This window comes from Zosterops lateralis (assembly GCF_965231275.1).
Source record: "Zosterops lateralis genome assembly, chromosome: 2".
In the NCBI taxonomy this organism is placed as follows: Eukaryota; Metazoa; Chordata; class Aves; order Passeriformes; family Zosteropidae; genus Zosterops; species Zosterops lateralis.
The window spans coordinates 11605549-11677637 of record NC_139763.1 but is presented as its reverse complement, the minus strand read 5'-3'; the positions used below and the strand labels follow the sequence as shown (position 1 = coordinate 11677637).

General features: G+C 39.6%; 1 protein-coding gene across 7 annotated transcripts; it reads right to left on the bottom strand.

Moving 5' to 3' along the window:
• Positions 1 to 13394: 13394 nt before the first annotated feature.
• Positions 13395 to 53604, bottom strand: TAB3 (TGF-beta activated kinase 1 (MAP3K7) binding protein 3). 7 transcript variants are annotated; one of them, XM_083885119.1, is made up of 8 exons: positions 53435 to 53534; positions 28009 to 28197; positions 23947 to 25078; positions 23629 to 23802; positions 20418 to 20578; positions 18016 to 18109; positions 16363 to 16446; positions 13395 to 14215 (listed from the first exon to the last, which is right to left on the bottom strand). In XM_083885119.1, exons 2-8 carry the CDS (start codon positions 28108 to 28110, stop codon positions 14067 to 14069), a joined length of 1896 nt encoding a protein of 631 aa, XP_083741245.1. In that variant the 5' UTR covers positions 28111 to 28197; positions 53435 to 53534; the 3' UTR covers positions 13395 to 14066. The 7 variants fall into 7 exon arrangements, 6 of the variants coding, with proteins under 6 accessions (XP_083741245.1, XP_083741246.1, XP_083741247.1 ...); XM_083885120.1 differs by having other exon boundaries at positions 23629 to 23766; XM_083885121.1 differs by having other exon boundaries at positions 23629 to 23706.
• Between the last annotated feature and the right edge of the window lie 18485 nt (positions 53605 to 72089).

The following is a 72089-nucleotide window of genomic DNA, read 5'->3' as shown; positions in this document are numbered from 1 at the left end:
TTTCTCTTTGTGAAAAAAATGCTTCTTTTGGTCTTTCAATTAGACAACTGCTGCATCTTGTATTATTGACAGGTTTTGCCAGACAAAGTGGGGAAAATTTAAGTTGTACAGTTTCATTTCTTCTCAATTTTGAAAGATGTATTTATTTCTGTTGATGTTTTCTAAAGATTATAGGTCTTCAGGTAGAGAGCTTTAAACAGTAATTATTCCTGTCAGGATGAAAGGGGGGATAAATGGACTTCTAGGTCTTTGCTATTTACACTGATGATATTCAGCCTTGCTCTAAATGTCATTATGTTTACAAGATAAAGTAACCTCTGTGTTTTGGCACCAAATTTTGCTGCTTTTCTTAATGTACACAAAAGCTGTCCAAACAACTGTTGTTTGACAGATGTCCAAGCTGTCAAAACAAGTAACAAATAGAATGAAAAGGAAGCACTAAAATTTGTAGAAGATGTGGACAAAAAAACTCTTTTTCTTATTGGAAAGAGAACTGAGCACATGAACCGAAGAGATTTTTCCCATTAATACTCTTCCCTGAATTTCCATTATTGCAAAGGTGCTTTAGTGCTGAAAATCAGAACTTGCATTAATATTAGAGCTGATTTACTCCATATTTTCCTGTTAAATAAAATTGGCTTCTATAAATAAATAGACCTGCGTGTTCCAGGCTAATACCATTTTACTCTGCCTTGTAATCTCTGTAAGTGCTGCAGTTCAGATATTCCAAGAATGCACATGGAACACTGACTGCTGGACTGTGCTCACTGCATTCTCATAAAAATTCCTGTAAAGCATGTCAGGAGTGTCACACAGCCAATTCAGCACTAGGCAGCTCCCAATAAATGTTTTGCTTCTGTTCTAAATTGCTTCAGGCAGAATTACATGAATATCCTAAATTCAGATATCTTCAGATAACATGAAACAAAATACTATAATACCTTTGAGATTGTTGTTTTATTTACCCAAAGACTCTAATTTGGGGCAGTAATATGGAGGGCATGCCTGTGACAAACTGGATTCTTGCAGAAGTTTTGAGGGAGGTAGATTTTTAAACTTCCCTTTGTAGTTTGGTTTTGAAACCTCCTTGTACCTTACCTGAAAAATTTTAATGGAATCAATTTTGTGCAGGAGGCTGTTTCAGTGTGAAAAATGCCATTGCAGGCTTGATACTGAAGACATAATTTCTTGTGAGCATAAAGTCATGCACTAATAAAGTAATAGTTCAATTGGGGCTGCTCTACATAAGCTCAGTCCCAGCAATTTCACAGCTGGTTTTGGCTGAGTTGATGCATATCCAGTGCGGGGGATAACTCACTTTGAATGGACTGAAGGCAAATATCTTTTACTTTGCTCTTCTGTATTTATTAAGATTTTCAACTTAATTATTTTGATTTCATGAAAAATGGTAATGACCAGTTAGGTATATTTTATTTGTCCACAGAGGGGATCATGTTTACTTTTACTTCAGTACATTAATTATAGTAATTTCTAGTTTTGATATAGCAAAGGATGTTTTCCTTTGTTTTAAAGGCTTGTATTATGTATACTGAACCTCTTCTTTAACCAGTTAAGATGTATAAATCATAAGGAACTATATTTGGGTGATCCTTGTGGGTCTCTTCCAACTCAGGATATTCTATGATTCTGTAATTCTATAAAGTAGTTAATTCACATTATATAGATGTTCATTAAAGTGGATTTTTCTAATACCACCTAGAAGGTGATGTACGTGTTTTTAATCTTGAACTATGACTTGTTCAGATGATTTCTGTCAGCAGCTGTAGAGATGAAGATTGTGCAGTGTTAATTTTGCTGTATGGGACTGATCAGGAAAGCAGTGATGGTGTTTTCTGGCCAGGTGCCCAATGTCATGTCTGGGGTCACACCAGGGCTGTGACAGGTTTGGGTTCAGCCCATGGTGTGTGACATTGGGCCAAGGCAGGATTTGTTCCCATGGTTCACCCCTTCCACTGGGGCAGCAGCAACACTCTGCTGCTGGCAGAGGATATTGTGGGAATGCGTTGGCTTCAGTGCTGTCCTCTTGAAGGTCAGCTACTTAACTGCTCAAAAATAGTTTCCTTCCATTGTTTTGTTAGGAAAGTAACTACTTCATTATCCCAGCTCAGGATTAATGGTACTGTTTGATGAGTGGTTGGGAGAGAGGAAAAGAAAAGCTTTCCAGGCATTCCTTTGGCTTATGGCTTTATCTCAGTTTTAACAAGTGACAGCAGCACTGTGCTGACCTCCAGAGAAGGATGCTGAGCATGTTTGTACTTGGTAATTTTACTGCATCAGCAAAGGACCGATGATATCAGCAGTTTGCTCAGCACAGGGACTGTGGCATGTGGGTCCACTAAAACTGACCACTAAGCCCCTAGGAAAGCAAGACATCACCCTGAGAGCCCCATACCTATAGATACAATGTCTGTCTCTGAATCTCAGTTTATTTCATACAATGACATGACGGTGGTGAACTTTGTCATATTCCAGAAACTTACCCTTGTAATGTGTGGTTTTGCCAGAATTTGGAATGAAAAACTTTGGCTGAGTGGCAGCCTTATTGTTACAAGCAAATATTGGTAACTGCCTTAGCAGTGGCCGGGTGTGGTCACAGATTAATACCCACTGCAGTCTCACATGCTGAGATCACAAACACTATGCACACTATAAGCACCAGAAGACAATTCCCAGAAGGCAAAATATTGTGGTTTCTCTGCAGTTGGAACTGAACGAGAAGTTAAGAAACACAGTTGCTCTGTCCTCCTCTACCTGACTTTTAAGCTATTACACAAACATCACAATGATCAGGTTTCTCGAGGCACTCACACCACCCTTCACCAATTTTTCCAGGCCATTCTGGCTTATTTGGACGCAGGATCAAGTGTTTGGACACAAGTAGAAGTGCTGATTTGTTTCAGACACCTTCAGAAGCCAGGGGATGCTGTAGAGCAGATTGTATGAGTTCATCTCTGGGGTTTCAATTCCTTTAACTCAGTTAGTCCAGGTAAATCTCTGGACTCTTGCAAGCCCTTTCCAAGTCAAGAAATCTTTTACTGATAGTTACTTAGGTCCTGCAGCTCACTGTGGACACTGACATGTCAGTGGAAATGGTTCAAACTGCACTAGGGGGGAGATTTAGCCTGGGTATTAGGAAGCATTTCTTTACTGAAAGGGTGGTCAAAACCTGGACCAGACTTCCTGGAGAGCTGGTGCACCACAGCAACTGCAAAACTCCATATATTGGAAAGTGAGAAACAAAAGAAAAAATTCCCTTGGAGAGACCCATGCATCACACCAATGTAAATTGACATGAATTCATATTGATTTTGCTTTCAAAATCTGTCAGGGAGGATAAAGCTGATGGATGCAGAACAGGTGTTAACTGCTGCCACGCACACAGAGCTGGAGACCTTGCCTCCTTCCATTTCTCCTCCTGGGAGGAACAGGACACTGTTTCAGTGCTCAAGTAAAACTTGCTCTTTGTAGATAATGTCTGAAATCTTAGAAAAGATTTTGGGCTTTGGGATTAACCTGTCAGAAATCCTGAACTACTGCAGTGTGGGAATAAATGTGACCCGAAGACTAAGAAGTTTGTCTTGAAGGAATATTAGATTTTACCAGCATCTTCTCCTGTGAAAGCTGATGACCAAAACCAAGTCATATAGATTTAGTGCTACTAGTGCACCTTTCAGAATCAGTGTTGCACATCTGGCAGCCTTACCTTAAAAAAATAAAATAAAAAAAAAAAAAAAGGGAGGGAAAAAATAAAAGCAATCAAGTTTTCAGTGAAGGTGTGACATTTAGAGCCTTAATCTAGATTATATCTCTCCCTACAGCACATTAAGGGGTTTAATCTGCTGCAGACTTTTCATAGCTGATATTTGAAATGGGGGCAAACTGAACACATTACTTGGTAGAATGTTTATGTTGGTGCATTCCTGAGAATCACCCCTGAGCTAATGAACTGCATTGTCATGTGCACATCCTTGTAGGAAAGAAAACAGGAAATCAGAGAGAAAATTAGGCTGTTTAATTGCTATTTATTTATTACAAAATAATACTGAAAGTATAATCTATATTTTATGACCCTTTTTCATGGCTTTTGGGAAGAGGGCAAACTTGGTGACCAAGTGCCCCCCCAGCCTGTTTGCAGATGACACCAGGCCAAGTGATGCAGGTGACACACGTGAAGGATGGGAGGGCATCCAGAGGGACCTGGACAAGCTTGAGAAGCCAGGACCATGGGACTCTCATGCAGTTTAATAAGACCAAGAGCTGGTGCTGCACATGGCCTGGGCATTCCCAGGCAGCAGCACAGACTGGGAGAAGAGCTCACTGAGAGCAGTGCTGAGAGAAGGACTTGGGGGTGCTGCTGGATGAGAGGCTGGCCTGGAGCTGGCCATGGGCACTTGTAGCCCAGAAAACAAACGGTGTCCTGGGCCAGCAGATCCAGGGAACTGATTGTCTCCCTCTACTCTGCTTTGATAAGACCCACCTGGAAAGATAACCACTACCAGCAGAAGTTAATCCCAATGTCTTGAACACAGTATTTAATGTAAATAACTACACCAAGGTACCAACACATCTTTCTCTTGATGTTCCTCACTATCACCTTACTCTTCTCACACCTGAATACTGAATATTATAAATAAAAATAGCAAATGGCTGTAGTTCTTCACAAATTCTGTCACTAAACTCTTAAACCTGTGAAGTTTCAAAAGGAGTAGTTCAGATTGGCTGCCCTGAAATCAGACACAGAGAAACAGATGCCCTGAGAAGTGAGTTAAGACTATGAGAGGGTGTTTGAGAGTGCTGGGATTTCTGAATCCTAATGGCACAGCACATTAGGATGTGTCAACCTCTTCCCGTAAGAAAGTGGCATGAGGGTGTGTCACACACATCTAGGTCACACACGTGTGTCTGTCACAGGGCAGTGACCTGCAGGAGCCCAGAGAGGCCTTTGCCTGCAACTGGCAAAGGCAGGTGGAAAAATGTGATAGCTGAAAAGGAACATGACCTTAAAATGATCTGAACATCTACAGAAGCTAGAAGCACCCAGACAAGACAAAATTAATATCTGGGAGACAGTAAGTTATTCCTCTGGATATGAAAGAGGTCCCTCATTTGTCACGGCAGAGAATTTCTTTCAAAACAGTTTCTTTTCTAGAACAAATTTGATGCCAGTAGAATTTGCGAGCTGGAAAATGAGCAAAGTGGTTATCTTTCACTTCCAGTTTCAAGGAACAGCTTTGAAAACTACTGGGAAACATTTACACACTTTGCATTTACTGCTGCAATAAACTTGCTTTCATTTTTAAAGCCAAGCACCACCACGTGGGAATTCCACACACTTGGTGGTTTTTGTAGCTCATGAAAACATCTGTATTTCCCTCCTTGGTGTAGAGATGATTCGGGTCTCACCAGAACACCTGGACAATGTAGCTATATTTAGTGTAGCACCCTTCTACTGCTGAGCTGCCATGCGAACGATCCTCACACTGGATCCTACACAGGTGGGAGCACACAAACATCCAGCACAGATGCCCTGGGAGTGGGGCTGACATGGAGTCTCTCAGGGAGCAGCCCAGCTTCTCCCTTTCCCCTGCTGCTGGCACCTCTGCTTGTGTGCACTCGGGTTCTCCTCCAAAGGCTTTCTGGCCTCCTGGACCATGGTATGGTATCCACCCACCCTGATCCAGGAGTACAGCTTGGATCCCCATAATCTGATTTTCCACAGCCCCAGTAGTGCGGACATCCTGTCAATGCAATATGACAATCCCAGTTCATTCCCAGTGAGGCAGAATTTATTTGGAGAGGGCACCAGGCCATGGGAGTCCTTAGAGATGGATGACCCAGGTGCCTGGGGTGAGTCTCAGCATAACCATTGATCCAGGCAGATCAGGAATGACAAAAAGGCAGAGTGACCATGGTTTCTCAGCCCCACACATTGAGAATACAGCTGGATTTGAAACAGTCAACCTCTCATGAGAGAGAGCTGAATTCCTACTAAGAATTTATTTTTAAAAAAACACCGACACCATAACAAATCAGAAATTCTAGGGCTTTGTACCTCAGCCTCACTGGAGGGGAAAGATTCAAATGAGGAATTAACTACCACCAAGCAAGAAAACACATCAATACAGTTAATTCATTCTTTTCTAGTATTAAATTCAGAGAGAACTTGAAATTCTACATGAACAGTGGCCCTTGCATGAATTGCCTCAGCTGCCATTCCAGATGACCATCTCAGAATGTTTCAATAATGGTTATTTTTCATGACATATCCTGCCTGCACACAGCTGTTCAACACTCGAGAGTTGACTTTAAATGTTCTTAGTTCATCTATTTCAATTTTGTCACTTCTAAGAGTCTACTCCATTTACAGAAGTGCTGCTGGAGAGAAGGTGATGCTCAGCAGGTGAACATTTGCATCAAGAACTGTTGTTAATTTGGAAAAAAATTTGCTCTCCATCAGATAACCTTGGCTAAGGAGCCATCAAATACATGAGGAGCCTCCTTGGCCAAAGTAGGACATATTTCCTCTTGGATTAGTAGTGAAAGGCGAGCAACTGGGAAAACGTGACAGAACATTTAAGGGGCATATGGTATTTTGCTGGCAAGTTTAATAGTGTTATAGGGGAAAATAAAAGGATTTTGCTATCACTCTTTTGAATCATGGACCTCAGTTTTAACATTGTGGTGCAGACTGCTAGATTAATGTTGTGCATGCAAATCATTGATCACGTGATTGATTAAATAAAAAGCCAAGTCCAACTTATGTATTTTAAAAACAAAATCCATTTCAAATATCTCATTTCGGTGTACAACACAAGGTATGTAAATTTTGCTGGCAGCTGCTGTTTCACTGGAGGTAACAATTCTTACTACCACCATTGGCTTGACTTTAAAAGGGCACCAGGATCAAAGCAGCCAGTCTGCTTCTCAGTTTCACTGAAAAGAACATTAAAGCCTGCAGAAGGTTTCAAAATTACTTTTTTTTTTAAGATTTGCTTTTTTGATTCATAGAGTACTTACCCAGTTCTTTCAGTGTGATACAACAGTGACCTGAGGTACCAGTGTTGTGATGAAGAGTGTGAATGTACACACAGCTTGTTATCTACTCACTGCAGCTTTGAAATTTTCAGATAGAAGGATGATCATCAGGGACAGCTTCATGGTCATACAATATTATCGGTCAAAAAAAAGTTACAAAAAAAAAGGATGTCTGTTTGGCTTATGAACAATCAGTTTTGAGACAAATGGGAGTTGGGGAAATGTAAAATCAGTTACCTGGAACAGCAACCAAGCCATGAGGCTTCAGGGTCCATGGTGATGAAAGTCACCCAAGGCTCTCCACCACCACAGCTCTCACCACAAAGCAAAGCAAGGCATATACAGAAACTTAATTAGAGGGAAGGACTGACAAGCTCTCATAAAGCTTAACTCCTCCTCTGCAAAGTTTTCTCAGACCCTGCTTACTCCCATCATCCACCTGGGAAGTGTGTCTGACTGTCACTCTCCGTGTCCTTGGGGGCAGGAGGCTCCTCCACGTGGATCTGACTGTGGGCAGTCACACCAGGCACTCTCCAGCACACAGGGTATTGCTAAAACCAACTCCTGTTTTGCAAAATCATTAGATTTAACTGAATGGGTCAAAAGTAGAGTAACTATTTCAGGTGAATGAAATATAATATAATCCCCCAAGCCTGAAATGTGCAAGACTGGTTTGGGTCACTATAGAACAATCCAGAAGAGAGCAACTGAGAGTTTGAGATGAATATTTGAGCTGCAATTATTCCATCTCTGCAACCAACACCAGAATCTGGCACCAATTGCACAACACATTGTTGGGCTGCACCAGTCTGGAATCAGAATATCACATTCAAACTTATGAAAACCTTCCTCACCTAACAGCTTTTTTCCTGAAGTATTCCATATTCTCCCTAAATTCTTTTCCTAAAACTCTTCGAAAAAATTAAGCAGTGTTTAGTCTAAAGCAAAGCAGCATCTGCATTGCATGTTTTTCATTCCCAGGCTTTGTGGCTTAGTTTCTAAAGCAATAACGGAACCATACTGACTTCATTTTTAAGCAAACCTGGCAAGAGAGATTTTGTTAACCTAAAGAAGGAAGGAGGGACAATGAATTTGTATCTTTAAAATGGAGCTTACAAAAGCAGCAAATACTTGCAAGGTTATAAGTCTTGCCTATCTGGAAAATCACCTGCAGGGATTTATTTGGTTTTTTTGTTTAACTCAATACATTACTGTTTTCTAGAGAAACAGAGTATTTTCTGAAGCAGAGTGGCACCATTGAGAGGGGCTTTTACAGGTCTGGCCTGGCTTTACTGTCAGACTGGAACATGTCACAATTTAGCCTTGACATTTTGGCTAAAAATTGTTATAACAAAGTCCCTTATTTAACATCTTCACAGGGTTTCCACAAAAAATCAGGTGACCCACTGAGTACATAATACTTTGAGTCCAGCTGTTCAGACAAAATCAGGTATCAGTCACTTCCAAAAAGTGCATTTACAACTAGAGATGGTGCAATAAAGAATACACAGCACCTACCCAACTCACTAGAAGTAGCAGCACTAAATTCCAGGAGTACTTAGCAGACCACAAGACAAACCATCTCTCAAAGAGGCACAGGTTTAATACGTGGTTCACTGCTGCCAAAACAAAGTAATTCTGAGGAATTAATCAATCAGTTTTATGCGATTCAGGCAGATCCTCCTCCTCATGACTTCAGGGAAACAACAAAAAATGGTGACCACTTGTTGTTAGGCTTATGTCCTTTGGCTCTGTATGGTCTCCATTAGCACAATACACTTGACAGGTAGCATAACTTTTTTGGGTTTTTTTTACATCAGTTTCAACTGAAAAAAATTCTAAAGCAACAAAAATCAAACGCTTAATTAAAATACAAACCTCTCCTGAAACTGGGATAACTTCAACCTAGCAAAAGGAGTGCCAAATGAAATTCTTACCTGTGTTTCTTGAGTGAAGGGCAGCAGGTCTGCCAGCAGGAAGGACCCTCAGTGTGTGTTAACAGAAGGCAGCAGGGGCGCAGTTCCGGAACTGCCGAGGTTCGAGCTGATGCTGTCGAGGAGATGGAGAACACAGCCCTAGAAAGTGCCTCCACTTGGATTTCTGCACTTCCACCTCTCCACCCTCTCCCAGAGCAGTGCCTTTCCAAGAGGTTAAAGCAGCAGACTCGGTACTGCTGAGAAGCAGGGATCCAGCCCATCATCCAGGCTACAGCCCAGAGGTGCTGCAGCAGGTAAAGCTGCTCCTTCAGTAACAACCTTCCCCTCAAAGGTAGGGGAGAAGTGCTAAGGTCAACCTCACACTCTGAACATGCTATGTCCTGTTTCCACACCAGAAGCTGCACAGACTATCCATCATCTAAATGCTCATTCACATCCATGGGAACAGGATTTTGACCCCAGTTCAATATTCAGCAAGGCCTAATGATCACCAAAACAAAACCCCAAAAGGCTTGAAACAAACTTGCTATAGCTACAGGTCCAAGTGGGGGACCAGAAACAATCAGGGTATGAAGGCCAAAAAAGGCTGTACTTTGAAAATGTTTCCTACTACATACAAGAACAAATGCAGGATGTGATGTTTGCTTAGTTTTATTAATTTATTTTTGCAGGAATCTGCAACTTGGAGTATGCACTTTCTGGAGGTACCATGCATGCATAGCCTCTGAATGCTTTTATACAATTTCATCTCTTAGTAATAAGTTCATTCACAGCATACACAAATCCAGAATGTAGACACCATATATACAGGATTAAACAAGATCGTGTCTTCTTTTTTTAATGAAAAAATTTAACAGGGTTTCACACAGCAGGAAGTATGGATTAGATACACTGGTGCCACCATAAATAAATAAATTTAAAGAACACAGTTTTTTAAAATTGTTTCAAAGATACTGGAAATCCAGGATTATAATATTGCATTAACTCCATTGATTTCTGATCATTCCAAGAAAAATATTTGCATTTATGGACATAAACAGCAATGAAAGCCCCAACTGAAGAAATGTGGCAAAACTCAGTCATGTCAGGGTTCATGTAAGATTGACATTTTGAAACAAAAACAAATGCAGCTGCACAAAGAGACAGTACTGACTGTGAGATGTGATATCTGTGCATGTCTTCCTTCCTTGTGGGATTTGGAGTCACTGCAGTACAGAGCACATCAATTCTGTGGTACCAAATTGGCTGTTGAATTGTTTATGTCCAACCATCCACTTCTCATCAGGATAGTCATGTCCATATTCTAGGATACGCCACTGGATTTTAAAAGAACTATCATCCTGATGACAAGCTTGTTTTTAACATATTTAATATTCTCACATTCTTTTTTAAAACATTCTTTATTGGTTTAATTTTGTCCCCATTTCTACTCAAGTATTTCTATTTCCGTTTCAAGGGATTTTACAATCAATATTAAATGTAAAAGTATTTAGAAATTGAAAAGGTATTTAGAAATTGAAGTGAGAAATGTATAGCTGGGAGAGAGAAAGTAACTGAGAGTAAAGTTTTTTTTTTAAAAAAAAAAACAAAGTGTGATTCAGTAGCATATTATAATCAGAAAGTACTGAGACCAGCTCTTTTAAGAATTATTACACCTTTTCACCACACCTCCCATTTTTCAAGGGAAACACACACATACCACAGACACACAGATACACAATTCAATCTGATCTAAGACTACATTTTACAAAGTACTTCCTTTTGCTTGACTTCCCACCCCTTTCCTCTTCACCCAAACAAGACTAATAATTACATCAAATTAAAAGTAGATCCAAAGTTCAGGATTTCTTTTGGTTTACTATGTTCTGAATAATTTTCCACAAGCCCCACTCTAAATAAACTTTTTAAGAACTACAGTAGTATCCTATAATTAAAGGGAATTCATCATAATAGCACAGTAAATATAAAATAAGCTTTATAAAATTTCAATGAACAGTGAGATCATTTTGAATAACTGAATGTCCAAGTCAGTTACAAACTACCAATCTAGTAGTAGCATGATTGAGGGAAAGCTCAGTCATTAAGGAAAAAACAAAACACAAGTAGTGCATTAACTCAACAAAACAGCATCAGCATCTCAACATTCTCACTCACACACACACACATTTTATACAATACAGTGCATTTTGTATGCCAGCTGACATTAGGGTTTTATGTGCATTCAATAAATATCCCATAAACCAATCTTTTTTTGGTATAATCTACAATTCAGTTGGGGTTTGAATGGTATCACCTGCTTTCAGAAGGAAAATGGATCTTCCAATATTCAAAATACAATTACATTCTAACAAACTAGAAATATTCAAGCACCATGTCAAGTCTTTACTATTAATGTTTGGGTATGGGCATTTACAATTAAAGGAATACAACAGAAGGGTGTGGTGGTTTTTTTTGTTTGTACAAGCAACAAATGAGAGTAATTGAAAAATAAAAACAAAAAACGAGTAAAATCATTGGTACAAAGGACTTATTTTTCAATTTAATGGCGCTCACTCACTCTCCCAATAAGTATCTTGCTGTGGTGGCAGCCTTCCCTCTCTTCCTCTGGTGAAGCTGGGACTAAGGTTTGCAAGTCTCCATGTATGGTTATTGCAGTTCAGGGCATTTTTGGACTGAATGCATATTTGCACCTCCTCCTTTGAAAGTATCTATTCTGTCTGAAAATGGCACAACTATATTTGTGCATGACACCCCTACTCTCATTTGCTGACTGTCACTTCAGTTGCAATCTTTTTGTAATTCCAGCAAAAACAAATGTTTCTAGAACTTCACCAGAAGTACAAAGGAACAGAAAATTGAAATAACACAATGGCAAAGGCATCAGAATAGAAAAGCCATGAAGTTACTGGTATTGTTTGGAGTAATTCATTATACAGCTGATAACAGCAATGCTTCTGCTCATCTGTTTTCTAGTTCTCAGTTTTGTCAAACTGTCCACTGATATGCACAAAATTAATATTTGCCGTTTAATTTCAGCTGACAGTAATTGACAGTAATTTTCTTACTCCCTTCCACATGTGATGAGCTCTCCCCACAACAGTGTAAATCACTAGGAAGGAAGGAAAACTATCTCTGATGCCTTTGACTTCATTTTGCTCATCAGTGGTGCACACTGATTGCTGGAGATCTCTTAGCTTATTTAAAATTATCCTGAAGATTTAGTTAGTGCAAGAACATATTGAAAAATGCCAGATAAAATAGTGGTTCCTCATCTAAGATCAGCAGTTCAGTTCTTACTGTTGTCTTTATAAACTGTGGGGAGAGAAGACACCAGATTGAGCAATGCAGTCAAGATGAGTTTACTTCTACCCACCCCTTGCAAATGCTGTTTTATTTTAAATAAGGATTCAGACACATGATTGTTCTACCACAGCTTAGCATGTTATCACACATCAAGAGAACTGTGGTAATTGACAATATGGATGTGGCTGCCATGAGCTAAAAACAGCTTAAAATGAAGAAGTTTAAAACTCTCATGGTAAAGTTAATAGCAAATTTTGCTTTACCCAGTCAATTACCATAATTCAGCTGAAGTGCTTGGCTGCATCTCTGAATTGTGATGAAGTTATACCATAAAAACTCAAATGCACTGTACCAGCCCCTGACCAGTACACAGAACACCCTACTCAGTCACACAGTTGTGTCACAGAATCATTCAGCTGCCCAAACCCAAGTTTGATCTCAAAGTATCGAGTGCTTTATTCCCGCAGCCTGAGGCATTCAGACAGATTGAACATCACCTTTAGAATACAGTGCATCATAGGCAGACAAGTACCGGTAGGATTTTCAATTGCAAGTCTTGTGTTCTTTAACCTATGACAAATATTTCCTGACCAAAATAGAAAGAATGCAGTGTGTAATTCTTCAGGATCTGGCATCTGCTATTTTGAACAGGCTGGTTTATTAATAATGTGCAAATAAACTTTTACTGAAGAGCTGATTAATTATCTTTCAGCTAATTTTGATCTGGGGCACAAAGTACCTTCTGTGCTGTAAACACCATGAATTCTTCATGAATTGGAAGCTGAAAAGGCCTAAGGAACTGGGTACAAACTCTTCTCAAACACAACCATGGCTGAGCCCAACTCTTCCAAATGGAATTTGGAGCAGCCTGTGTTTGGCATATGTCACTGTGCTGCTGCCCAGCACAGGCTCAGAAGGTTGTATAGAAAAGCATCCTTTGAGCTTGGAAACACGACGGCCCAATAAAAGCATGCAGCAGGATTTTCATCCGCAACGCGGTAGAATTCATTCTCGGTTTATTACCAGTGTTGACACAGCCAGGTGAGCACTGTACAAGCAAACGGGATTGTAAAAAATTACCTCTGATTACACTCTCTGTAACACTCACACAATTCCTCATTTAATCACCTCGGGTCACTATTTCAAACAGCAATTTTTTTGTAGACATAAGTTACCCTGAAAAAAAGCAGCAATTACAAATACCCTTCTCCTTGTTTTTTTTATACATTGCAAAATTTATCATTGCATTTACCTGTCTTCTTTTTCAGTAGCTTACAATCTAGAAGCACAGGGAGCCTTTGTTTTCCAGCTAGCTGTGGCCAGGTTAAGTCAGCTCTGGCTCTTCAGTTTTTCTGGTTAAGTGTAACACTTCACACCATTACTAAGAGTCCTATAATTCTCTTTTAAAAAACAGTAGTTTTGGGTTGGTTTTCTTAGAGCCACTAAGCAGTAACTATAACCACAGGAATAAACACCAGTAGTTACTTGCTTTCCTGCATACATTCTTCTCAAAATAAATCCTTTTACATTTTCAGGTTTCATTTTCTGCTTTGCTCACTGCAATGGGAAGGAACTTAACCCTTAATTTATTTATTTTCTAGTGCAGCAGAAGCAGAAACATTCTAACACATTACTCCCACCCCTTGCAATATGAAGATTGTTGACTGGCAAAGGCCGGGCAGATGGACTGAAAGGTTCCCCATGTTTCCTTCTCTTAGAGCTGTTGGCTGGAGAGCCTGTGTTCAACCCAGTGCAACCCCTTCCTGAATTTCAGGTGTATCGTGGCATTTCACACTGTTCACAGCGATTTAGTGCTGGGTGGTTTAGAAAGGTGCAGCTACCACAATTCCATGGGGCTCCTTCAAAGTCTTCATCTCTTGGCTGAGTGCGTGGAGTCTGTTTGGAGCTGTTTTGATGCTCTAAAGAAAAGGCAAAAGAAAACATTTTATTTCAGAAGAGAAGGATTATTAACAGTCAAGATCACACTATATGGAAACTTTTTCCTAAAGCACTTCTAATTCAGTTTGTGAAATCTGAATATTTAAAGTATTTCACTTTTGTAAACAGCCACTCACCTGTAACACCTTATAATCAAAAAGAGCACTCACCTGACTGTCAGGTCACTGATACTGCTAAAGGTTTAACAGCTTAAAACATACAAGTTTGTTACTGGCACTGTAGCATCACCCTATTAAGGTTTACACACAGCAGTCTATTTCCAAATTTTAAACTACAATAATGTTGCTTTACCTGAAGGAGAAAACCACTTCTAACTTAGCTGCTTCAAACAGTGACAAAAGATATATTTTTCTAGCATTTGTTCAGGTGAAAAGGAATACAATCTAAAAATAAAATGACAGGCCTATTTCAAAACAAGACAATTCTTCCTCATGCCTTTGAGGCAGGGATATAGATATGTGAAGCAGCATTTAAGTCTGTTTTCATTCATAAAATCAGTATGTGTGCAAATTACACATTAGGCCTTAACCCACAGAAACACTCAGTTTTCCATGTCTCCTGACACCACCTCAACACCTCAGGTTATCTACTATAAGTAAGGAATACTCCCAGGATGTGGGAACATAACACCTTAGAAAATATTAATATTTGTTAACATTAACACATACCTAAAAGGTATGGCTAATATACCAAACTGCTAAGCATCTGTGAACTTATGTCTAACAAAGGCCTGCAATTTGTAACTGCACACAAAGTAATTTGCAGTTGCTGCCCCACCTGCTAAGAAATGCAGCAGATGCTGTTGACAACCTTAGTGCAAACAGCACTTAAGTCTTCAGAGAAAAACAAAGCAAACAAAAGTAACCTCTTTGCTGAGATGCAAACAGTCTCCAGCCCAGAAGCTGCACAGTCACATCAGCAGTGTTTGACCTCAACAAATTCCTGGTAGTCCAGGCAGTGTGGGCACTCACTGCGTTCCATTGACTGGCCAGATGGCAGCACAGAGCACACCCTTGTCTGCCCACACCGTCTGCCTGCCCACGCTTTCAACAGCTGAGCTCAATATTAAACAATATTTATTATTTAAGAAAAAAAAAATTAATGTCTGCATGTAAAAATCCAAGCTCTGAATACAGTACATCAACCCTACAACTCATCTCTAATAAGCTGGCAGACAGAACCTGGAAGCTGGTTGTACAAATCCTTACAAGGCACTATCTTCCCAACGGCCAAATAAAAGAACTTATTTCACAGGAGTTTTGCACATTGTTTTGCTTTGAAATAATACATCAAATATGGTAGTGTAATTAAGAGAATGTCTTCAAGCACCATAAAGTTAACAAATCCTTAATCAACCGCATGATCAATGCAATTTAAGGTGACCCCAGGCAGCTGCCTGCACACCACAGCTCACCTGCTGCTACTGCTGTCCTGGACACTACCACCTAATGCAGGGAACTCCTGCCAGTGTTATCTTTTCTTTGAGCCACAAGCAGCAGCTCTAGGCCTCCTCTTTCTTTCGAGTTTCCACATAGTAATAATTTTATTACATTGAGGGGTCAAACACCTGCTTCAACAGATGGGGAAAATTTCCTAATATGAATTTAAAATTCACCTACAGAAACTTTTGTGGAGTGTTATCAGCAACCAGAACTCATTTACAAATTTTGGAGTGTCAGGGAGACTGCAGGACTACTGATTCAGAAAAGCTACTTCTTTTCTACTAACAACTGCAGTACATGCTAGTTACAGCAAGAGGAGACACAATATTATAAATCTTATCACACAACATTTTCAGGGAAAAGATTGCTGTTTTTTCCATATCAGAGTATAGTATCCCACATTGGCTATTTCAGCCCTTTTTTCTCATAGGGAATAACCATTTATAATCAAGGTGGTATTAACATAACATGCATTTGCAACAATCTGCCCTAGGAAAACAAGTTGTAGCCAGGATTACTGCACTTACAGAAAAACGTTCTGGTTTGAATTATAGAGAGAAAAGTTAAATAAGTAGAGCTGCTTCCTGTCACCACAGAGATTGTTTAAAAAAGAAAAAAACCTCACTCAATATAGATCTGGTGATGATGCCTGTTCACTGACCTACCTTTTTTATATGGCTTTGGTGGCACAACAGGACCAGGCTCTATGTTATCATAGAAGTTACATGCGGCTTTCGGATCAAAGTTTCCTGTCAGAAAAGAAAGTGTAATTTGAAGGTTATTTAAATGCCTATGCCAGTGATATGAACATCCAAAGGCTTCTTATTTCATACATCTTTTTATTATGACATTATATCTTAGCTTTTTCACAAGTTTTGTCACATATTTTTAGTTTTCTGTCAATCATAGTAATTTTTAGCGGGGCAACCCCATATTGAAAAATTAACTCCAGCCCAACATTTTGTATTGATGTGAAAACATGTGAAATGTACATCTTCCTACAGAATACTTCCTTGATAAAAAAGGACTGTGCTTATCCTAATCTGTTTGATTCTATTTAAGACAAGTTTCTGTTGCAAAAAAGACTTTTGAAAACCCTAGTAAATTTCTGTTTGCCAGCCTTTTGGTTGCAACCCATTGTTCAGTTCTGTACTACCTGGCCACAGCCTTTGTCAGCAAAAAGCAAAAAAAGTAAAGGATCTTCACAAAGGAGTAACTTTTTTTAAATATGCTCTTAACAAAGTCACTTTATGTCATCACTTTCTTGCTAATGGAATTTAACTTGGCCAACTGAAATATTTTCAAATCAAGTCTATTAGGTTGCAATTGAAAAAACACCCACCTTTTAGAGATAAGTTGTCATTGCTAATGTAAACTGAACTCTAAAAACTCCAAATATTCAGATTTAAGTACATGCCATATTAGAAGCATAGGATCATTTAGGTTGGAAAAGACCTCAAAGATCATTGAGTTCAACCACTTCCCCAGCACTGCTAAGTCAATCACTGACCTGTGTCCCCAGGTGCTGCATCTACAGGTTTTTTAAATACCTCCAGGGATGGCAACTCCACCACTTCCCCAGGCAGCCAGTTCCAATGCTTGACAACTCTTGCCCTGGAGATATTTTCCCTAATATCCAATTTCAACCTGCCCTGGTGCAGCTTAAGGCTGTTTCCTCTCATCTGTCACTTGTTACCTGGGAGAAAAGACTCCACCTTGCCACAGCCTCCTTTCACATTATTGAAAAGAGCAACAAGGTCCCATTGAGCCTCCTTTTCTCCAGGCCAAACATCCCCAGCTCCCTCAGCTGCTCCTCATCAGTCCTGTACTCCAGACCCTTCGTCAGCTCCATTCCCCTTCTCTGGACTCTCTCCAGCCTCTCAATGCCTTTCTTGGAGTGAGAGGCCCAAAACTGGACACAGGATTTGAGGTGTGGCCTCACCAGTGCCCAGCACAGGGGAATAATCCCTGCCCTGGTCCTGCTGCCACACTATTGCTGATCCAGGCCAGGTGCCATTGGCCTTCCTGCCCCCCCTGGGCACACCTGGCTCATGTTCAGCTGCTGTTGACCAGCACCCCCAGCTCCTTTTCCTCCAGACACTTTTCCAGCCACTCTTCCCCCAGCCTGCAGCTCTGCCTGGGGCTGCTGTGACACAAGGGCAGGTACCTGGCACTTGGCCTTGCTGAACCTCCTAAAATTGATCCAGTCCCATTGATCCAACCTCTCCAGAATCCTCTGCAGACTGGTCCTAACCTCAAGTAAATTAACATTCGTGACCATACTCAAATTACATTTTTAAAAAGTATCAATTCAATACCTCTGGATTGAAGGAGGTCAACTTCTTTCAGTGTGCAGTCAACATTTATCTGGAGTTGTCTGTTGAGGCTTCTCAATCTTGTCATTTCCTCAGGCTAGAAGGAAACATCCCAAAATAGTAATTGTGGGAAAGTCAGCATCTTATTTGAAATAATAATAACATTGCTATATCTTTGTTAACAGTTTTATTAAAAACTGAGTATACATAAGGCACTGAAAGAAGCCCAACTGTCTGGCCCACTACCCTTAACTCATCTGCCCTCGAAAAACATTCTTTTATTGGCACATGAGGAGGAAAACACACAAAGTTACTTAATATTAAAATTCCTTAGTAAGATGACGTAGCTGAGCTGAAGTTTATAAAACCACACATTACTAAATTCTGTATAAATTGATGACGTGCTACCTGAGTTTGCAACAAGATAATCAAAAACAGAATACAAACTGCAGCTCAAATTAACTATTACTTGATTATAACTGAATGAGGTCAAAAGTTTATTCATTTGCATCAACCCAAGGAGCTCCAAGAAGCCAAACCTTCTAGCCCAGTGTATTTAAATCATTCAATGATGAAAGATTGTAATTATTCTTAACAGCATAATCAGTTAAATTTAAGTGTGCATATTTGCATATCATTAAGAAACCCTAAGTTACTGGAACACAAAGCTTTCTTAATGCTAGCAGCATCTATCACTAACACATTTAACTCAGGATACATTCCAGCATTACAGTAATAAAATCACAGAATATTTGAGGTCACAAGGAACCTCTGGAGGTCATCTGGTCCAACTCCTCTGCCAAGCCTCCAACCAGACTGTGTGACTAATTACCACACTCTTGGTCCAGTTTTCAATGAACCTAAGTGCTCATCCAGCCCATACTTCACCAGCTTCTCCACAAAGATCTTACAGGAGACAATGCTGGAAGTCTTGCCAAAATCTAGACAGACAATAACCACTGTCTAGGTTACCAGGAGACTTTGCATCCTAGAATTTTACCAAATTGGTCAAGCTTGGCTTCCTCTTGGTGAATCTATGTGACTACTGCTGACTACATTCTTGTCCTTCATGTCCCTGGAAATGGCCAGCAGCATTAGCTGCTCAATCACTTTCCCAAGGATCAAGGTGAGGCTGACTAGCCTGCAGTTCCCTGGGTCCTCCCCTTCTTGAAGACAGCAGTGATATTTGCTCTCCTCTAGTCTTTGGGAACTTTCCCAAACACCATTAATCAACCAAAGATTATCTGGAGTGGCCTTGCAATGACACCTGCCAGCTCCCTCAGCACTTACAGGTGCATGTCATCCAGGATTACGACCTCATGTGTGCCTGCTTTGCCTAAGCATTCCCTGACCTGATTCTCTTCCACTAAGGGTGTATCTTCCTTGTCTCACACTTTTCCCAGGGTCTCTGGGACCTGAGACTCCTGAAGGACTGTAAAGACTGAATCAAGAAGTTCATTCAGTATCTCAAGCCTGTTCTATGTCCTACATAACCATATCCCCCCCCCAACTGCTGAGCCCACATTTTCACTGGTCTTCCTGCTGTCACCTAGTCAGTAACAAAAGCCTTTCTTTTGGTCTTTGAAATCCTGTGCCAGATACAGCTCCAGGTGGTCTCTGGCTTTTCTAACCTCACCTTGGCACACTCGGTGCCTCTGTACTTCTCCCAGGTGCATCTTTGCCAAATGCTGCCCTGAAACAGGTGAGACATAGAACAGCCATAGTAGCTAAGCAGCCAACAGCCCTGCTGTGCCTTTCAGCCTACACCTGTGTGCATTGTTTGTGTCAGTACAGCCAGTAAGTCTGAGATGATTTGCTTAACAACTGCACACAGTGGAAGCTACTTTTCAGCCAGATAAATTCCCTTATCAGAGCCACGCACATGTTTGGGCTAGAGTCACTTGCAGGTGGAAGTCACACAGATAAGAAGAATGAACAAGGAAAATAGGAGAGTTCCAACTATTTCAGGCAACACTGCCACTGACAAGTTATTTGGCACATCCTGCACATACCAAATGAGAAACACTGTCTATGAGAAGCAACTACTCAAACAATAAATTAGCTTTTTAAAAACAAAAACTTTCCTACGTGAACACCAAGCTCTGTATAATTAAGGCTTATTGAATAGATTTGGACATGCTTTTATTGATTGTTAGGAAAACAAGCATATTCAGTTCTATGGTCCACAAAAGCACATGCATACAACTTTCTGTAGTTTCATTGGGAATGCTAAGAAAACTAGACACATATCCATTTCATAAACTACAAGAATTAGCTTATGACGAGTCAAGTACTTAAAATAAAGTGTCTCCAAAGACTGAAGATTTTATACTCGGAGGTATTTTTTGAACAGTACACAATAAATAAATGTGTATGTTGAATTAAAATACTAACAAATTGCTTACGGTTGGAATTGCAGTTGTACAGCTGACTCTTCGAAGCCGCCTCTGCATCAGATCATGCTCCATACCATTGACTTCAGTCTTCAGGCGTTCCAGCTCTTCTTTCTCAAGCTTCAGTTCCTTTGCTAATCTCTCCATCCGTGCTCGTTGATGTAACAGCAAGGCTGATGTTTTACACAGAAGAAATAGTTACTAACACAAAAACCTGGAACACTGAATTCTTAACTTATGTGTAAGATTCATGAGTGACCTTTCTGGGAAAAAAAAAGGTGATCATAGACATGCAGCCAAATATCAGTGTGAAGATGCTTTCATGCCAAATGAACTACAATTTAGAACAAAGTTCTTCCAGAATAAAAATACATTTTATACAGTAACTTGAAGTTGTTATTACCATTTTGGTCAAAGCTTCTTTTTTTGCATTTGGTCTTTCTCGTCTCAAAAATACAAAGATACCTGTACAAGGAGACAGCTTCTCAGGACAAAACAGCAACCTAGTTGTACTAATACTCTACTGACAAAAAAAACACCAACACCAGAGGTAAGATCAGAAGGTAACACACACTTCACACCTGCTGCTCAACAGCAGCTGACACATCAGACTTGAGACATTAGCCAAATGTCAGATCCAAATTGGTTTTTTTTCCACTGCTATTAGAAACTGTGGTATAACTTTTAAGTAGTCTTAGCTTTTCAGGGAATATTGTAATCCTCAATACTGTAAGTTCTCCAGGGTTCTGACATAAAACTATAGAGCTTCAACAAAATAAACTAGTGAATCCAGAAAATAACAAGTTGAGTCAGCTCAGGTGCTCCAGACTCATTTTATGACAGATTTCTGCAACCTCTCTCTGCTGTTAAGTCACCCCTTCATTTTCATCATGGTACTGAAATTTATGACTGTCAGTCACAAGCTGATGTTGGGTTTCCAAAGAATCAAATAAAAGAGTTTTGACTAGCTAGAAGATAATATTCAGTTTCCTAAAGAAGAGCATTTCTCAGTGTTTCACCAAGATGCAAAGCTGGCCACATGAGTGTGATGCTTAATCCTTTCTGATCGGGCTGGTTTTACCTGATTCAAGTCTGCTAGGACAGAGAAAAATAAGACATTTGATGTGGGTATTCAGACAAACATACTGCTCACATAACAATGTTCCAGCAAACTGCTCCAAGTGAGGATGCTGCAGAACCTGGAAAAGGCTACTTCATGAAAAGTCCCAACCAGAACTTGCCCTTTTCTTCACCCCATCCAACAATGGCAAAGGAAAAGCACATAATATCCAAGAATATTTACATATGAGCTAAAAAGGATTAGAAAAATAAGTAACAACATGACAACTTACTGCAAAAGCCAACGAACTGCCCAACCTGCTAGAAGTAGATATCAGCATTCCAGACGAAAAAGTAGCACTGTAATTTGGATTTTGTATGGATGCACCAATGCATGGCCAAAGAATAAACACCAAAAAGCCTAGCCAAGAATAACATGAGGTGTTTTCACACTATGGGCACCAGAATTATTGAACAAAACTGTTCTCTACTTTTTCAAGTAGCATAAGTCATGCAAGCAAAATTAAGAAAAAGAAGTACAGATACCAGACTGAATGATTTTCCACTACTGTTACCAAACCCTGTCTCTGTGCCATTCTTTCAACTTAACATGGTGTGACTACATTTCAAAGCTTCACATTATACTCTAGTACAACTCATCAAATATGACTCATATTACAAAGAAGCAAAGTACAGACACCAGAATGAATTTCTGGTAACACTTTTTACAATGGCTCACATTCCAGTGAAAAATAAACTTGTTCTCTACATTAGGCTGTTAAACATACTCTTTTCTAGGACTCCTTTGTGGTAGTAAAGAATAAAATGTTTATTCTTCTACAATTTATTTCTATTAAGAGTTCAGAGTGCAGCAATAAAAAAGGGCTCTGGCAGGTATTGCCACAAATATAAACATCCCAAAAAGCATATACTAATTAGTTTTATTTGGTTTGCTTTTCAGAGACACAAATCCAGTGGAAGGCACAAAGGCAAAACCAGGTTTTACATTTCAGAACACGTTTTTCACAGCTGTGTGAAGCTGCTTGTATTTTTCTCACCTTTACTGAAGCTGTAATAGTAACCAAACCAAACCAAACAAAACGCAAGACCTATTGGCATTCATTTTTACTAAAGAATTGGGTCTACAAAATTTCTAACTGGATATACGAGGTACAAAACAGCTTTGCTGATGAGTTAGAAGAGCTCAAAAAGGCAGTAAGTGAAGTAAGAAACCAAGAACTACAGAGCAGCACTATAAGCTCTCGCTTAAGCTCTCTGAAGTAAAAAAAATGCTAAAAGGAACAACTGAAGACTCTTCTTTCCAAACACAAATCCAGAAAATATCTGTTGCAGGTTACCATACTGTCATTACCCAAATGACTGGTCTGAATGCTTGCAGATTGATTCACTTGCTCAATTTTAAATGTTTCAAATCTATACAGCAGATAACTCAAAGAAAAGTAGTTTCCAGCCTAGAGTTTACCTTCACTTTTTTTTTCTTTGCTGAATTATCAAATTCTTCATTTATAATATGGTATAAAAACTATGTTTTATCCCTATGCAGCAGAACATACATCCTAAAATTTTCCTGCCAATCTCTTCCTCCTCTTTGAAAACTCTAAATGGAAGAAGTGAACTTTTGATTTAAGTTCTTCAAAATGATTATTTTATTACCTTTAAAAAAACATTTGTATTGACAGAGTTTTTTAGCTGCATTCTTATCTCTCTCTCTTCTTTTTCATTTAACATTCTTTAATCTAACTCAAATGCAGAAGTCAGTGCTTCAGGTGTTTGAAAACACTTGAATATGGAAAAAATACAAAATATTATTAAAAACCCACATGTAAATTTAATAGCCAGTTCCTCAAAGCAGAATTGACAAAACTGACACACGGTATATGAACCAACTACTTATTATTGATAACTGCAGTGTTTTAAGAAAGTCCCTTAACATCAAAAGCACAGCAACATTAAGACCCTCAGAAATTCTTTAACTATTAGACTGAAATTTGGCACTATTAAAAAAAAAAAAATTCAGAAAAAACGGTCAGTTTTGACATAGTTTCTATATTTCTCTGTACAGGTTCAAAAATTCACACTAAGTAGCAAAATCAAGCTGAAAATGCATTTTACACCACCACAGTTTTCAGGGTGAAACATTTACCTTGAGTGTAAGCATAGTCGTCTGATCCAGAACTAGAACTTCTCTGGTACTTATGGCTTCCTTTTTCTCCTCCAGATCCTGGGATTACAGAAATAGGCTGAATAGGTTCTGGTGCTGCAGAACGCTCTTCTTGGTCCACTAAATTTAAAAGATTCTCAGTCGGTGCTCGACCTACTGTGATTTTAAAAATGGTTGGGTTTGGCTGAGACACCATTACCCGAGGAGACTGTGTTGGTGCACCTGCAGGTCCAGTTGGTTGAGTGTAGGTAATATATACTGGATTAACACTAAATGGAGGTTTGGGTTGTCCCGACATACCTCTGGATGGAGAACTTGAAGGAGGAGTAGTGGCTGTATACAGCGGGTGCTGGTTTCGTTGAGATGGTTGATTACTTATTGGTGACGGGCTTCTGTTCATCGCAGTCCCAGGTCTTTGCGGTGGCTCAACTGTAATTTCTATTTTATTCATGGAACCTTTGGATAAACTAGGTCCAGCAAAAGGAGGAAGGTAAGATACAGAGTGACCACCTTGCTTTTGAAAAGTCTGGGATGCTTGCTGATACGCATGGGGTGGGACAGTGGAAGGACTAGGAGGCATGAAAACATGTGAACTCTGGTGACTCAGCTGAGGAGGTTGAACTTGGTGTTGAGGAGAGCCGAAGGGAGAGGGACACTGGGAAGCCGGTGGTGATCGAAAAGCTGACTGAGGGATCTGGGGCTGTTTTGGAGAATACTGAGAAGGTTGGTAGTTCTGTTGATGTGGATATACAGGTAGAGGACGAGGAGTATAATGTGGAACTGGGCCCTGTGGCGACGAATGCCACTGTGTATTCTGAGGAGTCTGTCGTCCTGAAGAACTTTGAGATGTTTGTCTAATATAAATAGAGCCAGGAGTCCCATAAAGATTGCTTGGAATCTGTGGAAGAATTTGTAGAGCTCTGGGTACGCTCTGTCCAGAGGGGAGGTTTTGTGATACTGTAACAGTAATGGGATTTGTACTGTACCGAGGTATGTGCATATACGTGGGAGGGCCTTGCATAGCAGACGTGTTCATTCCTGGTTGTATGGAAGATGGCTGTGGAGGTGGCTGTGGAGGAGGAGTAGCTGCATTTCTATTCTGGTCATTCATGAAAAATGGATTGTAACTAGGAGAAGCTGCCACAACGGCAGGAGCAGAATGTGGTTCTTGAACTAAGCAAATGAGCTGTTTACCTGCCGTGCGCTGCGGGTCAATGTGTCCATCGCTTGAGCTGTGTACCAGTGTACGACCACCATTAAGTTGAGCTCCATCCCCTGCATGATAGCTGGTATGAGGATGAATACCCAGATTAATGTGCAAAAGGCTATTTCTATTCATTCTGGTGTCATCAGGGCTGTGGTACTCCATATACAGATACTTGCTGCTCTCCTGTGCAAGGGCTCGACAACAGGCATCAAGGTTGTTGTTGTTCTAGGAGCAAGAACAGACACCTATTACTGTCACAGAGCACAGGACAGAGCCACCACTCCGTGTTCAACATTCAGCTGTGGCCACAACCAGGCCTGGCCTGGACACAACTAGGGGTAACATTTCATACACAGGTATTGTGAAATAAAGATGATACTTGCTACATGGTATGCAAGTAACACATAGCTCACATTGCATCTGGCAAAATGCTCTGGTAACATTAGCTACACCATGACACGTTAAAAAAACAAGTCCAGTTTTAGGAAAGCAATGGTTACAACTCTCTGCATGTTCTTCAAGGAACAAGTCTGTACAATTAACTACTTCTAGTAGCAACACAAATCAAATTAAACTAGAACAAAATTGCAAGCTCTGGAAAAGCAAAACAAAAATGTAGGTAACGTTTCAATGTTTATCTGAGTGTTTACTGTTTGTACTTTCAGTTTACTGTTTACCTGATTATTTCTCCTCACCTGGAAGTTTAAAAACCCAACATTTTAAACCAGCTTTTATTGGCAGAACAGGATTTAATACCTTAACAGTGAAGTCAAAGTATTGCTTGAAGAAGTACTGGGGATTCCATAAAGAACATTACCATTCCAACCAAATTTAAACTGCCTTTAAGAATTTCAAGGCTAAAAAAGGTTTATTCATACATCAGTGAGAAACCAAATAACCCTTTTAAATGTTTGATTTGTTCTGTGGTGCTGGCAGTTGAAACTATATAGAAAATAAATTATGAATCAAATAAGAAATATAACAGGGAATTCCTTTTCCCTTCTTGCCCTCTCCACTCACTTTAGCTTAATGTAGTCTGTTAAAAGAACAACACAAATGATAGCTTTTCCAAATGAGTAAAATCACTAGAAAGCATTCCAGATGGTGGACTTCTTTTTCTCCTCACTTTATCATATAACAGCCTCCATCAGTTGTGGTTCAGATTTTAATTTAAATAGTAGCTAAAGAAAACAAATTTCACTTTAAGTTCAACTAAATCTGCCCCTTAGCACCCTAACTTTGTTAAACATGACCCAAGACTGGCATCTTGTGTGACAGACAGCACCTCCTTCCACGGCAAGTGTGTACATATTTATATTTGCACATACACCCCTGCCTTCCTCAGTGTGCTGAAATTACCATTCTAAGGAATATACATTAATAATGGCTGCACTTCTATTTTAAACACTATCACTATATAAATTTGTATGCATATATTACATATATACATATATTGCCTTGCAATACAATTTTCAACAGCCACTGGCTGAAAAGTCATGTTACATTTCTTTTCTCATGGACTGATACCTAGTGAGTCTTAATACCAGACTGAAAATTATTTTCCCAAAATTTAATATAATTTCACTATCAGATGAACCCAAATATTCTGTATCTTCCCACATGAAGAGTTACTACTAAACATGAAACAAGAGTTCAGCACTTAAACAGGAACAGCTCTCACTCTATGGATACTTCTCCCTGACAACCTCCCTTCCTGCTGAGTTCTAGACATCAGTGGTCAGTGGGAATATCCAGATATACCACTAAAAAATTAAGACCAGAATATGAGGGAACCAGACCTTGTAATAACAATCAGCACCACAATGCCAAGACAGCAGTCTCAAAAAAGTGAACCACTACCATCAGCCACTTGTCATCTAAAAAGAACTTCATGAATAGAGCCTTCAGCTTCCTTAGGTCATCTGGCCAGTGTGCAGGTAAAGAAAATGCATACAGGACAGGCTCTGATCTGATTTTATCAGGGTATGGAATATATTTGTCATTTCAAAGGATCTTTAATTTTTGACAAGTCTAAAACTCCAAACCGATTTAAATCTAGAGTATTGCAAATGGTTATTGGAAACCAGTTCACACATCTTTAGATATAAAGTGGGTTTGGAAACAAAATCTATACTTAAAAACATAACAAGTATTTGCTGTGCAAAGTTAACTAGCTATCCAGAATGCCACATTATAGATACAGAACACCATATGCTTCTGCAGCATTAGGGGTTCTTTAATTTTATCAGTTTAAAAATGTCTATGACAAACACAGTCCATCAAAAGGATTGTGTACTTAACAGTACAGAAAATATGATTGTCACAATAAATAAAGCTTTAAATTGAAGGACTTCCCCTGCTTTACATTTGTCTGAAAGCAATGAGTTTTTATTTATATGGTTTAAAAGACAAAATGCAAATATTACAACCCCTATTCTAAGTAAATCTACTCATCTGCCAGGGCGAGGCAGGATGCAAGTACAGCTTTTCAACCTCAGCCATGGCCACACAAGGCCAAACCAGATCTTGTATGTTTCTATTCCATTCCTGAATCTTCCCATTAACTGAAGGTATTCCCAGATGACCACTACTACTTATTACATGTGGCAACTTATTATCACTTCCAATTTCGGATTTTAGATGAAGGCAGAAGAATGAAATGGAAAGGGAGTGCAGGAAGAAGAATCATCACCTGACCTAGAAAGAGAGAAGTATAACTAAACCTCTGGAGAGCCATGGGAAGAAGACACCATGAAGAGGGAAAACTGTCAGATTTCTAGCTAAGTTCAGCTCCTTATCTTGGAAGGATGAGTGACTGTTTACTAAAACCTCCTCCAGTATATGTATGTTATTTATGTAGCCATCATCAATTAACATCCCATTAGCCACTTTTTTTATCACTCATATGCATACAGTCATAGGTCACACAGACAATGAAAAAACATCAGTGCAAAATAACCTCCACAAACCTAAGTGAAGAATGACAAAATCTTTGTACCTAAAAGATAATACAGAAATGCAAGTAGTGGAGTCTTCCAAGCTTTTAAAATAAAACCAGGAGAATAAAACTCTACACTCCACATGTATTTCTAAAAAGGGTTTTCATATTAAACTCATAGTTCATGCCAAAATACAATAGAGAGTCCTCAGCATACCTGAAGCATGCACTGAGATACCACCCCTTCGGGTATCTCAGGGAAACGCTGCCGGAGGTCATGGAGTACCTGCACGTCAAGCTGCTGGCTGCCCTGCGCCATGCCCGATGGGTGATGTTCCAGACTGCCGGAGAACGCAAGTCAACAGGCCTTCCAATGGTTGTGGTCTTCTGAGGCTTCTGGCATTTTCTGTAGGAAAGGAAACACAGTCTTTTAAGTCATCACAACTTCTCATCCTTCCCAAATTGCTTGTGTAGAAAAACTACCGTAATGCATTTTAACTACCAAGAGAGACAGTAGCTTAAACGTAAGAGTGGGAATAACCATGTCTCCAATGGTAATATTAAAACACTTAACGTACCACAGGTATGTCTATATATATGGCATTGCACTGGAATGTGCTAGTTCAGGTCTTTACTCAGCCCCACTGTGGCACTGTGTGTAACTTTAATTAGTGTGACCTGTATAAAACAGAGCTGTTATATATTTACTCCCAGTGAAATTCTGAACAGTCTGCAAAAAAGTCTGAAGTTATCACTGAGTACAGATGTCTTATTTACAACATGCTAGAAATAATAGGCTGGAAAACTAAATAGAATTGTCCAAAAAATACTCCTCTATTAATAGGGTTCAAACTCTTTTGTCTTTATATCACTACAAATCCAAGAAGTCAGAAGCAATTTTTTTGAAACTGAACAAGAATTAAACAGAATTTAAAAAGCCCTTTCCAGGACTAGATAATCATCTAGGTAAGATTTTTGTAAAGTACCTGTTACATTCATACTAACATGAGTGACAAAAACCAAACCCTAAACCTTTTTCCATTTCAAAATTTTTGTATTCAACAACGAAGATTCTATCTGAACTTCAATACCCAAGGAGTACTGGCAGGCAAATGCAGTCTGAGTCAACAAACACTTTTTGAGCTTGTGGCTCATGATCACAGCAGTAACCAAAAGGCAGTTGATGTCTAAGTAAAGGTTCACAAAAACTTTGCATGAGGTGGTGCATGACACAGCCCCTGTTACACATCTATCACTGCTAAGCTTCAAAAGCCTTTCCAACAATGCTGCTCAGTGGAATTCTGAACTGCAGAGAATGCTCTGCTGTGTTCAAAAAGGAAATGAAAATCAGATACCAGCAGAGCTGTTGTTTAATAATATATTAGCTACCCAAAGTCCCAAGTTCAAATCATGCTTATCTTGACCTCAGTGCAACTGTGGGTGGCACATGGCACAGGTATTCCAGTCAGCTTTTCATTTGTTAGTTCAACAGAAAGGGTCCCCTCTGTCCCATTTCACATATTACAGTATCCAGTGGGACACCTGCCACATCACACACTCTTTCAGGATAAGTGAGACAAGTCTAAAGAACAGTGAGATATGTCAATTATCTTGCTGCAACTTAAGAAATACTGCAATAAACTTATATTGTACATCATAATTAATTTCTGTCCACTGCAGTGCTTTTTTTTTTAAAGAAAATGGAACTTCCTCCATTTCCACCAGAAAATTCCCATTCCCACACTCACAATAGGGGATCTTCTATAAACTATTTTTTTTTTTTTAATTATGAACAAACATCATACTCTGAAAGGCAGAGCATCACAGGAATACCCAAAGAAAACCTGTCACCAATCAAGCTCTGTGTATTTCTACACAATTCTCTTTATCCCAGGAGGCAAAGGCTGAAATGCAGTAATGAAGTAGAACTCTACCAGAATAAATTGCAGTTAAAACCTCTGTGGAATAACAAATGATGGCATTTGAAACAGAAGTTAATAACTCTAAGACTTTCAATTGCATGGGCAAGAGCCTTTGCATCACTTCTCTCTTCAAATAGAAATTTAAATGTAACGTGGGTGATTGTGTAAATGTAACATGCAGACTGAAGATCCGTCATCAATACATTTAATGTTTTTCTGCTACAGTTTTAAAATAACAGAGGTTAATTTTTTGTTTTCTAACATTTCCCAAATATGTGTGGTGAGTAGAAGTATAACAAAGTAACTGGCAGCTACTGGCCAACTACGAATTTTACCAGACTTCTAAACACAATGGGTAACAAAGTTACATTTTTATTTTGAGGCGTTGAAGCTTCCAGCCTTTAAAATTACACAAATAGCCTTATAAAGTCTGTAAGAAACTCAAAATAATTGTTGGGAAACATGAACAAATGCACTTTCATTCCGAAGTCCTTGAATTACAGAGCTAAGCTACTGTGGAAATTTGTTGTTGGTTTTTTCCCCCCCTAGCCAATACCACAAAATTTACTACTGTCATTATGTACAAGCCCAGTCTTTTGTCCTACCTATTGTCCAGCATTTTGTTCAGCTTATTCTACTTGACCTGACTACAACTGACTGCACATTTTCCACTCTAAGCAGGCAGGATCTGGCTGGAATACAATACCCACTTCCCATGTTGCTCCACAGCACAAGGCAGGCAGAGAAGCAAATTATTCAGAGAGCCAAGGGCTTACAGCAAAGGCTGCCCAGCTGAGATGCTTAGACAAGGACTCCTGCTGAGCCACAACAGGCTAGGAAAGCAATCCTTCAAAGACTTTCTTCCACAGCATTCACAGGCTAAGGGACACACTGAGGTGCCTGACATGACCAGCCTTGTAATTACTGGAAGTTCAATGCATCAAACACCAACCCAAAATCAAAATGAAAACAAGATGCTTCATCTGTAGCTACCAAGAAGGGGTTGAGGGTACCCAAACTCCAGATGAAAAGTATCTCATGGAGATGGAATAAATTAACAGTGCTAAATACATGGCAGTTCTAATGGCAAAACCACAGCCTATTGTCACAGAACTGGTCCTGCTGTGTTAACACACAGCAGAGGCCTGAGAGCCACTCAGTGAATCTCAGGGATTATGCAAACCATTACTCAAGTTCCTAAAAAAACCACAATAATTTGTTTTCTCACACCTTTTACATGCCCAAATTATATATACATGAAAACAGTATTTTTACACTTAATCTTTCCTTAAGCCATTTCTGTATATTACAAGTTAAGAAAAAACCAAGTTCCATCAATCAACCGATGCCTCTTTTCTGAAAGAATAAATAAAAAAGCAGAACTACTACAGTCTTGATCATCCCCAAAGTCTGTTCAAACATGTAAAGAAGGAAATCTATTCTGCTACCATAATTTTTGAAACACTAAACCAATTAAAATGAAGATACCTAAATTACCAGGAATAAGATCCAGTTGAAACTAAATTATGTCAATAAATACTAATTATGTCAATAAATACGTTCCAAAAATGTATAAATTACCTACTGATGAGCACTTATACAATTACTATGTATGGAACAATTAAGTAATTCCTGAGTGAATTTCCAGAAAACAGGCTACCTGAAAGACAGTTTCTCAGGCCTTAATAATTTAAATTCAATTGTTAAGAGGTTTACAACAATAGTTGGGCATTGAAGTGAAAGAGGAAATAACCAAGAGACAGAACATAATAACAAAATATCAGCTTACAGAATCACAAATGTACTGGAGTCAGAAGCAACCCACAAGACAGATCAAAGTCCTTGCCTGCACAGGACAGCCTCAAGAATCACGCCATGCCTGAGAGGGTTGTCCAAACACTTCCTGAACTCCATCAGGCTTGGCGCTGAGACCAGTTCTCTGGGAGCCTGCTCCAGAGTAACCAGCCACTCTCAGGGTGAAGAGCCTTTTCCTGATACCCAACCTAAACCTCCCTGACACACTTCAGGCCATTCCCTCAGGCCCTGTCACTGGTCAGAGAGAGATCAGTGCCTGCCCCTGCTCTTCCCCTCCTGTGGAAGTTGTAACTGCAGTGAGGTGTCCCCTCAGTCTGCTCCAGGCTAAGCAACCCAGTGCCCTCAGCTGCTCCTCCAGACCCTTCACCACCCTCGTAGCTTCCTTGGTAGTTACAGCTCACATAAAACGGAACAGCTTTCTCCATCTTTCTTCCCACCCTCAGTCAACTCAACTGTACTAACTCAACCTGTTAAAACAATTTAAAAACCAAACACTTTTTACTACTTTAACAAGCTTTCTCTGGACAGTGCATACCCACTGAACATCACACCATTGGGTAAAGGAAGGTGAAAGGTAAAAAGGGGAAAGGGACACAGGACCAAGAACACCACACCACCTCCCTCTTTTCAGCACACATCACTCATCTGATCTGTTAAAGTCGTAACAAGAAGACACTTTCACCTGAAGCAGATTTGTATCAAAAGCAAAAGTTGTTCTTGTATAAACAGCACTAAATCAAGATGGGGATTTTACCAAGCGCTGTCAATACTGGAGTTAGACAGAGACCATGCTGTGGCATTGCCTGTCAGCTGAGCCCCAAAGCTACCACCAGATACCAGGTCAGAACTAAAACCGGCACTTCAAACTCCCCATCACCTGCTCACCGTCCAAAGAACACTAACACTGTCCTCTACAAAAACTCTTCCTGAAAACTATGACACACCAACTGATTACAGGCAGCAGCTCTTTATCACCAGAATGATTACACTCCCCACATCTCCGCTGACGCATTGGTTAAATGTTTCCAAAGGCCAAGATACTGTTCATATACTGCTTGCCAACAGTAACACATGAGAAGACAAGAGACTAACTAGCTCAGACAACATATTTAGAAAGCACTTTATAAGACTGAGTATTAGTATCTTTGCGGTTTTAGCTACTACTGTAGTTTTAACAAATAAATATGATTTCAGCCATTACTGCATCATCACATCTCAATTGCCCTTCTGTGTTTCAGTACTCAAGTACATGTCAAGGTGTATAATTATTGTGGTACTTCCTACAGTGACTGCAAATACACAGCAGAAAAGCTGAAGAGCAACATTTCTGTAAATCAGCTTATATAGAACCATGACATTTAAAGATAAAAATTCAAATTGAGTTGCTTCACACAAAGGATTAACTATGCAAAAACGTGGTTTGTAATATCCCATCCCACACATACCTATTATTTAATAGGCATCAATGATAGCCTTGTAAACATGCCCAGCATATGACCTGGCTGCAGATGCAAGCATGTAATCCCACTTCTAATCCTTGAGCAGGCTCTAGAACCACTGCTACTTTAAATTCAAAGGTGCCTGCCTGCAGTAGAAAATTACAATGGCTGTAATAAAAATCATCGCAATCTATTCATTCCAGTATTGAAAAGAGAGACAACAGATTTGTACACTAAGTTTGCATTTGTTTAACCATTCAAATAAGCAAAAACAATTAACTCATCCCGCAAATATCAACCACATCAATCCAGCTAAAACGTTGGATTGCTCTTGCAGCAAAGGCAGGCAAATGATTTTATGGTAATGTGACACCTTCACAAAGGCTAGCTGGAAGACCTTAAAATCTCAGAAATACAAGAAATTAAAGTGTTGTAACACTGCTAAGAGCAATTTTTCCTCACAACCATCTTCAGTCACACACTCACTGTATAAACGTGATATATGAGAAAAACCAAGGGTTATTCTTCCTGCAACTGTTGAGCTAAAATAATTTTTAGGATTATATATAGGTAGGCACAACTTTCCCAACTCAGAAATCAGAATGCCTATTTGTTAACAGAACTTTTCTTTATTTATAAGGTGATGCATCCCACAGCTTTGGGACTGTATTGCGTCACGAAATAGGAAAGACACAACAGAACTTAAAGACATTTTGTCAGTTCAGACAGACTTATAAAGTTCAACAAAGCAAAATTAAAGCAGCCAACATTTAAAGTTGAGCTCAGCATGCTGCTGCTACTGCTATGAATGACTGGGTATGTCGGTAAAACTGCAGCTTCATGGTTTAACAAGCTGTCTTCTGATGAACAGTCATTCACTCGTGTAAAAGATCAAGAGATTCATAAACCCCTTGGATGGTTGGAAGGGAACCTGAAGGACGAAAAAGATGTATACAGCAAAATGAAACTAAAAATAAAGCTGACAAGCCATCACTGTTAACCAATTGATCTCTTATGGTAAAGTTACACAAGCTCTCCTGACAATTCCATATCCCTGCCCATTTATCCATACAACAGTTACCCAGATGTGTCATGTGATGGCCTAGAACAGCTCAGAGGACTGAAATGGAATGTAAATCATTAAAGTCAGCATGATTAGAATACTATCATCTCAGATGGATGAAAAAGGAGTGTAGACCAACAAAATTACACCTTCACTTGTCTGGGTTTTCCTTCCCAGCAGCCCAAAGTTAAGTAGTGATCAGTTTTATCCATGTTTGAAACTTTTTCCATAGACTCTAAATTATTAATATTGCAATACAGTGTGGTGTGTCTTTTTCATACAAAAGCCAATATATAACTCTGAGGTAACAGAAACCTGGACAGAGGAAACCCATTTTTGGCAGAACAGTGATTGCCTAGAAACATGACTCGAGCATAAAAAAGTTTCATCCGTATCCTGCGTGCAAGCATGTTAATTACACAGGCTGTTACAAAAATTCAAAAAACCATTATCAATCACTATTCCCTCTTAGTGTTGTTTTGTGTGCTTCAGTATTTGGTTTGTTTTCCTCTCTTTAATTACACTCTGCATCCTTATGAGCCATCAACATGAACTAGTGTTTAGTGTTACTCATTTACTGTTTTCTCTCTTCCATCTACATCACAGAATCATTAAGGTTGGAAAAGACTTCCAAGATCATCAAGTGTAACCTCTGACTGAGTACCACTATGCCCACTAAACCATATCACCAAGTCTACTCATTTTCTGAACACTTCCAGGGATGGTGACTCCACTCTTCCCTGGGTAGCCTGTTCCCATGTTTAACCACTCTTTCAGCAAAGAAAATTCTCCTGTTATCCAACTGGAACCTCCCCTGGAACAACTTGAGGTCACTTCCCTTTTTTCTACCTCTACTTGTCTGGGAGAAGAGACAGATCCCCACTTGGCTACAACCTCCTTACAGGCAGATGAAGTGAGCAATAAGGGTCACCCCTGAGGCCTCCTTCTCTCTCCAGGCTAAACCTGGCTCCCACAGCTGCTTCCTTAGGAGAACTGTGTTCCAGACCCTTCACCATCTCCATTGCCCTTCTCTGGACATGTTCCAGCACACCCCAGTGTCCTTGCAATGAGGGATCTAAAACCTGTATTTTCAAACTAAACATTTATATAGAGACACTATTTATTCCATTGCTTTGGAAGCAAAAGGGGTGAAACTTATCCCTATCCCATACGCAAGTCAAATCTCCACAAAGTAGAATTTACTTTTAATACCTACATTACAGTGGGAAATAGTAAAAACTGGATGATAACGAGAAGACCACTTAACTGGAACAATGATGCTCCTTTTAGCAAGCAGCCAAGAGGTTCTTGGCCAGTAATTCCTGTACTAAGTAAGTCACAGCACAGTCTGGTTGGGATGAGACCACCAAGGGTCACCCCAGTTTCAAAGCCCTGCTGAGGGGGCACTAGACCAGGTTACTCAAAGCCCTGCCCAGTGTGACCCAGAACACTGCTAACATCACTTGTCTGGGCAGACTCTTCCAGTGTCTCATCACCTTCATCAGAAATTTCTTCCTTATGTCCAATCTGAACCTACTAAAATCACTGTCCCTCCTCCTGTCATGACAGACCTTGGTAAGAAGTCTCTCCTAATCTTTCCTCTAAGCCTCTAGTACACTGAGAGGCCACATCACACAGTAGTTAATACTCTGAAGGAACTGATGGTTCTCTCACTCCAGTGAGCAAGTAGAAGCAGCTCTCACTACAGTGCATAGTTACAAAAGAGAAAGTTTCCAAGGCAGGGGGATAGTTCAGGAATGATGCTACTGTGCCACAAATACCAGATTCCAGAAGGGCTCTGCTAAACGCGAGGCACAACTACAAGTTGCAAACACAAGTGAGCTTGTACAACTCCCAGATAATCCTGAGGTTACCACAAGTATCATGATTTTACCCAAAGCTATGAGAACAGTGAACTGCCTTTCTTAAGAGGACATATGATCTATTTCTGACTGAACATTTGTGAAATGAGGCTGTGGCTGGGAAAAATCCTGCAGGGAACTGTACACTGTCAGATTTCCTAATTCATCAACTTCTGTGTTGGCCCTGATAAAAGCAGTTTTATGATGATGCACGAAGTTTTTGGTAGTGATATCCTATCCTGGGAATCAAAATGAGCCAGAAAGGATCTAAGAAAATGTGAAACTGAGTATATACTCTAAAGCATTGAAGAAGGTCTGTTGTAAATCCATGGATCATAAATTTCAGCTTTTTCTTCATTTTTAAATACAGTCTGCTATTCATACTTCCAAGTTTAGCAACTACTAGAAGCTGAGGTTTATACAAGAGGGAAACTGAGCTAACAAAGTGCAAAAGTACTGGACTATCATTTCATACACAATCAGTTTGAGAAAGTGAGCTTTCTTCTCAGAAGTCTGAGATTAACACTTCTCACAGAAGCAGTATCTCCAAATGGACAGTGAGTTATCTGCACAGCACCAGTCTGAATCCTGACCAGCACAACAGGAATTCAATATTGTTCCAGCCTGAGAAGTTTGATAGCTCCTACACAAGGTGATTCTCAGCATTAACTCCTACTGCTACATGACAAATTCTTTGCTACGTACTGAATTCACCTGTAAAACATTCAGAACAGGCTTTGATCCTGAGATGTATTTACAGCAGTCAAAACACAAAGTGTCCACAAGACACTTCTACAAAATGAAACACTGCAAGTACTTTTGCAGTAGTCCAGATCAGCAAGAATTCACTAAAGCCAGAAGTTGCAGAAAGTCTCAAGACATAAGTCATAATTTTAAAAATAACCACACAACCAACCCACCAAATCTGGATTACTCACACTAAACTTGTAAAATTTCAGTGTTACCTACACTCATAAATCAGCTGTTACACATTTCAATGGCTAGTCACAAAATTAGCCTAAATGTGTTCCTCACTTTTCTTTACCTTTTCACTTTGACTTGGGCTTCTCCCTATTAAAAATGACTTCCCTAAACAAACAAATTGCTATTGATAAATCTGAAAGAGGCTCCATTTGCAGAGTAAAAGCAACACAATCACACTCATTTGTCTGGGACTGAAGATACTTTTATAAAAGGCACACGACTGCACTTTACACATTCAGGGCTACACTATTTGAATTTTTAACCTGTTTTTTACTTGGGTGGCTCAGGAAACAATTTTACAAAAAAATCCTCTCAGAGCTGAAGCTGTGCAATAACTACAAAATTTAATTTCACTCAGTCAATCACGCTGTGAATCAGCAATACAATGAGTTATAATAACATAAAATTTGAAAAATAAAATCCAATCACTTATGCTACCAAATAAAATTTCACCTATTTGAATTAAAACTTGAAGTATTAGAATTAAGCAATTATCAAGGCAGAAAGAAAAGGACAAAAGTTCTAAATCAGCTGTTTAAATATCAGGTTTCCTGCTTCTGAAATACCCACAGGACTTTTGTGATAGCAAACAGCAGTTTAAAATAAACAGACCAGTCCAGTTTCTCTGTTAAGTCTCTGATGAGTTTTTCTATGACAAACCTTGAAAATACTCTATATTCAATACACTGAATCAGAGCTTTCTACTTTGTTGATAACTGCATATATGGAAAAGTTTTACAGGATGCAGACAATTTCTGCAACACACCTTGTATTAAACATTCACATTTTTCTGCATCATTGAGAAAATTATCACAAAGTGTATTTACACCATAAAGTAGAAGTATTTCTTTTCCTGAAGAGACAGAAGAGACTGTAATTACCGTAAGTTTCAAGTTCAGTGACCTGTGTAAGTTTATTAGCAGCCCATATAAGTGACGACTCTGCAAAGAGCAACATCAATTGCAGACTTCCTGCACGCTTTATTCCCTACATTCCTACACCCAATATGGCAAGATGAGAAAGGAGAAAATGATACTGGGAAGCACAACATTCAACACTCTCTGGCATGATGACCACCAGTCTCTCTTCACTCTGGACATCTGAAACTATAAGAAAAACCCTAGATTGGAAAGAAGTGGAGCAAGGGGATGACAGAACCACCTTTCAAGGATCCCCAACAAACACAAATTGATGGAGGATATGACTCTTCACACATGAAACTGAGGAGGGAAGCAGACAAGCACATATAAATAGGAACAAAAACTAAGAAGCAAAAAGGGAGAAAGCTGATAGAGAAAAAAAGAAGGAACAGACAGGAGTCAATACAGAACAACAGTACAGAAAAATATGCACCATACTCACTACAGCAGAAAGCATCAACTTCCATTTTTAAAGTTTTGAATTAAACTTTGGTGGCCTGACTGTGTAAATTTCTTTGACATGAATAACTGCTATAAAATACGATGAACAAGTTACATAGCCTGTCTGTCTTTTCCATCATGCCAGAAGAATTTGTTAACATAAGGAAATCTAACATGGACCTTGCTGATTCTGTGGTATCTTCTGACAAGTCTCAGCATGAACACCTGCTCATGGGAGTGTTGCAAGACAGTCATATAAAGAGGTTACACACCACGTTATATTAGTGTTATTTATGTTTATTGCAATATAACATTGACACATTGAGACTATCAATGATCACACCTGTGCATGTACAGGTGCTTGACCATTTGCCATAGTCAGGGAACTGCTGTGCCCAATATCCTTGGGCAAAGCAGGAGGCATCTTAAAAATTATCTGCCAACAACATAAATGTATACAGACATCTATGTTTATGAACTATATATGTATAAATACAGATGTCATATACGCCCTAGATTATGCTTTTTACATTTCTTTTTGCTTTTGGGGGCAGAGAGTGAAGAATGCCTTAAAATTAGATTGTTGTTTCTGCAACATGAGACCACAATCATCTTCTATTAACACTATTTTATCTCATCTTAGCCCCAGATGGACTCTATGGGGAGATGTGCCCTTAGATACTACACAATGCAGACATTCTGAAATGTTCTCTTCCTACACTGACTTTAGCATTCTCTATTAAAAAATACTAATGCAATACAAAAAGTCTGGTGAAAGGAAAGCTGTGAGTTTCCCCTCTTTCCATAAGCTTTCCATCTGTTACATCTGCTGAAAGAAGGAGTGTAACCTTCCATGATTGCTATGTAAGGTAATGTTTAAACAATCAACACTCAGATAAAGCTGTAGCTGTCCTGTCTGTGGAACTGCTTGAATAGCAGATGTCTATAAGGAAGTCTCAATATTATTTCAGATTCACTTGTTCCATCATCTTGGGCCAGAAATGGGATAAGCCAAAAGAGATAATGGAAAGACTAGAATGTGAATACAATTGTTAGTCCTAAAATGCACTGATGCATTCCTGCCAAAATTCTTGTACAGCTTCAAACGCCTTGAAGATTATCCAGTATCTTCACTTGATGAGAGCTTAAGAGTATCCTCTTCCTAGAGAGCTTCAAGCCAAGTGGGGTTTTTCTCAACACCTGAGAAACTACAGAGAACAGCAGGAAAATTGCAGCCACCTACACTAAACCTTTTCATCAACAAAATTAATATCTGCTTAGGGTCCCAGAGTGAGTCAAGTCAGAAGGGACTTTAAAGATTACCTAAATCCAAACCTACTGCCATGGGCAGTAACACTTCACTAGACTTATGTGTGTGTGTCTGTGTATATGTTTGTTAATATATTTATATTATTTTTATTTCTTATATTTATTGCTTCTCCCAATTTAAAAATTTAACAGCTACTTGGTAAATTCTTCTGTTCCCAACTCAATGTAGTAAACAAAGTCTGTACATTTGAAAAAACAATACTTATAGCTGGAATATTCTATTCTAATAATGCAGCAGTCTTCATACTGTCAAATAACTTTCATGCTCTTCTGTATACTCTGGGCACAATTATCAATTGATTTTTTTTCTAACATTTATTCTAGTTTTCTCATTTTTCTAAAACTGAATTGGAAGATTAATGATTAATTATAATCACTTGTAGGTCAGCTATAGTTACGTAAAAGCACAAACTCCTCCTAAAACCCACACATCAGTTCTCTCCAAGGCTGTAAATGATGACTGGTAGGTTAACCAAATCTGTGTTTGCAGTCTGGACACCTTAAGTTACTCAACTCGATGACACTGCCTGCAGAGGCAGGTTGGCAGTATTCAGGTCATCAGTCATAACATTTGTTTATTTTTGTTGGTCTGACACCAGGCCAGAAAATTTCAAGTCCAAGTGATGAGATTAACACAATTCCTGGCTGGAGCATGTGTAACTTTTTACATGCAGCTGAGCATAAAAAGACCAGTTTTGTGATGATGGGGCTGGATGCTCTTTCCCAGAGCCTGTGACTGCAAGCTACAGCAAGAGCATGTTGAACATGTTAAACAGCCCTGTGGCCTTACAGAATCAGCCTTGTGGTGTACAAAATAGAGGGAAAGAGGTCCTTGACTACCAGGCAGTCTTGCCAGAGCTGACACTGCATGGCTGGCTGATGGTGAGGTTACAAGTAAACGTCACTTTCATCAGGTAGAGATGCCAAAAAAAAAAAAAAAAAACGGTATAAATCTGAATATGAGACAAAATGAATGACGAACACTTTCTGGAATTTTCAGGAATAAGTAATATTTGACCTTTCAAAGTATTTCACTGGAAAGTCTGTACTCATAATTTCAAAGGTATTATTTCAAGGTATTTTTACAATATTTATTTTTATTCTCCACAACAAATATCCTTCCAAATGTAAGTTACACATCCAAGTTAAACACTTTAAGCAATCAGCATCTCTCTAAAGCCAAATCATTTCCACACTGATCTGCCTTACTGTACTCCATTAAGGTTGGTAGGATAAACTGCACTAATTTCATTTCCCTTTTAGGAAGCTATCCTCATAATCCTGCTTTAGAAGAAGAAGAAAAAACCACTAGGGCTCAAAGGCAGCTTCAACCTAAAATAGTTACTCATTCTACTCTTAAAGAGGTTTGTATTATTTCACTTCTCAAAAACAAAAAGATGCTGGCCAGCAGCTCAAAGTAGGTGCAGCCTCCAAAATCCATGCCCTGTGTTTTAATAGATCTCTCTCTTCTTTTAGGATTTATGGAGTTTTGTGGTTAACTCAGTAAAGCAACAGCTAAAGAACTGCTGAAACATTCTCTACACTACACTGAGCTCGCTCTGGTATTTGTGCTGTGCTCAGGGCTCTTCAGCTCCATCAGAACCAAAGATTGGAACTGACACCCACCCAACAATCTGAGTGTCTCAGATGCACTACAAGAACAGAAAAGTCTTTGTTTCACCTGATACGTCACAGTGGTTTCCTTTGCTTAGATACTGCAGCTGAGGAAGAGATGTGGTATTTAGTTCTTTAACCAATATCCCAGTTTCTTCACTGTTAAGAAGTGGGAGTGTCCATATGGTTTGTAGAAAGCAACAATGTGGAGCTCCTCTTCAATTAGTAACTAAGAATTTCAACCTTTTCAAACCAGTCTTCTTGTTTAACTCCCTTGAGTCTTAGAAGGGAATCATGTACAGAAAACAGAGAGAGGAAAAAATAAGAAAAAAAATCAAAGTCATATCTTCCCACAAATCCAATGCAGTCTTATATACAACAGGAGGTTAGACGGTAGAAAAATCTGAAGTATAAAATAACTTGGTGTCTCCCCCCTGGCCAGCCAAGCACAAGGGCCACCAGAGTATCCCCTGAGGCATGTAAGTGACACATAATGCCTGCCCTGGACAAAGGGGCACAAAGTGAGAGATTTGTACATTTACGAATAATAATAAAAAAACATCCAACCAGTTGAAAGCAAAAATACGTTAAAATAACCTTGTAATCTGATGCCTCGATTCCAAAATCACAGCACAAGTAGTCACACCCTCCGCTTCACCAAACAGCCCAATGACTCCTTCAGAATTCTCACAACATTACTGCAAACAAACTTGGCTCTAAGCATTTACATAACCCAGACTCAAGTGTAAGCTTTGAGTTCTCTCTGCTTTTAAAGGAGGGGTGAGAAGGAAGGAGATGAAAACCTTTGACATTTTAGTGCTGTTTAAGCACAAGCCTTATTCTATTTTGTTCTGTGTCATTCCTCCCCCACAGGATGGAAAGCAATGCTACACATTCAGTACGTGAATGGCCACATGAGCTGAGCAATACCATAACAAACCTGTTAAGTTTGACTATAAATCATATGCAGATTCTCTGTTCCTTCGAACTGCTGGAGAAATATGCAAATTATGTAATTGGATACCTCTGAGAAGCCTTCTCTTTGATTCAGCATCAGCTTTAAAAAAACAAAGGTAATTAATGTTTTAAAAAATCCCAGCCAAAAATAATTGATGCTTATTTTCACGACTATTTCACACCACTAGTTTTCCATTATAGTGAACCAAACTCAGTACTATTTCAAGTTTGGGGGTTTTATTGGCTGAAAAAATGATGAAATCTTTTTTTTTTTTTTTTTTTTTTTTTTTTTTTTTTTTTTAAACAATATCTATCTGAGAACCACAATTAAAAGAACTCCCAGTTACCAGATTTACATTATAATACCATCTCATCCAACCTTACTGATTCTGTTTTAGCTGCCTTCTGCCAAGAAGTTACTGGGCTCCAGTCAGGGAATACACAAGACTCTGGATACTCAACACCCACCAATTCTCCAATACTGTCTGCACAGCTTAACCTATGGAGTTACTCTTAATTCAAATATCTTATTATATATTTTGTCTAATTTTCAAATGGATTAAAAGTAAATTTCACACAAATTTAAACACTTGCAGAAGATAATGCACATTCAGCTCTGTACATACTTCCTTAAATACACAATCTCTATTACTTCATTTATCAGATTTCCACACCCAACCATTCACTTTGATGAGAAGGGCAACTTTCTGCATATTTGAAAAGTTAATGAACTGCACACAGTCCATGGACAAAACAGCCTAATGAGAAACTGTCTTTATAATAACACATTTCCAAGTATGTGTAAGGGTGAAGATATTCCTTCTGTGGTTATACACACTCAATTCAGCTGAATCAAGCCCAGAATAAACAGAAACTACACCTAAAAAAAACCCCAGACACGCACACAATTAAGCCAAAGGTTCAAACACTGTAGTATTGACTTTCTGCTTATTATTCACTATGTAAACTTTCAATGACATCATGAAAGGATCATATAAGCATGATGAAATTCTTTTTAAAAAGTCTCAATCTACATAATTCATTACAAAATTCAAATTATTATTTTCAAATAAGAACCAAATATTTAAAGGAAATTTCATAACCAGAAATCAAAAGTATGTGTCCCTAATTTACGAAATTTTTCATACAACTGCTTTTACCCAAATAAAATGGAACTGTCAAATTTATTTTACATTTTAAAAGTAGTTTTTAAATTAATAGCATAACACAAACAAATCTCTAATGAAGACTATGTAATAAACATAGTCTAGACTGGTCTGGGAGTCAGTGAAAGACAACTTAGCAGTGAAATCTCGAATATTAGAAATGCTGAGTAAGACGCTCTTGAATGTTACTTCCAGGAACAAACAAACAAACAAAGAAATTCTAAAAACATCAAAAGTGCAAAATAATTAACAGAAGGAAAAAAAAACACACCAAAAATTACAAACATACTACATTCAAATACCAAGCTTCCTAAAAAATTTAACTGGGAACATAGGGCTGCAATCTAATCCCTTCTATGCAGAGACACAAAAATACAGTTACAAAGGAAAAGCAATATGAACATCCAAATCCATCTTTTTTTTTTGTCCAGCATACAGTGTCACAACACAAAACACCAAGGAAACAGCAATCCCAGCAAGAGAGAGAGGTGGTTTTAATACTGCTGTTGAAGTCTGGAAAAACATTAAAAAAATTAAACAAGTGAGTATTAGGCACTGATACCCTTTAACTTCAGGAAATAAGTTGGGGTGGTGGGGGGAATCTTTGTCTAGGGAAGTATTTATCATCATAAAATGCTCTCCAAGCATACTCTGGGTTCTTCCACAAGAGAAATTGTCACAAAGGAAGTATCATCTGACTGTTTCATAATCACTTGAAACCAGTAAAATACAAAAATTCTGAAGGAAGAATTTGCTTCTCCTTTCCTTTCAATGCTCCTCCCAACACACCACCACAAATCTAGAGACCAAATGGCAACATGGACATCACTAAAGCTAAACTTTCATTTAAAAAACTAAATACCCACCCAAGCTGGATCAACTCCCTGATTCCCCTCAAAACCTCACAATATCTTGTGTCACAGACAGACACAGAACTTGGAGACAGAGGCAGAAGAAAACCAAGGTGAGAGAGAAAGAAGTGTCAGACCAAGTGTCAGAATGAGATCTGACCATGAAGACCTCAGAGCAGACCCTCCCTTCAGGTAAGGCACAAAAACTTACTAGAAATTAGATTTTCTTCTTAAAAAAGCAGTCCAACTCAGGGTCCAAGGCTTAATTAACTCTTTGATCCCATTTAGCAGTTTTCCTGTTACAGGAACCTCATAGTTGCAAGGAACTATGCAACCAACAGTTCTGGCTGTACCAATGTATCTGGTGGGTCACACTTCACTCAGTGATTTAGATACTGAAGTAAAACACATAACATTTCTAGAAGTCTTATTGTCCACGTTAAATGATAGAAAAACCAGCATCTCCTTGAAATCCCGATGATCTATAGTCAAGCAATCCAGAAACCTAAACCTTGGAGAAGCACTGATTGTTCTCAACCTCGTGAAAACCTGCCTTCCTGAATCTTCATCTTCTTTTTTATTTGGAAGAACTGGGAAAAGTTCTTAGCCTTGACCACAGGAAAAATAAAGCCATCAAACTAGATTAGTTAGAAATTTTGGAGATAAGCAAATACAAATCACAGAATAGAGAAAATAATCCAAAAACCATGGCAAACTATACAAAATACTAATATTGCCACTGAAAAACTGAAAATTAGTATTTTGAGATACATAGAAATGATATGAGTTTAATCCAGTATCATATAAGAATTAAAACACACATCTAAAGACAAGTTTACAATCCTCACAGATCCCTCTGAAAAGTTATTCTGCAAAAACTTACAATCTCAGTAATATGCTCAGAAGTCACTCATCTTTGAGTATTTAATAAAACCAACACAAATTTGATGTTCTGAATATATGTGTAATAAAAACCTATTATAATTCAACCTTGAGGTTTGCACCTTAGTAAACTCATTTAATGTTTAAGCAGTCTTTTTTCATAGCTAGTAAAATCATTAACCATTAAAGGAACCCAAATTAAATACTGCTTACTACAAACACAATAGAGCTATTTAACTGCTTTTTAAGAATGCATTATTCAAATCATCACCAAAATACTTTCTGAATACTAAAAAAAAAAAAAATCCAGTTTTTGGGTATTTTTCTACTGAATAATTTTCTAGTGGCATTCTGCCACACTGTACTATGAGGTAACCAAACAACTAAGATGTTCATAGTACAGGATATGGGATCATTAGTAGTACTGAACAAATAACCTTAAACATCAAGTTTTTCTCCTTGCGTGACTTTTATTATAGTTTAATAAAAATTAAGATTATTTTATGATTATGTAACATGCTCACATAACTCACAAATTCTATTATACACAGAAATAACTTGCCCTACAAGTCTAAGTATACCATACACTTGCTGGGAAAAGAAAACAAACACCACCCTCATCCCCCAGAAAACCAACTATAGTGAAAGAAAACAAAACAAAACTCAGAAAAGCAGACAAAAGAAAGCCCTAAGCAAGTCTAAGTGCATTCCCCTTAAGTATGTAGAGTGTTCATTTTCTGAACAGACTAAACAGACTGTGCACAAATAGTTTCATTTAAAAAATGAGTGCAGCTTACATAAGCATGTGGCAGTCAACCATTTTTACTGATGGCACTACAACCAACTGTGGCAAAAAAGTTCAGAAAGCAGCACTTAGAAACTAATTCAAAATATCTATAGTCCATACTCCAAGGCTGACTAAGTAAGGCTACTGGCAAAGCTTAAACTCAAATATTTTATGAATTGTCAAGTGGATAGAGTAATCCAAGGATTATGCTCAAGAGAAGTTATTCAGAGCAGCCCCAAAGCAGAAATTTGCTACTGTCATAAGGATGCAACTTCTCCCATAAAACACATCTGTTCTTTCTGGAATCTGTATTCTAGAACATAATCAAAACATAAGAACAAAATATAGCAAAATGTCAATGTCACAACTACTTTCTTCTCACCTGAATCATAGAAATTCTAACACTTAAACCTATTTATTTTTTTCCTTCTGTTCTTCTAGAGCTCACAAAAGACCTTTCAAAACTTTCAGAAAAAAAGAGACATTTAGAGTCTCATTCTTCAAACTTCTTTACAGGACAAAACAATGGCCTTGTGGTATAGATTTTAACAGGATTCAGTGGTGGAGGGAAAGCACATAAGGACTGCTTGGTTTTGTGGGGGTCTTTCTAAAACTCAATTAACAGAAGAGAGTCAAATTTCCTGTGATCCCTTCCTGTCAGCTCCCCAACACCAATCCCCCTCCAGCCAGTTCCCTGAGCCATCAACTGCAACCCCACAATGACCACACCTTCTCCAAGACCAGGACTGGCAATAAGAAATTTTCTCCACCTCATCCAACCACCAGGAGAGTGAGCAGAATCTCTCAGAAGACTTCTAAAAAGGTAAGAGAAGTAGGAGCTCTTCTTCCACCTTCTCTGTGTTTCCAGGACAGGAATCCTCCATCAGACTGGAGACACCAGTGCACTACTGCTGTGCTTCAAGCTCTCACTAACAGATGGACATGAGAACAAACTGCACTGGGATTGCTGAAATCCAAACCCAAGCACAGACTAGAACCAAACAGCACAAGCCTCCATGCCCTGATCACATCTTGGATAACATATGCTCTTAGGAGAAGTGTCAGAAATTTTTGCTACAACTTTTCCAGTAAATGTCTCAGTTAAGGAAAAGCAGCTTTCAAGTGACTGGGTGTTCCTCCAGAAATAGAAGTACTGTTTATCACAGTACCAGGAACGTCTGTGTTGTTGGTACTAGTGCCTCCATGAGTAACAACTACAGACATCACTGAGGATGCCTCAGTGGCCACATTACTATAGGAAGATGTCACTCACCTGATGGAACTAAGACCATCGAGACTTGCTTTACAGAGTTGCTTTAGAGAGGATTCTTTCTTCTCTTTGGAAAACCAAGCTGTCCTCTACAGAAGCCATCTCCCTCTTACAGACCCCTCACTCCTAGATGAAGGAACTTTATTTCAACATTTAGGTGATTTTTTGACTCTTTTTCTCTCTCTTTTTTAATACAGTAGATCATAATTTCTGAAGACAGACCAAAATAGCTGAGCTTACTCAGGTCTCTCGTAGGCCTAAGGCTACCTTCAGCCTCATTTACCTCAACTCCCAAATCTTGAAAAGGATTGGCAGGTAGAACATTTACTTGACTTGGAACTTTCTTTAAGCAAAAGAAACATTTACAGCATCTAGAGGCTGGGCTTCAAAAGCAGAGGCAGATTTCATTTAAGAGAACCTACATTCTGCCATTTATGAACTTAATTCAGTTGCAACAGATTTGGTACAAACTCTCTTCCCTGTCTGACCTCTCTTCCTTTAAACTGGATATTCCAAGAAAACAGTAATTAAAAATGTTTGTTGCAGAAAATGCCAATGAACTCAAACCAACACAGGAGGAAGCTGGATGTGAAGGGGGATAATTCTCACTGTCACTGCCTGCTACTGAAACCATTACCCATCGAAGAGTAACAGCTTCAGTGTAAGAGCAGGAGAAAGTACAAATCTGCAAACATATTCCTGAGCAATTATTCAAAAAGTTCTTACAATGCATGAAGCATTCAGTCCAACAATGAGATTTGTTGTGCAACACCTGTATAACAAATTGATGTTCATGAAGTTGAGACAGCATGCAAACTTTTATAACCACATTTTCACGATGCTGCCCAAACAGCAGGAAACAAAGCACAGATAAAAGACTCAAATAGGTGTTCCCCTGTGCTGTCCATTTGAAACTTACTAATGCGTTGAAAAAAATCCATGCTAATGGACAAAAGTACTGACAAAAGTTTTAAAATACAATTTCATATAAGTGTTCCAAATTCAGCTAAAACACTTACTGAGCAATTATTGAAGTCACAGTTGCAAACGTCCTGATCACTCAGCAGCTAAAACTTGATTTTTACCAGGAAAGAACATAAAGTGACTTTTCAGCAGAATATCCAGAAAATAACTTAAGAGTTTTTAACACATTCAAATCAGAAGTGAGAAGATATTTCATGCAATGCCTACTAGTAGAAATTTAGCCTATTTGTACTTTTTTTGAGAAAATACGAAGCAACAGTAATTGTACTGAATTAACACTTTGTCTTATCTAGACACATCATTTCTGATCCAACATTAGCAGGATTACAGCAAGAACTACTATTCCCTCAAGATAAATATAAGAATTTCAAGAAAAGAAGGCAGATACACTTTAATGCAATGTTCTGCAACAGCCTAGTACCTGGTTTACTATTTCTGCAAGCTGATCTTCGAGAACATCTACATGAAAGCAAAGTTCTGTGTTTCTTTCATAACTTGCACAACATCTAGGTAAAAAGAGAGAGAAACAACAAAGACCAACCACCTCCTACTCATAAACTATTATTGATCCTATGCCCAAAGTGAAAGAACAAAACAAATCTGCAACTCTTTCAAGTGCTTGGAAAAAATGCCCACACCTTGAGTCAAGCCAAAGTACACAAACTCCCAACTGAAGACAAAGAATTACACTTGAGGATTTATACCAACATGACAAAAACCATACATAGAACCAACCAAGCCTTTTTGCCAGCCATTTTCTAATGCAGCTGTGACACTGTAAACCAGGAAGAGTTGCTCAAACAGATGAGACTTGGGGGCAAATCACCTCAGAATATAACCAGGGAATGGAAAAATGCTTAAGCTTAAAGCTGTAGCAAGATTAAAATACCAGCACTGCTGTGGTTCTTTTTACCAAATCTGGTAAGAAACAGTCAATGCTGAATACAGTTTATTAAATAGTACAAGTTTTTTTTCCTGCCACAACATCCAAGACAAATACTGATAGAAATAAGGGGGGGTTTTCTAAAACCTCTCCATTTGTCCCTAAATCAACCATGATTTCACAGAAATTGACCCACTTCTCAAAGAATTGTACACTTTAGTGGATATGCAATTTCATTTGAAAAAAAGTATTTTATTATGAGTGTGGAACAAGACTGAACCGAATCTGCTGAAAGGTGTTTTCCAGAAAACACTCCTAATGACCCACCAGGAAGGCCACATGCAGATAGGAAAACATCTGTACTTGAGCTGAGATAGCCAGGCTGCTCAACAGCAGCACAGCAGAATGATCTCTCTCTCTCTCTCTCTCTTTGTGACTTTGCTATTTGCTTACAAAGCCCCCGCTTTAAACAACTCTGAAAAGAGCAGTAATTTTCCTTTTAATAGAGCCAAATTAGGACAAAACCTGGTAATTCAAGGCTTTTAAAATACCACTATTTTGCATTCGGGCCCTTAACAAAACAGAGCCCACCAGGAACTGAAGAACTAATGCTTCTTAAAAACACAAAGCTGTACATAACCTCAGCAGAGATGGCATTTTTCATTTTTACACTGTAGTGCTATGCTGGCCATTTTAAAACAACACTTGAATAGGGAGAAACACTCAACATAGTAATCAATGAGGTCTAAGAATATTGAAGTGTTACTTCAACTCTGACATTATACTGAGACAGACACTGTGATCTATCTGGTATAATTAATCTGCAAAAAGAAAGAAAAACCCAAGAAAAATGCCAAACAATAAGGACTCACTACACATCTTGAACTGAATCAGCAATACAGTGGCATTGTATCACATTATATAGTGAATTCTGTGACATATATTTCAGCTTCTTAAGTCAATGAAAACACCTCAGTGACCTTTTTTTCTGGAAGTTGTGCACATGAGTCTCCTGGATACCAATACCACAGTGCCACCTCTTAAACACTGACTGACACAGCACAGAAGCTGCTGACCAATCACCCTCTTCACACAGAACAGCAGATACTCAGCACAGATATTCAGTACCACAGAACCACCTACACTATCACCATTTGTCTGGAGCTGGAGAGAGCATTTTGCTCAAGTATTATGAGCACATTTACAGTTTGAAAGCCTTTCAAAGGACAACTTTGACTGACAATTGAAGCTTTGGCAGACTACAAGAACCTATTCTAGCAGTGTTTTCAACCAACACCTTCAACATTTGCACACACGAGTCTAAACAAGTATTTCAAAACTCTTCTTTCCATTTACGATGAGAGTTTCACAGGTGAGAACTGGCACCATGACATCACCACACATCCAACTTCTGCAAAAGGGTTCTCATTCTCTCACAGAAACAAGACAGGCAATATTGCCCTTTGGAGAGTATTTTAGTCTACTATGCCCATACAGTAATAAGTCTAGAGAAAATCTGTATTATATAGAAAACCAAAAGTTCCAACTTGGAAAAAAAAATACAATAATAGAAAACTTTGCCAGATGTTTGAAAGTAAATCCCTAATATCAGTTTAATGCACTAGGCAGCCCCCAAATTTTTCTGTTTGGCTTTATTTTTGAGTAAAGACAGTAACAGGGACAGGAAAAGATAGTACAAAACCACAAGTTACAGATACTTTGACCATGTACCTTGCAGTCTAAAATAGTCCAAAAGCTTATGATAACGTCTCGGGCTTTGTATGAACCATCTCAGTTTCACACTCCATTTGTCACCTGCCTTTTAACCATACCATGTAAGAAGAATAACTTCCACTGCAAACACCTTTAGTTACACTTTACTTCCACTTATGTGAGCACACACAGGCATTGCACCTACTTCAGCTCCCAGCAGTGGAACAGCAGCATCAGAGATGCTCCCAGAGCACGATGTGTCACAGCATGGTTGAGTTGGATGACTAAGCACACACGACAGACTTGACGTTACCCAAAACTTACTAGATTTGATCATTTACTCAATGACTCCATCGTCACTAAAATACCTTTGGTGTCAAAAAAGGAAATCAAAGGCTTTTGCTTGTGTTGGTGATTTTGCTGAAACACTGAAGCTGTGAAAGTAGGGATTTGAAATTCATCCCAGTTGAAAACAAAGCGCTTTGGAAAATAATTCAATATAAAATCTTAGGTTTCCTATTTATTATGTACTGCAGTACATGCCCATGGAACTCTTGCCCTAACCAAGAACACTTTTGCAGGTCACACTTTGGGGCTCCTTATGCTGTTTACAAATATATACAAAATAAACCATCACAGGTTTGAAGTCAGGAGAAAGCCTCTACAGACCAGCGCAACCAAAAACTTCATTTAAGCCCTACATAATTCTTGAGGGGACAGAGGAGAGTTACTGCTGGATAAGCCAAAGAAGCACATTAATGTATCCTCCTGAATGACTTCAAAGGAGCCTCTTCCCATTAGGATTAGCTTTCACACTGTAACTCAACAGAGACACACCAGCAAAGACATCACCAAAGCTGGTTGAAAGTCAGATATGTTTTCTCTTCCACAAGATGAAAAGTCATGGAAAGAAAAAGGAGCCTCAATGAGATTCAGGAAACAAGAATGGACACAGATCTCACAATACCCTCATTATATTTACCTGCAAGCATTATCTGTAAAGGTTATGGCCCAAGATGAAAAAAATACATAATGAAAATAAAATTTCATAATGATAATACATCACAATTATCCAGCTACCTGTGTTTAAACCAAAAGATTAAAGGCAGGCTTAAATGCTGATTTTATTATTCTTTACTAATGTATGCAAAATTTGGTATGTTGGTATTTTATGGACAAACTGAAACAATCTATATATACTTTAATACAGGTTGTTACAGCACTCTTCAGATTGCTGCAGTCAACAGACACCATTCACAAGGCAGGACAAAGTGCAAGCTTTAACAAATGTTGTGAAATACTTTATTTTTAAGAATGCTGTTCCTCTCTTTCTACAAAGAGGAAATGAATTTAACATTTCTTCTTTTTACATGAAATATGTTAACTGCAAATATACTTAAGGAGGGGCAGAAGAAAGTATTGCTTTTCTCGCAGATCTAGAAAACAAAATTAAAGTTACCAGAAGAGTGACTAGTCTTTGACCATGCAAGCTTTACCTGTAAGTTTTAAGAGTTCTGTTATACTAAGTCCTCTGGAAACATTAGTGATCAGGTGGACCTGCTACAGAACATAAGCCCATAAAGAAATACTGTTCAATTTTGTCACAGTAAACACCAGCACCAAAAATAACAAACACATATTGACACATCAGCTGGACAGGTTGACTGACCACTCTCAATATTTATTTAGAATTGAAGAATAGCATCTTCAAACCTGTTAGCATTGAGATCTTCCATGACAGTTTTATGCATGTTGACCTGAGCAGTGTCTTACTTTAAGTGTTTCCATCACTTTCCAAGTGTGGCGTATCTGAGCCATTCCATTATTTTGGACACAGGGAATCTCCAGCAAACCCTGAAGTACAGATACTCCCAAGCCATCCAAGCGATTGTCTTTCCTCTCCTTGTTTTCTCCTTGCCAAAGCCAGGGAAACAACGGCCAATATCATGTTACAAGTTATGTTTGAGCAAGGGGAAAAGCACAGCAACTGCACAGTCCTACACTAACACTGAACAGTATAAATAAGAGCTGCATCCATCCACCATATCCACTTACATAAAAAAAAAAAAAAAAAAAAAAGCAAAACTAAAATGAAACTCGAGTTAATCTTCCTCAGAGGCAACACAAGCAGTCGATAAGATCTCAAACCCGACCTGAAGACAAGATTGTGGACAGAGCACAGCCAAGGCCTTGCTACCTTTGGGGGCCTTCTATTTCTAGAGCCAAGGCACAGCAGCAGCATCGCGCTGCAGTCACGTCCAAGGGGCAGGGGCAGCGTTTACCTGTGAATCCATTTGCTTTTTTATTATTTAATTTATTTTCACGCACCCAGAGCGGCATCAGTGGCCCGGCAGCCACCTCAGCCTCTGCCGAGGGAACACCCGCACGGGATCCCCGGGCAGCCCGCCCGCCCCGCTCCGCAAAAGGGCTCCAAAAACAAAGACCAAAGTTTTCCCTGCTCGGTGCGTGGGAGTGCGGCAGCAAACAGGAGCCAGGATCAACACGAGCCGCCTCCCGTCACCACACCCGGGCCCACGCAGGGCAGGACACCCCCCGCTCCCGGGGCAGCCCGTCCGCGTCCCCCGGGACGGCACAGCCCGTTCCGCACCGGGAGGGGGGACACTCGCAGCCCGGCGGGATGGGGCACTGGGGGGTATCACCCCAGCCTCCCTCACCGACCCTCGGCAGCGGGGTGGCCCCGCCCGCCCCCAGGTTCGCCCCCGGCCCCGCTCCGTGCCCACCGCCCCCCCTCACCCCTCACCGTGCTGCGCTGGGGGCTCGGCTCCGGCTGCGGCTGCGGCTCCGGCGGCTGCATTCCCGCCCCCCGGCTCTGCCCCGGGCCCCGCTGCGGGGGCCCCCCCGCTGCTCCTGAGGAAGGGGAGAGGAAGAGGCGCGAGCCCCGGCGGGCGCGGGGAGCGGAGCGGGAGCAGGGACGGGGTCCCGGGGCAGACGCGGCCGGGAAGCGCTTCCGGGCTCAGTGCGGGGCGCTGGGGCCGCCGGGCGGGGCGGGGCCCCGGCTGCGCCCAACGGCATCCGACATGGCGCGGCCCGCGCGCGCCGGACCGCGCGCCTCTCGCGAGACTTGGGGCAGGCAGCGGCGGGGGGAGAGCGGGGGCGCGAGGGCGCGCGGCAACGACCGGGGGAAGGCGGGGCGGGGGCGGGGCTGGGGGCTGGGCCAGACAGGGAGGGGCGGGGCCAGGCCTGAGGGGCGGGGCCATGGCCGTGTGAGGGGGCTGTGGGGTGGGGGTTTTTTCCTGTCCCTCCTCGCCCCGTCACCGCCGGGAACGCTCAGCGCCTTGCTAGAGGTGTTTGGGACCCTCGTCCCGGGTTCCCCCCTCTAGAGGAGCCTGAGCGTGGTCGGGCAGTGACTGGAACTAAGGTGTTATTTTCTGAATATTGACAGCAGCGGACACGGTGGCTACGGCACAGTTCACACAATGTGCCAGGTTGGACCACAGTGGGTCATCTGGCCCTGCAGGCCCATCCCAGTGTTCCCGGCACGGGGCTGTCCGGGCGGTGCTGGAGTGTCTCCAGGGAGGGGACCCCGCGCCCCTCTGGGCGATCTGTCCCAGTGCTGTTCTCACATAGCCCGGGATAGCTGGGAGCAGGAAAACGCTGCTGTCCTGTGCTGTACTGTGCTGTGCTCTTGCCCAAATGTGTCATCATCCCGTGCCAGTCCAAATAATATTTTTGTGTCTCTCTCCTTGCAGGACAGCCTTGGGGCTGTTATGATTAATATGGATTGATCCAATGTGAACTTTTAATTGACATCTACGGAGGCTGAAATCTTCTCGTTGAGGCAGAGCCTTGCAGATGGTTTAGTGGGTGTACACTGATTTTTCATCCACAGACTGGGCCTTGAGATTACATTCGGTTTGTGTGCCAGAGTAAACTGGTCTAAAGCAGCTTTTCCCAAATCATAAAGACCATAATTTGTGTTTTTCAGGATTTGTGTGTGTGTGTGTTTAGGTATTTTTTCTTTTTTTAGACAGCATCTGTCTTGTGTAGATTTTTTTTTTTCTTTTTTACTTACCACAGTTTCCAAGCCACAGAAACAGCATTGCACTGATACGGATGAGAGCAGATGCAGAGCTCTGTAACCACCCTCTGTCTGGTAGAGCATTGGAAGTGCAGGGGGGACGTGTGTCTTGTATTGCCATTAGTGACTCTCCACGTCATCTCCCGTGTGCAGAGGCCTCGGCTCCTGTGTCAGAGGTTGTGTGAAGTTAATTAAGGAATTCCTGTATTCTGATCCCTGTGTCGGAAACACGCCAAGCCTGACTAACATTTTTGGACAGGAAAGATGCAAAACTGGAAGTAAACAGGATCTCGGTGCAACAATACTTTAATCTAAAAGAGATTGATTCTTATCCTCTGATTGGAACTATTATCAAGATGCTGAAGTGCATATTCCTCAGCAAAAATCCATTATTTCCAAGTAGGAGTGTGTGCTGCTAATGCCAATGAATAGCTCCCATAGCTATATCTAGTCTCACTTAAAATGTAAGGAACAGTCCTTGGTAGAGCTGTTGATGTTGTGCACGTGGCAGTCTCTGTGGCTGGCCCTGGCTTCTTCAGCATTTTCTGTATTGTCCAGCTACTGTCTTAATCCATCCTGTCATTGTTGGTTCCAGATTTTTCAAATCAACATCTGAGTCACTTTGTCACTGCCTCTCTGTAAACTCCTTGTACTAAAGCTCCACTGTGACTTCATACAAGTGGGCTCCATGGCTCCATTTCACTTCAGAAGCAACCAGTGCTTTATTTTTGTTTGGAAATGATGCTTTTCCTCTGCAATTCCCTGCAATGGGCTAATGGAGGACTGTAATCCAGCAATTGCCTGACTTTTATCCCACTTTCAAAGCAGGAGTGTTCCAACAGAAATTGCAGACAGAATTTTTCATCTACCCTTAGCTAGTTGTAGGCTTGAGAGCAGGATTGTGAGACTGGGAAATTAATCAGTCTTGAAACTTCACAATTAATCACAGCACAGCCAGGGCTGTGCTCGAGAACTTAAAAAAACAAAAATCCTTATGGGTATTAGGTGCCTGATTACCCCAGAAATCAAAGACTGTGTATGTTCTAACTTTGCTGAACACATCTCTGAGGGCAGTTAATTTTACTGCTGATCCAGCTTTTCTGTCTCTTAGCCATATGACAACTGCAAAAATTGATTATATGGAAAAGTAATGTTAGGAAAGCGCTTAATGCATTTTTAGCTGCTTCTAATGGGATTTAGCAGCTGGAAACAAGGAGAGCTGGCACTGAGTAATCAGGGCAGTTCTTAGACAGCTGTGTGCGAACCAGAGTATCAGGACTCTGAAATAAATCACCTTTTTTTTCCCTGTATTTTAAAAAATGCAATATATGCAATGCAGAATTTGAAAGCTAGACCTCAATACTTGCAGCTCAGACAGTTAACTCGAAGTCAAATGGAATTCATTGTTAAATCCAGTCTATGTAATAACTTCTGGATGAAAATGCCCCTAGGTTCTGTGTAATTTTTTTTCTATTTAATGCTTATGGCAGTTACTACTTCCTATCTTTGAAAGGCCTCAGGTTTGGATTTAAATTCCATGCTACATTAATTTTTAAGCAGAACAAAAATGTAGTTATTTCTGCTCCCCTTTTCTCTTTATGAGCAACAATCCAAGAGACCCATTTTCCTATTTTGGAAGAAAGCAATTTTATGCATGTTTGTGCATAGGAACTACAGTCAGAAAAGCATCTTGGCAAAATGGCCCTTCCATAGGTTTTCTGTCTGATTAGTTCCCATACTCACTTAGTTCCATTTACAAATCAAAAGCATGATTTTCCAATGTAAGCACCATAAAATGAGTCTTGAATCTAAAAAGTCAGGCTGCATTCTTCCCCCGTTACACCATGGGTGGTGTTTTGTCACTGAAATGCACCAAACAAGTTTATTTGGTGATGCCTAAAGGGGAGTACGCTCCCACTGTGTGGGAATGGAATGCATCCATTTGTCAGAGTTCTAGTCAAAAATATAAGTTATAATTTTTGGTCCTAAAATACTTCAAGTATTTGACACTATAATGAAGGAAAAAAACAAAACCAAAACCAAACCAAACCAAAACAAACAAACAAAAAAACCCAAACAAACAAACAAACAAAAAACCAAACACAAACAACCCAAAAAACAGGAATGTGTGCCTAGAGTAAGAAGGTAAAGAAGGTAGCATTTTTTTTTCATATTATTTTCCTTATGGAAGGAAATTACCTTGGGATGAAATCTGAACAGTCATCTATAGGTCTGTGGTTGTACTTTGTGTCAGATCCTGCCGACCTCTGTGGTAGTTTGTATTCAGGAAATTGCAGACTTCAGGCTCTAAGCAGGATTATTTAGGTGGAAGCCTAAAGAGCTGGAGCTCACAGTCAGGGATATCCTTTCTGTGATAATTTTAATTCTGCCTGCATATTCTTTAACAAATCCTGTGCCATTGGTTTGTAAGTCTTTGCTGTATTTCATTACATTTAAGGAATGTATCCTTGGCCTTTCCTCACCTTAAAGTGAATTCTATGCCCTAAAAACAATTTCTAGGGCACAATTCATCTACTAGATTCCAAATTTAATCAAAACTTTTTGGAATTATGCATCATCCTTTGTATTTTTCCTTCTGCTAAAGCTGTTTGCAAAGCGGTTGTAAAGCTGTTTTGACTGTGCTAGATACCATGGTTATTTTTTCATTTCAAATTGGTGTCAGCCATGTCACTGAGGCAGCAGTAGAAAACGTTTGTTTTAACAGGGATATGGATAGAGAAGTTGAGGTCAAATGAAGATATCTTGGAACTTGTTAGTAAACAGAGCAATAAGTGAAGCTGAGAAGTCAAAATAAACTGCTGAGAAAATGGAAAATATTCCCAAGAACAGTCAAAAATATTATTGCTTTATCCTAAGGTGGAATCTTTTGCTGCCATATGAAGAGCAGATCTAAATAACTACGTATTGTTAGACCCTCAGAAGAGTCACCTGGCACAGTTTGGGGAACCTGTTGGTGTATGTTTAAGCGTGCATGTGTGTCCAGAAAAGGATAAGGCATTATCCCCCACTATTCCCTTTTCCTCTTATTTCCTCTTATTCTCCACTTCAGACATACAACACTGTGGTCACATCTCTTTTTGTACCAGAACATTTTCAAGGTATGCCTTTGTATTCTGAAGTTCTGTGAGTAACTCCAGCAGGCAGAGACAGAACTCTGCTGCTCTTTGAGAATGATCTTCTGACCTGGAGAACAAGGCAGACACTGGGAAAAGCCACAGAGCTGCTGCCCCGGGGTACCATCCCCCACCTCTTCATTGCCTTGCAGTCATCACTTTTATTTTGTAATTTCCATTATTAAATTTGCTGCTTTACAGATTAGTCTGTGACTTGGAAGAACTAGACTTTTTGAAGAACAGATTCTTCAAAAGCATGCTTAAAAACTTATGAAAATTTCAAGTGTTCCTTTTCAGAAGCTCCTTAACAGCTGCAGTCCTGGCATAGTTGTCACTAGAGCTGTTAAGTTGCTGCTGAAAGACTGATGAATTAAATCAGTCATAACATATAAGGGATTGGGGCAGAAGTGTTTTCTCAGTGTTTGAATGGGATCTCTAATGTGAGGAAAGTGAAAAGACACCCTTGTGTGTATGCCTTTTATGAGCATGCATTTTTGTTGTTATGGTTCAAAGGCTTTAGTAATAATTCAAATGGAATTTGTGATTTTTTTTTTTTCCTGAAGTGATATGAAGGCTTGGTTTCTCTTTTGGATGATAAATATACACATAATTGATTCCCTTAGGGGTGTTTTTCATTGCTGTTAATTTTGATGCTCTGGTCAGATGTAGTTTCTGAATACTGAGGGTTCCCTTGTGGTAGCCAAAATTTAAATGAATGACGTCATTTGCTCCTTCTGTGCCACTGCTATTGTGTGGGGCTCCTGTATTCCATAAAATGAGCTTCCGTTTTTATCTGAGGTGTGGCTGTCCTTCCGCAGTGTACACAATGCCCCTGATTTGAGTCCATTGCGCCAGTTATGTGTTACATAGATGCACCTAGACTGAGGAGTCTGACTTGTAAAATTGCTTTTAAGGATTTTTAAATCCTGGACAGTAAAAGAAACACTTTTGTAAATTGCCATAATAGAAGATTGTGTGTGTGTTCCTTAACTTAGGATGATTTGGGGGTTTGCAGTTCCCTCAGGATGAGAGTAACATTTCTGCCTCAATTCCTGTAATCAGATGTAATAGTATCAGGGTGTTTTTTCCAGTTCTCAGATTTTTCACTGAAGTGTGACATTTGAAAAGGAGATAGTGCCTTTGAGTAGTACTGACTGCTTGTCCAAACTCATCATCAAATACAGTCAGTGGCCCAGGCTTTGCTCATTGCTGGGCAGACAGCAGATCACCCCATCACATCAGATATGGCTGCTGGTGAAAGCAGTCAGAATAATTGGGGCAGATAAACCCAGTCTGTAGAAAATGAAATACTCATCCTTTTGGGAATTGCCTTTGGGAATACAAGAGAGTTCTGTACAGTGTATAGAAAGCATTACTGCCTAAGGATCAAATGTTCTTTACACTCTTTCTTACTTTCCTACTCATTTGTTGGGCAAGAGAGATACAAGGGGTGTTACAGCCCTGTGAGTTGTTCCAGAGGGAAGGAACAGTGTGTTTTGACTGTGAAGCAAATACTTCCCTTTAGTCTCTGTTGTTACATTCCTGGAAAGATGCACAAGTGTAATAGAAGATGATTTTCAAACCATGCTCTGTAATACCACACAAAGGTGCAACCCTGCTGTGGGATATGAGTGAAAACCAGCTACTTACATGAGGTTTGGGCAAGGTTCCTATTTATTATATAAAATACAACAGAAATCATTCTGTGATTGTTTTGATTGTATTTTATAGCCTGCTATGGAAAGTTTAGTTTCAGCCATGCTGAAATATTTTGGGCTAGCAGTAAGAGTGTAAGTTGTGTGGAAAACACTTTTAGCACCAGTTTATTGAGTCAGCACTTGCTGTATCTTTACTGTCCCGTCAGTAAATGATGGGGCATGGCCACACCAAGTTTAATCCAGCTAGCATGCAGTTTGACAATCATATTAATATAACACTGTAGGTTCTATTGAGGGCTCACACTCTTCATATCTATATATCTATATATAGATATAAATATATATGTGTGTGTATATATTTAAATTTATAAAAATATATAATATATACTATACATGTGTTTAAATAAATATAACATTATATATATTTTTATATATATATATATATACATATATGTAGGGTTTTCTGCAGGTTTGTAGAGTCAGTGATGAAATATGTGCTGCTGAGTCTATATTACTCCTGTTCCTAGCTGGATGAAAATTAATGTGAGTGTGCCCACTACACCAGAACCAGGTCCTGTGGCAGAGGCATCTGCAGAGAGGCTGCAGTGGTGTCATAGTACAGACTGGGTTAGTAGCCAGAGATTAGGGTAATTTATGACCTACATGTGTTCCTAAATAGTAATGGAGAATTTTGTTGCAAATCACTGGGCAAAGCTTGTAACTTCTTGGACCTTGAAAAGGAAGCTTTAAAGTAGAGCTTTAAATAATAAATTAAATATTTTAAAGTGTCTTGACTGTTGATTTGCAGTTTATGACATCTTGCAGTACTGCAGAAGAGCCTACAGCCAGAGCAGTTCTATAACTCAGCAGCATCACTTTTGGAGGAAGACTGGGGTGGTTGAAGAACACTGGTACTTCAGGCAGAGTTGAGGCCAAGAAGTTTATACACCACAGCTTGTGCTGCAACACTTTATAGAAACAATTCTTGAGAAACTAACACTTAATTCTGAAGGCATCTGTGACTTCTTGTTCCAAACTCTCTTCCCAGGACAATAATCAGTAAAGTTCTGAACTCCCAGCAGCCTGGGCCATATTGTGAGTATTTTACAGGTGTAATGATAACATAAGGCCAGAGCAGAGCACGAGACAGTGTTGATGGTGCACAAGGACTGTGCTCAGCATGACCTCAGTGATTTTGCAGCTGGGAAACCATGGACTGGTGTGTGCAGCAAGGAGATTTTGCAGAGTCACTCGCAGACATTTCCCCCAGAGAGCTGGGGACAGCTTCTATTTCCAAAGTGACACCAGGTCATGTGTGGAGTTTGAGCTGTTAGTTAACCTGCTTTCTGAGGGCACCAGTTTATAAGCAAGGGACATCTCTTGTCTCCAGCCAGCTGAGAAGCACTGGCCCTTCATTCTGTGTGATGCTGGGGTCAATAGTAGCAGGTGCTTCCAACACTTCTGGTGTGCTGTACCCTAATTGAACTGGAATGGGAAGACAACTGATGAAAAAAATATCTTCTACACCTCTCTTTTTTCTGAGGTCCTTTTGCTAGCTGCCATGGATTCCTCAGTAGTAACTTTAAATCCATTAAAGAATTGAGCAGTACAGTATCAAAAACTATGATTCTCTTTTGATCCAAAGACCATTGGCTTTTTCCAGTTACAGGACCTAATGTAAAGCATAAGAAAACAGAAAACAAATCCTGCTGTCATCAGGTGGAATTAGATTAATGTTTCCTTTTTAGGAAATTCCAGATGGTCTATGGAAAGGTTTTCCCTGAGACGCTAATAATAAAGATTCAACACCTTCTGCTCTCTTTGAAACTATATACTCCTGAAATTCTTTCCACCATTTTTCTCCTTAATGAATAGAAGTAAATTTTCTGAAGACAAGGAAGAACTTCCTGCTGCCGGTTTTGTATGGATTACTTAAATTTTATAAAATTGACAACTATTCTAACATGCAGAGCTTAAGATACATTTGTTCTGTACTAATCAAGGCTCTCATAGTCCAGCCCTCTGTATTTTTTTTTTTTCTACACAGATTATCAGAGCATGAAAACGAGTTCTGATTAACCTTCTGTCAGGTACTGCAGAAATAAGAGCAAGGAAAAAAAGGACAGAAAATTCCAGCAATTCTGAGTTATATGACCAGACAAAATCTGGATGGGTTTTCTTCAAGCCAGTAGTTTGAAAAGATAGGCGAAGTTCACAGGGGGTAAAGAAAAAAAAATCAATCAGAAAAAAAAAAAAAAAAAAAAGAATGTTGACTTTCAGAGAGATGTACCTCAGGGAACTAACACCTTTTAAATAAACCTTTAATCAGACATGCAGCTTTCCACCACAGAAACTGAACATCTTTTTCCAAGCAATGTATTTTCCTTTGTGTCAAATCTGTGCCAACACAATAGTAAACACAGTGAATGCAAGTTAGAAAGAATGAAAATCTTCATAATTACAATGAAATTAATGGAGAAGAGAAAGTAAATACTTCATATTTCAGTCAAGTAGTATCAGGGAGCTAAGCGAAGCAGTAAGCAAATCAGGGTAAGTATTTCACTTTTCACTATTAATAGTGTGACTTAAAAAAATCACATTTTTCAACATCTGTGAGAATTGTTTTCTTAACAAACACTTCCAGTTATATGTGAAACAAGGGAGCTGCTAATTTCCAAAGACAGATAACTATGTATTTTTAATTTATATTGCCACACAGTCCTTTATTGCAGTAAAACACAAAGCATGTTCTTGACTTTTTTCACATCAAACTGCAACTGACAGCCACTACTGTTGGAGGTTTTAAAACTTACTTTTTTGTCTGTCTTGTCCCCAAAGCAATGTTTTGTTTCAAAGTCTGTTTATGCCTTTGAAAATGTACCTTCAGGAATATAATAGCTGGAATGGTGTTACTCATCCTTGGATTCAAGCATTTCACTCCAAAACTGTTACCCAAAGTCACCGGGCTGTGTTGCATGTGGCTTCAAGTGAAAGCCATTCAGTTTTCCAGTAATTGGAAAGCACAGTGAAGTTTAAAGGAACAGCTGCTTCTGCTTTTAAAAATTGCCTTTCAAACCTCACTCACACAGGGCCTGCTACTTGTTAAACATTCGAGTCAATGCAAAATTATCTGTGCTTCCTTTGGCACAGAAGCTAATCCTCACGCATGGTTTGCATGGGAAGGCAGCCAGACCCAAAGCATAGACAAAACTCTGCGAGTATCCCCAGAGTGAGGGTTTGCAGGACGCCTGGCCCTGAGCCTTTCTTAGCAATGCCATAAATCTTCTGGAACCCATCAGCACAGGGGAGGCTGAGCTTCACCGCTTCTATTTCCTATCTCACGGCACTCTTTCAGCCAGAAGATGTGTCTGCCAAGGTGTACATAGAGGGAGCTGGTGTAGTTCCAGGAGTGAGTTTGTGCTATTGAATTCTGTCAGTGCTGCAGCTTTACCTAGATAATGTTACCGAAGTCAATAAGCTTGCAAGGACTTGCAAAAGCTATGTGGTTTGGTTTTGTGTAAGGATGAGGCAGGTTTTAGGACTGTTGCAGCAGCCCTCTTGTTAGAGAGTAGAAATGAGCCAAGACACAGACTTCTTGTTTATCACAGCATGTGATGGTCCTGGTTTAGTCCTCTTTACAGCTCAGCCATCCTGACTCCAACAAGCTCCTGCTGTAGGTTTCCCTTGAAGCCTCTGGCTATTGATTACTTCCTGCTGAACTATGACTACATACATTAGTTTGCAGACTGACTGCAGGCTTTTACCCAGCTAGACTGTGACTGCAGGTTCCAACACCAGGCTCTAACTGTACACCCAGACTGACCTCACTGCAGTGATTCTCCCGCCCCAGGATCCTCCTTTTTTGTGAGACTCTCCTTCCCCCTTCCTTAAGATTCTTCCTCCTTCGCGATCCCCAGCTAACCCACTCCCTTTTATCACACTTATCTTTACTGAAGGTGGCTGTGACTCATCAGGGTGAGGCTGTATTGGGTAATTAACACAGCTGTTACTTATCAGGGGCAAGGTCACCTGTATTCCCTTCTCCTACATCGGACAATATTCGTATGGGACCACCATTGATTATTTTTCAAGTAACTATAGAAAAATTACATTGTGTATAGAAATAACCTCTTAAACCCATTACAGCTGGTTTTATATTGATTTTTAAGGGGCACAAACCTAATGCAGCTGGAAGATTTTTCAGTGATTTAATGTGCACAGACTCAGACCCTTTAATATCTGAGAAAAGAATTAAGAGAAAGACATATTCAGTTGAAAGAGATTTAAGCATGCAATAGCTTTCCTCCTAAGAGTAATTTTTTCCTGAGCTTTCTTCTCAGTGAGTTATGACCATATGCAGATTTTTCTTGCTGCATGAGTTTTGGTTGTTAATTACAGGAGCCACAGACATCAGAGAAACTTGTACTATCAATTTGTATTTCCATTTCGGCCCTCTCAGTTGTCATTGAAAGCTGAGACTCTTATCTAGATTTTACTGTGGCAGGTTAATACACCTGAAACCAAGTGAAGAGAGAAGAGCAGGATCAAAGCATGTATGGGGTTGGAATAGAAAAATTTCATAGCCATTCAACACTGGCAAAAAAGAATACACAGTATGGTTTTTCCTTAAATAGGGTAAAAAGTACCTGCATCAGTTCCACCAGAGCATTTATAATACATGTCACCAAATCCTGAAATTAGCTTAGAAATTCTGAGGAAGTTTAATTTTTTTCTTGCTTGTGATTTTGCCAGTACACTTAAATAGTTTTATTGAGACATTTGCTTTCCAAAATACAAAACACCTTTTTTTTTTTTTGTTCTCCAAGTGTTCATTTACAGCAGACAGTTTTGCTCATATACAGCAATTGCTTCCTAAACAATAAACAGCAGAAATGTACTTCCTAACGGATCTCCTATTCATCCTTCTCAAAGTATTTTAGGTAGATAACTAAGACTGGGTAATTAAAAGTATCTTCAGTCTCTGTTATTGTATAGCCCATAATTTCTCATAGTAATGTGTTTCATTTTATCTGAAGTTGTTCAACGTATATCTTTGTAACAATTTAATTTGCATGCCTGGTTGGTACCGCCTTCTCTCTGTTTCCTTTATTTTGTGAGATGCTCAATTAGTCACAAGTCTGAACAGACAGATTCAGACAGACTCATGGCTTGGAGTACTCCTTGCTCACTGAAATCCTTTATAGGACTTAGAAAGCACAGTATCCCTAGGGCTTAACCTCCAGTGCAGCAACACAGCCCTCAATTTATAGATAGCACACCAAAAGGGAGCAATTCCATGGTCATTACTTCCTAGCAAAAGGAGGCAAGCATCCGTGGAGATGGAGGAATCTGTTAGCCATGTGTATCTTTTTCCACAGCTTTACAGAAGGCCCAGGATATTGGCATCCCTGTTTTCCCCATCACAGGCTTCTGTGTGCTCTCTGAAAAAGCCCAGCTTCTCACTATGCCTGGTAGTTTTATGGCCAGGGTGCTGCATGAATCTGAAACTGTGCAGGTTTGGCTCGGCAGAACTGACTTTTAAGAAATGACTGCATTCTAACATGTTACATGAAAAGATGCAGTTTAATAATTTTCATTTAATAAAATGTTTTATGAGTAAGCTGTTTAGAGATTAGCAGCCTTTTTCTGTTAAAATTGCTAGGTGAATGCAGATGAGAAGTATTTCATATGCTAACCTATGTGGCTGCTGTCTAAATGTTTTAACAGAAATACTCTTAATAAGAATACAAGCCATATGAAGAATGATATGAGGGAGCTGGGGTTGTTTAGCCTGGAGAAAAGGGGACACAGATGTGATCTTATCACTCTCTACAACTTCCTGCAGGGTGGTTGTGGTCAGGTGGAGGTTGGTCTCTTTCTCCAGGCAGCAACTGACACAACAAGAGGACACAGTCTCAGGCTGCATCAAGGGAAATATAGGTTGGATAGTAGGAAAAAGTTTTTCATGGAAAGAGTGATTAAATACTGGAATAGTCTGCCTGGGGAGGTGGTGGAGTCACCATCCTTGGCTGTGTTTAAAAAAAGACTGGATGTGGCACTCGATGCCATGATCTAGTTGAAGTGTTAGGGCTGGGTTGGACTTGATGATCTCGAAGGTCTCTTCCAACGTACACATCCTGTGATTCTGTGATCTGTATTTCCGAAGTGATTGTCAGTTTGGTAACAATTCTAATTCAAATCATATAGAACAATGGACCATGTTCTGTATTTAGCCTGGCACGAGGCTCCAGCAGAGAATAAGGTGGACAGAAGTATTTTCATGTTGTTGCTGTGCTGTCTGAGTTCTGGGGTAGATTGGGTCTGCTTGCTCTAGGCCACAAAGCTCAAGGGTCAAAAGTCATAACTGTGTCAAATTCAGAATCCACGTAAGAAAAATTAAACTTAGCAAGGCTTGGCACTAATGTCCAATACTTTTGTCATGGGGTCAAAAGTCACTCTTGATTATATTTTTGATAACTCTTTGTGATGAACTGTGTTGCCCAACGAGAATAAAATTCTATTTGTGCATGGGAAAACAAATTGTTCCAGCCATGACTCTCCAAAAATGCCTTATATTCTGTGCTAGCTCCTGCATTCCCCAGGCCTTTGATACTCATGAATCATTTCAGTAAACTTTATTCCTTCTGGCTTTATTGGATTTTTCTATATTGGGATGTATCATAGTGGATAAATGTTGTGCCATTTCTTTGTCCAGTGGTCATTTTCTCTCTGCTTTAAAAAGTCTGTGAATTTGGTTTTCTTCTTCCATTAGATCATGTAGTGAAGCAATTGGATCCTTCTTAAGTATCATAATTACATTTTTCAAAGTTCCTTTGTCACATTAGTTGCTATACACACATTTTTCTTTCCATGTCATTTCTAATCCACCCTATCAGAATGACCTAAGCTCAAAGAATCAATGGAGGAAATGCTGAGGAGCATGGAGAGGAACAGTAGCCAAGAAACTAGCCAGGCTTCCAGTGAAGAGACTGAAATACCAGCCTCGAGTATAGACACTTTTCTTGGACATTTTTAATGTTTGCAGGGAGTAAAGATTGGGGTGTTTTGTCATCTCCAAAAGTCTCGTGGCAACTAGATTCCCTTTTTTTAATTTATAACAGTTCATAACTATTCTGATGGAGACTGAAGGCATAATAAAGAAAAAAATATAAGGTTCTTTTTTACAGTGCGTTTTGTTCACAAGAAAGGGTGCCACAGATTGTACACCCTAGGGCACCCTATAACGAGTTATATAAAAAGTGTGTGGCATGGACGAGAAGCAGATTGAATACATTGTTTCTGTGCCTTCTCTTCCTTTTGGCAAGGGGTGTGTGAAATTCTCACCTGGCAGAGATCCAAAAGGTGAGCACTGTTAGCAAAAAGGTAGATGTAAATAGCTGAAGCCTTCGTTTCCCAACCTGGATTGTGCAACTTTGCTAAGGCAGAGGACTGAATTTGTGTGAGGTCTATGATGGAGAGAGAGTTATTGGAACTTTTTACTTTCAAGTGCTGATAATACTTGTGATAGAGTCCAAGATCAGGTTCAGAACATGTTCTGATACATCATCACCACCACCAAAATAACCCAAACTTCTGAGAGGATGCATCTGAGTGGCACTGTGACTTGCACACAAATGACAGTCAGCAGATTTGAGTCAAATTTCATTCTCAGTTACTTAGCTGAACTTAGAGATCCATCACCACTTTGACACACACCGTTCTGGGCCAGTTCCTGCTGGCAGTCCCTCCTGTTCCAGTACACTGTGGGATTACCTCTTGCTCTAGGGAGACTCAGACTGTGGATGTGGAGTGGTTTTCAGGGACTGAATCTGTAGTGATCAGCTGACCCCTTTCTGATCCTTTCATTGATACTGCAGTCCGCTGCACATGGCATCACATCCACATGACAAGTCTGGAACAGAGCTGCCTTCCCTGCTATCATTAACTTTGGTTCATCACGATGCTTCAGCGACCTGCCAAGCTCTCCAGTAGTAATGGGATAAATATAACCAGCTGAAGCAACAACACCAGTGTAAGCAGCAACTTTATCTTGCCATTTCAACTTTACACTTTGGAAAAGGAATGACTGTTCTGAACAACTATCACAGCAGTTGCTGATATTAGCCTGAGCTGTTGATGGTGACAAGGTTTCCAAAGACGTCCCAGTGGATTCACTTTTTATATATGTCAGCTTGTAAATGGCTGGAACTTCCTTTTGGCATTACAAGGGATCAGCAGTAAAGAAGCTACATAAGCCAATTTCTCTCTTGTAGTTGATGCAATTGACTTTTCAGACAACCAGGCCCAAAGTACACATTTAATGCTTTACACTGTATACATTTAGTGCTAGCTTTTTAATTCATTTTAGCGGAACAACTTGCTTGGGTTTGCCCAGGATATATATTGATATAAATAAAGGATAACAAATCAGGTTCCTAAAATTGATTATCAAAGAACTCAGTGCTGCAGAAGGGCTAAATATTTATCTCATTCCCACTGCTGTAAACCCAAACTAATACCAACAAATCAAAATAATTTAGCTTCACAGGAAACTATGATACCTAACACAGAATATATATAGCCTTGAGCACCCACTGGGGCGGCCTTCATTGTGGGACTGAGAGCAAAATGTGTCTCCTGTAACTTTAAGAGACCAGCAGCCTTAGAACAACAAATTAGCCTCAGTCTGCAGTCTATATGTTAAATGGATGACATTTTATTAAACTTCCTCTAAGAGCGCAGATAGTATGAGTAGATATAGGGTGTACCTGTGCTTCTCATTAGTCGCTCAAGGATGACACCTTCTATGTTATGCTTGGTACCATTATACATTAATCTACTTTACAGTTTTATGTCAAATACTTCTTTGAAATCCAAGTAGATTATGTCCATTAATCACTTTGCCCAGTCTGTGTTCCTTGTGATCTCATCTCTTATTAATATCTTTAGGATCTTGCCTACCACCAAGGTCAAACTGGTCTATAATTTCTCAGCTCCACCCCAGGCCTTTTTAAAGATGGTTGTGTTTGTGTTAGGGTGTCCTTCAGTAGCTGCTTCATTTTCAGAAGGCTATTAAGAATCTTTCACCTGGTTTGTATGGTTTTGATTTATAAAGTTTTCTAGAAGTCCTGAAAACATTGCTTTAGTTGGCCCTTTTGGTGTTAAACCTGGACTCTTCACTGCTAGAATCTTTCTACATCTGGCGCCATCTCATCTTCTTTCTACATAGAAAGTGCCTCACTTCGGTTTTCATTGACCTTTTTATAGTGTAAGGTTTATAACTGCAAATCAAAAAGCCTTCATCCTGGTTTGTTTGGTTTTTTTTTTTCCTGCTTCTGAGAACATGGTGATTTTTTTGTGGTCGAAGTGTGGGCAACATACAGGGTTGCTGGGGCTATACAAATATTCTTGATTAGATTCTGTTTTTTGGGGGTGGAAATCAAAAAAAAAGAAAACCCCAACTGTTATTAATAACTATCTGGCTGTCATTGTATTCTGTCTACTCTTTATATATCCATCAAGTTTGAAAGAAGTTCATTAGAGGCCAGACCACTTTACTTTGAAGCCTTCAATGCATCCCAAGCATAGCAATGGAATTTAAAAAGCAAAAAGAAAGTAAAATTACAACACCGTAAACAACTATATACAGATTACAGGCTAAAGTTGATTGAGATGAGGAACAGTTATCAGACAGAAATAATATTTTAGTGCATTCTATAGGTAAAGTCTTTGTCCAGATTGGAGTAATTACAGTTAAAAGTGGTGTCCAGAAAGTTAATTAAATAAATAGCATTCTTGCCAATGGCTTTAACAGAAATCCAAATAGGCTAAAAGAGCTATCAGCAGCAAGTACTGTACATGTCATAATTAGAACAAAGCCTGGCTACTGTAATGAGTCACAGAGATAAGTTTTGATTTCATTTTGTCAAGTGTATGCATGACACAAGAGTAAACAGGAGATTTCACTGGAAATCTTTATTAGAAGTCCTTCAAGAGAACGAAAATGTGTTAAAAATAAACCATGAAAATTTGCTTTATTAATTTCCAAGGAAAACACCTTGATGTTCTAAGGTTTCTTACCCTGATAATTTCCATCAGGGACATGAGTATATATATAAATATATATTTGACTTGGATTCTCTCCAAAGTTCTAGTTCTGAGCAAGATTTCCCATTCATGTTGTATGCAGAGCAGCACAGATGAGGGCATAGAACATGCCACATATATGGTGTCAGCATTCTCAGCATGTAGCATAGCTTCAAAAGTATGTCACAAATTAAGATCATGTTTAATGTACTGTTTTCTTTGCTGATGCTTATGAAATTTGCCACTAGTGTTACAGCTTTATTTTTTTGTTTTGGCACCCAGTCGCTTCATGATGGAGTTTACACACCTGACTTGGTCAAGGATGAAGCATAATGGCTGTACCTTTTGAAAAAAAAAGTGGGTTTTTGCCAGCAGTAACTACCAGTATGGTACAGGAGGGGGCATTAGTGGAGTTCTTGGCCCTTTCAGAGAGAGGGAAATGTTTGGGCAGGAGTCGCTGCCTTCAGTGGATCAACACTTGGTGCAAGGCTCGTGTTGCAGACAGGAGTTTGGCTCCTACCACACATACAATTAGGAGGAGCAAGGACTTTTAAAGCAGGAGAAAGATCCATCTGACAAGGTGCGGCAAAAAGAATGTCTTTGGGAGGCTTCAAACCTAGTAAGGGCAGCTTGAAACTGGTAAATGACTCTATGATGGAGAGCAAGCATAGAGTGTTTAATCTCATGGTGCACCGTGTTTAGACTGATTTCAGAGCGACCACACGCTGAAGTATGAGTAAGAACCATGCCAAAACTGGAATCTAAAATTTTTTTTTTTTTTTTTTTTTTTTTTTTTTTCTCTCTCAACCAAGTAGCTATATTTTCTTCTCAGTTCCTTCACACAAATACAAATGACCACCTGAGAAAGAGAGGGTGTAAACAGCAACTCATGTGTTTGCTTCCATTTGCTTAGTATTCACTTGAGGAGCAGAAAGAAGGGCTTAAATCCCTCACGTTGAACAAGCTTAACACAGTAAAATCAGTGAGCTCCCAAAGCTGCTCTATCACTGCACCCATCAGAGGGCAGCAGAAACTTGCAGAACAGGCCACAGATGCTGTTTCATTGCTTTTAATTTCACACTCAGGAAGAACCAGAAGAGAAAAGAAACAATTTAGAAAAAGAAAAGGAAACACTTCAGAAGCACTTCTGGTAAAAGCTAGATGGATGCCTTATTTTAACAGCTTTGAAGTGATCTAGTGCAATTCTGGGCACAACAATTTCCAGCAAAGCAGTGTAACTACCTCTTAGTGAGAGCAGCTGTTCTGCATGTGGTAGTTGGAGCATTAGCAGTGAGGATATGAGGCCATGTTAGTATAGTGGTAATTAGGGCAAGGATATGAATAGTCATTACAATGACTGAACAAAACATTGTGGTAGAAGAAAACCAGACTATTTTTTTAACAAATTAGTGTTTGGTAGCATGGAATTTTGGATGAATGCCCTCAAATAATAGGGAGAAAAATATGCAGCAGTTTGCAACAGGGATATACAGGTTTGTAGTGACAATCAAATAACACCTGTTGGAAAATAAAAAGATTATTCCCTAATTTACAACAACCTAGGGATTTCCAACACTAATGCATTTTCAGAAATTGTATCTACAGTAATAAATGAATGGCATTTGGAAACAATAAAAAGCAAGAATTAACATAGGATACAGAGACTGTCAGCCTAATGATCTCTCCACGTCTATTGTGTCATGCAGAAGGTATGAAATTAGTGGCAATAGTTTTTATCTGTAGATGATACCTTGAAGTTGGGAGTAGCAAGTGAATATAAATAAATGATTCATTTTTCTTGCTACTTATCTGAGTTATTAACAGTATCTTGAAGGGCCTGAAGTAATTGTGAGAAAGTAAGTAAATCCAGTATTATTACCCTGAAATAAACATTGAAAGTACTTTTGTGAGTGAAATTTTATTATTGTGCCAAAGAAGCACCCATGAGGAGAGGGGTTTTAAAGGGATGGAAACAGAAGCAGAGCCCACTGTCTGTAATAATCTGTGGATTGCACACTAATCTGGACAGCTACCAGCTAGTTCATCTGCTTAGGAACTTCTTGCAAATTTCACCCAAATCTGATCTGCTTTCCATCTGAAGAATTTTTGGTGTATCGCATGTACAGGCAGAGTCCTGCAAATGGCACGGAAGCCTGTTTTGGCAGCTCTAAAGGCATGGAAACCAGTTAGCTGAAATTATTCAAGCAGCCTGCTCTTCACTTCTTCCCTCAAGCAAACCAGAGCTCAAGGAGAAAAAAGCAAAAGATCTTTCCTCAGAGAGAAGAAAGCTCTGCTTTGCAGAGGGTTTGCAATCCATACTGCTTCAGGAATGTACCACTCACTCGTGGCTTAGCTGACCTTGTTTCTTTTAAAAATCACATCCATCATCACAGAGCCTTCATGCTCTTTGTGTTGTATCAGGCAGGTGAATTCACCTCTCCATCCAAGGCAGTACCACAGTGATCTCCCAAATAAAGAAAAATGCAGAATATTGTGACA

Bases quoted from the DNA above. Each gene is read 5' to 3' on its own strand.
- TAB3 (XM_083885116.1), bottom strand. From the start codon at position 28,110: ATGGCGCAGGGCAGCCAGCAGCTTGACGTGCAGGTACTCCATGACCTC. The intron at 25,079-28,008 runs GTATGCTGAGGA...TCTTGCTCCTAG, and splicing joins TATCTCAGTGCATGCTTCAG to AACAACAACAACCTTGATGC. The intron at 20,579-23,628 runs GTAAATGTTTCA...GTAAAACATCAG, and splicing joins CGACTATGCTTACACTCAAG to CCTTGCTGTTACATCAACGA.